The 72,089-nt window shown below is 40.9% G+C and overlaps 1 protein-coding gene across 1 annotated transcript; it reads left to right on the forward strand.

The window, feature by feature from the left end:
• Positions 1–31,374: 31,374 nt before the first annotated feature.
• On the forward strand, positions 31,375–53,766 carry LOC143718635 (uncharacterized). Its single transcript, XM_077209663.1, has 3 exons — positions 31,375–31,651; positions 31,755–32,067; positions 51,821–53,766. The coding sequence occupies exons 2-3, from the start codon at positions 31,842–31,844 to the stop codon at positions 52,405–52,407; spliced, it is 813 nt and encodes a 270-aa protein (XP_077065778.1). The 5' UTR covers positions 31,375–31,651; positions 31,755–31,841; the 3' UTR covers positions 52,408–53,766.
• Positions 53,767–72,089: the final 18,323 nt, after the last annotated feature.

Raw genomic sequence — 72,089 nt, forward strand, 5'->3', positions numbered from 1 at the left:
GTGTCCGTTAAATCCATGAAGCCGTAAGGTGTCTCATTTTTCATTTTAGGTTTCGGAAGGTTTCTCACGCATACTTTGTTGTTGATATGTGCCCTCGATGCGCACTTTTGCAGAGCCCACACTGATGCAAGCTCTACAGCACACTTCTTTTCGACAGTCAAAGCAGGGTTATGTTTTTGCACATTGTGCACAATAACCCTAAAAGCACCAGGGTGGCGGTGCCACCGGCTTCTTTTATATATATATATATATATATATATATATATATATTTATTATTATTTTACTATATAAATATAGCTGTGAGCAGCGATGAAGGGCCAAAGCCGGCGGCACCGCCACCCCGGTGCCGCGGTGCCACCGGCTTGGGCCCGTAATCGCTTCTCGCAGCTATATTTCTTCTTTTTATTATTATTATTTTACTACCTTTTGGGCACTTTTGGGGCCCTTAACGTGCTCGAAAACTCTTGAAACTTTGCACACGGGTCAGAACCCGGGCTGAAGCTGGTACCCGGGCGTGGCGGGGGGCTCGACAGCGCCCCCTGGAATGGGGTTTGAAGACTTGGCCATATATCAAACACGCTTGCATGTAATAATCTGAAACTCGGTACACTTATAGATCTCATCGGGCCAAACAACTTTGGTGCTCTAAGTTTTACGCCAGCCCAACAGGAAGTCGGCTATTTAGGGTTGTTTAGAAACGCATGCTCAGGAATTTAAAACACTTCTCCTAGGGAATTCACCCGATCGTCACCAAACTCGGTGTGCATGAAGTCAAGACATTGAGGATGAAAAATTGCCAGGGGATTTTTGATATCTCGAACAGTTTGGCTGTGGCGAGGAAACGAATTTATGGCGAATAATGGAAACAGAAAGTGTGTTATAACTTCTTTATACATTAATAGATCTTGATGAATCTTTAGCAGTGTGTTCGTTGTCAGAGGCCGATCACATGAATGTGACTATTGTGAGTCAAAGTTATAGCGCCACCAACTGGCAGCAGGAAGTGTGTCACTCTCTAAATGCTTTTGACAAAAGTGGGGGGGTTAGTTTTATCTACAGTAACAAAACTCGGTATGTATATTGTACTCTTCGAGCCGGACAACTTTCTAATTTACAGTCATTAGCTACGACCAACAGGAAGTCAGATATTTTGGTTTGAATGTGGATTTCAGATTCTGAGTTTTTAGCTTTTAGTTTATTTTGTTCACGCCAAACTTTTTCAACATGATGATTTCCATTACACGAGAGTAGATGTTAAAACTTCATGCTGATTTGTACTCGGCTTTCGCCAAGATAAGCACCAATTAAGACGTAGCTTTACAGTAACCTATGCTTCTCCATCCATTCACGCTTCTTTCCAAATGGTGATGTGAATCTCCTTCTGTCTGGTGTTATTACGCGTTAGCACACACAACGGCTGCAACCACAGTGCGGTCCCCCTATGACAACCGTCTGGATTGAGCAGAGTAGGGGACATCTCTAGGGTCTTCAAGTGGGCACCTTCCGTCCTCAGTGTTTCGTCGACTAACCCACGACACCTCAAGAGGGCTCGACAGTGACTCTGGCGTCCCAGAGTCACCCCCCTCCGTCCCCCACTAAACTCAGCCCAGCTTACTGACCTTTACATCCCTCCTGCTGCTGAGGTTGCTCCTTCCTCGTAGTTCACATGTGACCTAACAACAATCTCTCACAACCTCTCCACAACCCGACCATACGCGCCAACCCGTTTGACTAAGGCTGTCGAGCCCCACTGCCGACGTTAAAGCAGGTCAGTGGCAACGGTTCCATATGACGTACTACCGCAGAACACAATATCTGTCGAAACACCAATCCTCATTCACGCAAAATACACAGGAACGTAATAACTGTAATTACTATGCAAACTATACAAATAAACCAACAGACTCTTCAAGTTTTTCAAGATTTTTTTTTCAAGCCAGCCAGAATCTTACCGTCTCAACCACAGCCAGTTGCTGCTCCTCTCTGCTGCTTCAGATAAGTTCTTTACTGTGCGACGCAACTCTTGGCCACTGAATCCGACGTCTCTGAGGAACCGGGTTGTAGAGTGTGCCACAAATCCTCGACAACCCACTTCCACTGGATAAACCCGGACTCTCCATCCTCCCTGTTCTGCTTCAGTGGCCAGCTGAGCATACCGCAGTTTCTTCCTCTCATATGCCTCATCTACAGCATCCTCCCATGGTACTGTTAACCCTCTGGGGTCTAAGGTGTTTTTGGGGTCCTTGAGATGTTTTGACATGCCCTGACATTTGTGCTTTTTTCAGTTGCTTATAAACATATTAATTGCAAAGGTGTAATTACACTCTATTTAGCACAAACAGGGCTACCATAATATGTGAGCAAGATGTATGTACATGTTTGTATTTTTGAGAGAATATTGTTTATGCATGGTTATTGAAAAAAATAAAAAAGTGTCTGAAATAAGGCCACAAAACACATAATAAATATGTGTCCAAAAGACTTTTGACTAATGGACGTTGTTGCCTAGAGTTTTTGCTTCAAAATGATCTGAAAATCATCCTGCCTAATCATTTACACAAAACAATACATTGATTTAAATTTTATAAGACACCTTTTGTTTGGAAAGGCAATATGCGTGGAGGCGTGTTCACACCTGAGAAGACAAAGGCCGGATAATGTGCCACATACATAATGAGCTGCATATTAATTAGCCTTTCACACAGGTGTGTCACAGGGTCCCAAAGAATGCAAGGACAAAATAAATTATCTATATATACATATTTTACAATTAGAAATTGTAACCAATTACAAATAGGTTACAATTACAACAACAATTACAATTTTAACAATATTTCAAGTGTATTCTTTCTTTGTAAAAAGTATACATTTTATCATACGTATTAAAAAAGGTAAGGATTCATTAGTTTGAATATTGGAACAAACACTATAATAACATCTTAGTTGATAATTCAATATACCTACTTTATTTTTGACAAAACATCATACTATAGTATATTTAACATATGAGCAGAAATTGGTGAACAAAAGCTTAACTATTTAATGTGACAGTAGTCTTTTTTTTTACAGTCAAAACTTTATAATCTATCCAAAACTAATCACAAAATCTTGTCTAAGCATTCATATTTAGTCTATAACATATTGTGTATGATATATTAGCATATACATGTTAATTTGCAGTTTGTTGCTTATACAGACATTTTATTTCAACATATTTCAGTCTATATTTACTCATCTTAGTAGGCTATAGCAATATAGTTTGGATGTGTTCATGTAAAAATAACGTTTACTAATGTCATGGTAGACGTTTCTCTGTTTCCTTCTAGTCTCGTGTTTATGTTGTTGTATGAATGCACGTGTGTGAGGGGTGTGTCTGTATGACATCACTTGATCCGCTCCAGCTGCTCATCATCACATCACCAGCTGCAGTTGATCATCACCACACTAATTATACTCACCGTTGTTCTCTCATCCTTGTCAGATCGTTGTTTCATGTGGTTCGTGTTGGTGTTCCGGTGTCCAGTTCCTGCCTTGTGTTCCTGTTTCTTCGTCTGGATTCGAGTTTCTACGTTTGTCTCACCATCGTCTCTTCATCGCACCACTTCACGGATCCTGACCATCTTGTCCCTGCGTCACCGTTACCATCTGTTTGCACTGCCGATTCTGTGATACTCGAATAAACTGTTAACTTGCAATTGCTTCCTGTCATTCGTCCTTAGTCCGTGACAACTAATGTAGGTGCGAGAGTGAATGAACGGCACAGACACGCGCTGTATAACTGTAGTAAACAAAGCGCGCACATGTGTTTTATAAACCAGCTGGTGGATGTAGATTTTATTATTTAGAAAACAAGTAATTTAGCTATATATTTGGACACAATTATTTCTTCTGTCAGTGACTTTGGATTTCCTCTGTGTATGTGAAAGACCTTGAATGGAATGTTGTTTGCTGCAGAAAATTCTATTCTGAGAAGTCACATGGTAAAAGACCTTTACCCAAAACTATCTATAGGGTGTGTTACCTTCTTTGGAAGAAGATGTATGTATATAACTCTGAACCAAAATATACTCGGGAGCGCGCTGGAAGGCTGGAGGGCCAGTGGGCCGGAGGGCCAGAGCGTTAGAGCGCCGTTCTATGGAACGGAACGGCGTTGGAAAATAAAGTCTAATTATTTCTGGCATCAAAGATCTCTGCAAAGTTATTTTCAGAACAATTAAAACCACTTCATGGGCGTTGGCATGTTTGCATGGCTTGCCTTAGATCATTTGCGTTTGAATACCGCGCACTCTCCGTGGGCGTGTCACATTAGCAGAATAATGAGCTGAGAGAACGATAATGAGATCGGCTGACACCTCTCTCTTTTTTTATAGATCACATAAACAGAGAATATTTATTTTAGTTTTGAATTAGATATTTTAAAAGTACAAACTTAAATGATTATAAAGATATATTGCTCATGCTTGGGTGAATAGTATTTGCTGAGTTTTGTTTAAGTTTAGAGACGTGCTCCAGAAAAAAGGTTAACGGAGATGGAGAGACAGAAAGCACACCCTGTTTATTTTCTTTATTTTACAAAAGCACAATGTTTTATTTCGATTGTAAGTGGACCCATAAAAAAATAGACATTCAACAGTTTATTTTTTTATATTTCTTAAGTCTGTATGACTAAAAATGACAAAGTATTTTAAGTCTATTTTCCTGCTATGTGAAAAAATCGAGCAAAACGCGCCGGCGCGTTTGTCGACCCCAGAGGGTTAACTCTATCAGTTGAACAATGCGTGCTGATCCAGACCACAAAACAATATCTGGTCGGAGGTTAGTGGTGTCAATCTCAGGTGGAAAAATAAGCTGTTGATCAAGATCAGCCAGCATTTTCCAGTCCCTAGCAGCTTCCAGTTGTCCTGGGCGAGAATTGGTTTTAACACCTTTTCTTGGTGGTTGCTCGCCTGGGCGGAGGAATATTGTCTTCTGTGTGTAATGTTTTGCTAGAACAGGTGGCAACTTATTGGTCATGTTACGCTTGTCTTCCAATGCTAAAGCCAAACATCGGAGTACTTGGTCATGGCACCAAGTAAACCGACCTTGGCTAAGAGCCACGTTACATCCTGTCAAAATGTGCCTTTATGTGGCAGGTGATGAACACAAAGGACAAGAGGGATCCTCTCCTACCCAGAGGTTTAGGTTCTGTGGTGATGGGAGAACATCATATGTTGACCTGATAAGGAAACTGATCCTACTCTCTTCCATTGACCAAAGGTCTTGCCAGCCCATCTTGCGTTGTTCCACACTCTCCCATCTCATCCACTCTCCCTGCTTGGCCTGGGAAATGGCCTTTATACACCTCATCCTCTCCTCCTGCTTTCGCATCTCGTTGACTACGAGCTTCCTCCTTTGAGCTGGGGCTGCCTTGTGTCATTTAGGAGGAGCTAAACTGAGCCCAAAACCCCCTCTTCCATGCTGTACCTGCCCCATGATATCACCAATTTGAAGAGCAGCCTTTGCCTCTTCCACAGATTTCTTTGCTGACCACTTTCTACCAGTTTTTAACACAGGTGCTGCCTCCCTTACACATTTGTCGCGTGACTCTACTAAGGTCATTTCCAGTCTGACCTTGGTGCACTTAAACTCCTCGGTTAAAGCAGAGACTGGCAGCTGCAATATTCCTTTACTATTAAGTCCCACTCTGCTGAGGCAGCGTGGAACTCCCAACCATTTCCTGATATATGAACTTTTTAACGCCTCCAGCTTATCCACTGTTGTCAAAGAAACCTCGTACACAGTCAGTGGCCACAGCAACCTTGGCAGTAGACCAAACTGAAAGCACCAGAGTTTTAGTTTGCCTGGTAGAGCACAGCTGTTTATGCTCTTCAACCCTTCCACTGCTTGTCGTCTAACTTCTCCCACTCGAACTGTGTCCTTTAGATCCCAATCGTACCATCTCCCAAGACTCTTCACTGGCTTCTCAGGAACTGTTGGTATTGCCTCATGAAAATACATTAAAGATGCTAAATTGTGAACGGATATTGAATATCTCAAACGGTTTTGCTATGGTGAGGGATTAAAGTAATGTCAAAAAAGAATCAGGAAATGTCTCATATCTTTCTAAAATGTAATTATACACCATTTATTTTTATATAAAATTATACAAATATTAGAACCAAACACATTTTATTCTTTTTTTCAATTCAAGAAGTATGAAAAAGTTTAAAACAGGCTATTTAGTGCTATTTGGTTAAACAGAAAAATCATACATAGTGCTACACTGCCCTCTTGTGTTCAAAATCAGGTAGGCCTATTGGATCTATATTTAAAAATATTAGGGATGTGACTATGGGAATATTTTCCCACCCGTAAATCAACGTGTGACACCTCTGGGGGCTTTTAAATCGCTAAATTGAAAGCGAAAGTAAAATACGGACGTCCGCACAAGACATTAATTATGGTGCGGAGTAGAGCGAGAGTTTTCAATTAATTCCTGTGGAAGTAAGAATGAACTAAAAAAGGTCCCCTTTGTTCTGCTCGTCCCTCACCGTGGGCGCGCACAGTTATGAATGCCTGTGCAGTAGTGATGCACGGGTCGTCTCATAACCCGCGGACCCCGCGGGTAACCCGCGGGTCGGGTTGGGGCGGGTAAGAAATTGTCACTTTATTTGCGGGGCGGGTTGGAGCGGGTTATTAAAAGCAAAATTAAAAAAAAATTCATGTATGTTGCGTGCAATTTCCAGCCTATATTAAATATTTGGGAATATATATTTTCATATTTTATTAAGTTCTTTGATAAGGTTACAATACGAATGCCGTAGCAACGTAACTTGTGTGATTTCCCCAAGCCTTTGGCGTCACGTGACACGTCACGAAAGCGGCGCGCCAAGCAGCTCCCGCCGCCAGCCACGTCAACAAGAGCGGAGAAATAAAAGTGAAGATGGAAGACGAGTCGCGGGAGAAATTGAGGTCGGGAATTTACATAATTAAAAGAAAAAAAAGGTCAGGCTGCTAAATCTAATGTTTGGAACCGGTTCTCAAAAATAGTTGCAGCAGGAGACAGTATCAGCTACGTGAAGTGCAACTCGTGTGAAAAATATACAAACAGGAGAGCCACAAAACGGGCATTTCCACTTTTCCAGCATGTCAAGACATATTTGTGGGGGGTCTAAGAAATAAAAAATTGTTTAGCCTATTAGATGAATACAAACGCTGCTTTGTAAATGTTGAATATGTTTATCATTATCTTATTAATATGACCAGATTTATGGATCATATTCATAATCGTCGGTTGTTGCAAGGACGATGTTTAAAGGACGAGTTTACAGGACAATGTTTCCAAGCACTTTCAGGCTGAAATAAAGGCTGTTTTCATTTACATTACAATACCTAGTATGTCTATTTAAAGGTCGCGGGTGCGGGGCGGGGCGGGTTGTAAAAATAGATACAGTGGTGCAGGGCCAAATAATTTCATAAAAGCGGGACCAGCTGGTTGGAAAAAAAGCCGACCCGCGCATCACTACTGTGCAGCCGTGAGGATTTTAGTTTAATTTTAAAATTAGCGCCATTTCGGGGGACGTATTGATTAATTTATTTTACAAAAACACAATGTTGTGTTTTATTGCGAGTGTACACAAATATAAGTAAACACTTTGCAGTTTGAATGATGTCCTGTATGAACAAAATGACGGAGTATGTTTTTATGTGCAACACTGTACAATCGCGCCTGAGCCACCCACCCACACCCACCCACACTCCAGCATTGCAATCTTGACATCGCAAGCCTGTTCATTATAGCCTTATATATATGTGCTATATATATTAGATCAATAGATATGTTTTCCTTAAAATTTTAATCAACACTAACTTTATTCTCATCAGAATTATAATTTTTTGTACAAAATACTACCATTAAAAAAACACATTTATTTTCTATTTTAATCAATGTAGAATGTGTAACTTAAAAATAAACAAATCAGTGCTCTGTTTGAGGACAAGAAATGAAAACCTATGCAATATGATGAATGTCCAAAAGATGGCACTCACAGACTGTTTTTAAATGGGGTTGGATAAATATTTTTTTGCTTTTAATCTGTGTGTGTGTGTGTGTGTGTGTGTGTCTGTGTGTGATTGTGCCTTGGTGTCTGTTAGTAACAAGAGTTTAACCCTTGCTCAAGTTTAAGTTTAAGGCCTTGTCTTTTTGGATATATATATATATATATATATATATATATATTATTATTATTATTATTATTATTATTATTAGTTCTCCAAAATATTCATATAACCCATATCTTTTAAATGTATTGTTTGCTTTAAATTAAATTAAGATTGTATGTTTGGTAATTGAACCTAAATTAATTTAAAATTAATGTGCTATATTTCAGATCAATACAATCAATGTTTTCCTTCATTTTAATCAACACTAACTTTATTCTCATCTTAATTATAAATAACTTATTTCTGTATAAAATAAAAAATCCTGAATAATCCAGACAAACCAGAGCGCACTATTCCTACTACATCATCAGTGCTGAAGCAGAACTACCAGAGCCGTTCAGCAGATAGCGAGCAGATGCAGCATATGTGTTGTATCGAGGCAGGGTCAGGCCAGGGGGATCCATTTGCAGCTTTTTATTAAGAATGGTCAAGACAGGCAGGGTGAGCAATGGCAAACAGGGCAGAACAGAAAAGGCAGAAGCAAACCAGGTTGACAGGCAAAGGGCAGAGGCAGGCAGCAAGAATCAGAGTCCAATAAACAATCCAGATCGGGGCAGGCAGAAAGTAGTTAGCAACGGTAAACAATCGGTCAAATACAGAAATCAAACATGGGAAATGATGGATGGGCAAAATCCATATAAGTGGCTATTGTGGTTCACGATCATAGGCCCTGTCCCAAATGGCACACTTCATATGAATTTTCAGTTTTGTGCACTTATTTCATGTGTCCGTTAAATCCATGAGACCGTCTGTAGGGTGTCTCATTTTTCATTTTAGGTTTCAGAAGGTTGCTCACGCACACTTTGTGGTTGATATGTGCCCTCGATGTGCACTTTTGCAGAGCCCACACTGATGCAAGCTCTACAGCACACTTCTTTTCGACAGTAAAAGCAGGGTTACGTTTTTGCACGTCGTGCACAGTAACCCTAAAGGCACCAGGGTGGCGGTGCCACCGGCTTCTTTTATTTTTATATATATATATGTATATATATATAAATATAGCTGCGAGCAGCGATGAAGGGCCAAAGCCGGCGGCACCGCCACCCCGGTGCCTTTAGGTAACTAAAGGTACCGGGGTTGCGGTGCCACCGGCTTGGGCCCGTAATCGCTGCTCGCAGCTATATTTTTATAATTAAAATCTTTGAATGTCTGCCGGTTCCCGCCTCCTTCTTCCCTGAATCTTATACCTCGTTACAACTGCATTCTGGGATAAGTTCCTTGAACAGTGTGAAGGGGAAGATGAGTGTGTTCCTAGACTTAGACCAGACTTCTCTGAAGCTGAATGGGAGGCAGTTGGAAGGATCTGGGTAAAAGGATTACTTGACCTTGGTGTACTGCCAGTGAGGCTTTCCAGTGCTTTCCTTTTAGCTTACATGGAATTGACTCAGTCAGTGATGATGTCCTGATGTCATCTTTTCCCAACTACCTCTCTCCGACTGAACGATCTGCTGTTGCAAAGGCTCGTCAAGGCACACTGGAGGAATGTGAAGAAGAGGATTTGCTTGACCTTTTCACAAGAATGGGCTCTCATTACATCCCTCCAACAAACACCATGGAAGTTGCCATACAAACAAAGGCTCATAAAGCAATTCTTCAAGAGCCCAAATATATAATAGATTGCTTCTCCAAAGCCATGCCATTTGCACTGCTGAATGTACCAGACCAGGAAAGTCTCCTGTCTCTCTATGACACAAAGAAGGCCACTGGCAAAAAAGTGGCACAGCTATTTCAAACAACACAGGTGATTCGCTCTCAGAAAGAACAGATGGTATTCAATCATCTGCAACGTTACGTCAGAAATGCTGACCAAAGCAAAGCAGAAAAATTTCTACGCTTCTGTTCTGGTTCTTCTGTCATATGTGTTGATCAAATCAAGGTAAGCTTCAATGCAGAATCTGGCCTCAGCAGAAGACCAGTTGCTCATACTTGTGGAGCTACTCTTGATTTACCATATACTTACAGTTCTTACCCAGACCTCCGCACAGAGTTTGATAATATTCTGTCCAGTGAATACTTTGAAATGGACATCCTGTGAATTTAATTGTTATTTTTTTGTGATTGACCCAGGCAATCACACTGCAAAGTATACAGTGACTGAATTAATGCATGTTTTTGTTTAAATAAAGTGTGTCAGCCAGAGAGACTGGTTGTTGTGAAACAGTATTGCGTGTGTTGTCTGAGTACTCTGCTAACAGGTTATGGGCCCAAATAACGTATAGTTTAGGTATTAAGGCGCCGGGTGAAAGTCGCAACGAAAACTGCGTGTACCCGAGTTTGAGTGAGAAGAGACCTACTGACATGAGTAGTCAGAAAAGTCTGTCGCTGCTCATGAGAGAAGCAGCAGACGATGGACATGCGGCGCTGGTGATTTTGCGTGGATATTATGCTGGCAAGGGGAAGCCGCGGGTAATAAGCTTGTACACAGAGCTAACTTCACTGCAAAAGTCGCCCAGTGCAGTTGAGAATTTGAGTGACGGACTTTTAACAGCAATGGTTTTGAAAGGACTTCCAGAAACATTTAATCCATTTTCTATCCATGTTACTCAAAGAGAGATGATAAAATGACTTTTGCCGAATTTAAAACAAGGCTTTGAAGTTATGAGGACTGCATCCGGGGACAATGTAATGAAAGCAAGAGCACAGCTTGGAACGAAATCAACTTTATATTCTAGGGAAAGTAGCGTTTTACGACAGGCTAATTGTAAAATAATTTTTTCCAGCTTAGATCATTTCTATGAGGTTTCCAGAACAACATACTAAAAGTCCTAAGAAATCCTAGTTGAGGAAATATGTTAAATTCTCATCAATCCGAGATGTGTGCCAATAAGGCCAGGTAACAATTTCTTGTAATACAATTTTCTTTGAAAATGAATTTTAATATGCAAATGAGCTATACACTAATCGAATATGCCCAAAATACAGCCAAATAGGCTTCATTTTTTCCTTAGGCAACCGAACATTTCTAGGATGCAGTAGTTCGGAATAGCAGTTTACGCTTACCAACATGACAAAGGAAAGCTGGACTCGAGGTATGAGAAAGGCATTTTTGTAGGATATGACAAGAATAGTCCAGCATACATGATCTACTATCCTGATAGCAAGAAAATACAGAAACGCAGACTAGTTGAGTTTGTACCCAAAATGAGGCAGACATGATACAGATTGATGACGATTATGATGATTTTGGGGTCATGAATAATCCTAGAGAATCGGGAAAGTCCCTCACGGTCGACTGCTGCCACACATAATAAAACAAAATATCAAATAAAATCCAGGCCTGGCCTTTCTAGATCTCCACTGTCGTCGCTCCTCCTTTTATGCTACCACTGCTCCGTGAGCGATACGAGACGGTGCGCCGCACAGGTGGCGCTCATCAGTAATCATGGCACTGGCCTCGCGCCGTTCTCCCACGGCCCTCGACCTCGTCCTGCTCGCCACACTGATGCCAGAGAGGAAAAGGCCAGGTTATTTAAGTGATTATGTTTGTGGTTTTGAAGGTGATGTAGCTGACATTGATTATTGTTACAGACTTGTATGCAATATACCCCAAACATACAAAGAAGCTGTAACATCAGTGAATGCAGATGAGTGGGTTAAGGCTATGGATGAAGAGATGAAATCATTAAAGGAAAGTGTAACTTTTACCCTGACCAATCTACCTGAAGGTAAAGAATTAGTGGGGGGTAAATGGGTTTATGCCATCAAGAAGAATAATGATAGAACTATGGGGTAAATAGATTGAGATTCACAAACAAAAGAGATTCACAAAAATGTATCAAATTCACAAATAAATGTAAAGAGTTTCACAAAAAATTATAAAACTCACAAATAACAAATAATGCGTTGCTCCCATAACGTAAGCATCTCTGGCATTTTTAAAGGCTCATAAAAATGTGGCTTGGCTTGATACACAGTCTAATGGTCTAACTCTAACGAAATCCAAATTTTAAACATATTTTACTGAAGCAATATTATGGGCCTTAGCCTTACACTTCCTATTTGAGCCAATGCAGATGAATGAGAAAAGTTGGGTGCTTCTCAATATCCCTCTTCGTCTCCTCACTCCTCTGTCCTCCATCCTATGACCCGGAAACCAATCAAGCACAGCCATCTTGAAGGACATCTCAATTATCTAATTGCACTTCGAGGAGTTGAGGATCGAGGAGTGAGGAGGCTTCATGAGGAGTTATGAGCGAGGATACACAGGTGTATCCTATGCGGAAGTGTTTTATTGACTGAACATGACGCTCGTATAAATTCTCCTCCCCCTTCACATTGATCACAATCATTTTAATTTATACTTTACCTTTGCAGTTTATATAAACCACACATCTCACATATTTCAACAGGGTATCTTGCTTTGTTATTATTTATTATGAATTTCTTAAATAAACAAACTTCAACAACATAAGGGCAGATCCTTAGAGCGCTGCTGATGACGCTGTGGAGTGACGCTCGAGTGATCAAGTATTCCTGTTACAGTGGGACAGATACAAGAGGCGTGCGGATCCATGTGCAGAGCTTTTAATCAGCGAGATGCGTTCAAAACAGGCAGATCCTTAATCATGAACAAACAGGCAAAGGTCGGAACCAGCAAATACTCATAGTCGGAAGGCCAAGCAGAGGTATCAGAGGCAGGCAGCCGACAGGGAGATATCCAAAACAGAAAAGTCACAAGACGAGCAGGCAGACACAGAAATGAACACTCAGTAAGGTTTCACAATAGATAAACAATACTCCGCAACCAGAGAGCTCATGAATCAGTGATTTATAGTCCCTGATATTGACTACAGGTGTGGAAATAATCAAAGCAATGGAGTATGGGAAATGTAGTCCAAAGTAACCTGTAACTGTGTGCGCAGTGAAAAAGTCTTAATTGTGAACAGGTAACCTCTAGTGGTGATAGGATGGAAACAGCAGGCGTAGAATGTGTCACAGAGCCCCCCTCCTAGGAGCGGCTTGCAGACGCTCCTAAAACAATATAATCCAGGTGGGAGGTGGAGCGGAGGCGGATCCGGGGGTGGAATGGAGGGCCAGGGCGGAGCAGGCTGCGGAGGCGTCCAGGGCGGAGCAGGCTGCGGAGGCGTCCAGGGCGGAGCAGGCTGCGGAGGCGTCCAGGGCGGAGCAGGCTGCGGAGGCGTCCCCTCGGGTAGATCAGGCGGCTTTGGTTCGACAGACGCAGTGCGAACAGCCTCTGCAGACATGAGGTGAAGCTCAAGCTGTACTTTGGTCCACCAGAGCTCGTCAGCAGACCACAACGGAGGCCCAGCTGGATCATGGACCCCTGGCAAAGACTGAAACCTAAGGAAAACTGGGAGATAAAACATAAACAGTGTATTCACAGCCCGTCGGGTCGAGGCCGGCAAAGCAACGGGTTCAATCAGAATCTCCGTGGAAGTGTCTGAATCAGCATACAATTCAAAATCAGGTTCATGAATGGAAACTAAGCAAATAGGCAGTTCAGAAAACTCAGGGATAGAAATGGAATAATCAGTTAATTCATTTGTGGCCACTTTAGTCACGACCAGGCTACTAGAGCCGTCAGGAAATTCTTCCATAGTGTCTTGGGTCATGACGGGGTTAACAGGGCAAAGACTAAGTTCCTTCATGATCTCTGTGGTCGGATCAAGACTGAGCGAGAGTTCACTAATAGTCTCCTCGGTCGGTTTAGAACAGGACGAGAGTTCATTGACAGGAAGATGATCACCTGAGTATTCAGGACTGGCTTCTACAATTGGGTCAGAACAGGGCCAAAGTCCATAATTGTCCTCCCTGGCTAGTTCAGGACGGTACCATAATTCATTGTTAGTCTGCTTGGCTGGTGCTGAACAAGATGGTAGTTGAAAGATTGCCTCCGTATCCAGGTCAACGCAGGAGGAAAGTTCATTACCAGCCTCTAAGGCTGTTTCAGGGCAGGAAAACAAGGGTTCAGAAATGATCTTCATGGCTAGTTTAGGACAAGGCAAAAGTTCATAATCGGCCTCCCTGACCAATTCAAAACTGGACCAAAGTTTATCCCTAAAAGTCATCACCGCGCCAGGAGCTGAAACGAGTGCCACCACCTCTGGATATTCAGCGGTGGTGTACGTGGCCCAGACACACCATAAAGCGAGCCCCATTACAGGGAGAGCGGCCGACAGGATAACCTCAGGAGTAGAAGGGCCAGAATGAGTTGGTTTGGGAATCTCAGCTGTGCGTACTGACACCAGTGGAGGATCCTCCACGCTGGATGCCAACCTCTGGCGCTTGATGACGGTCTCCCCTGACAGATCAGAGGAGGGTTGCGGTACGACAACCACAACAAGACGTGGCTCTGAAGTGGCAGACCTGACGTGGTGAGGCTCTGGAAGGTCTGCTGAGACGACACGAGGCTCTGGAAGGTCTGCTGAGACGATACGAGGCTCTGGAAGGTCTGCTGAGACGACACGAGGCTCTGGAAGGTCTGCTGAGACGACACGAGGCTCTGGAAGGTCTGCTGAGACGACACGAGGCTCTGGAAGGTCTGCTGAGACGACACGAGGCTCTGGAAGGTCTGCTGAGACGACACGAGGCTCTGGAAGGTCTGCTGAGACGACACGAGGCTCTGGAAGGTCTGCTGAGACGACACGAGGCTCTGGAAGGTCTGCTGAGACGACACGAGGCTCTGGAAGGTCTGCTGAGACGACGCGAGGCTCTGGAAGGTCTGCTGAGACGACGCGAGGCTCTGGAAGGTCTGCCATTATAGGCACGGAAGTACCGGTGCATTCCTCTGCAACCCCCACAGTGAGAGATGAACCAGTTAACAGTAGAGCATAATCTAAAAAATGACAGAGCGATGTTCGAGGACCCTCATGGATTAATCGAGATCTTAGGGGTTGATTTATGCCGTCACAAAAAAAGTAAATGAGAACACAATCAGGCAGATCAGAAAAATATGCTAAATCCAAAAACTCCTGAATATATTCCTCTAACAGTCTCATACCCTGTTTTAGGGCTAGTAATTGTTTTGCAAGGTTCAAACCTGACCAGTGTTCTTGTTCTTCAGAAAAGCCGCTGGATCCTTGTGTGGCGGAGTATTCTGTTACAGTGGGACAGATACAAGAGGCGTGCGGATCCATGTGCAGAGCTTTTAATCAGCGAGATGCGTTCAAAACAGGCAGATCCTTAATCATGAACAAACAGGCAAAGGTCGGAACCAGCAAATACTCATAGTCGGAAGGCCAAGCAGAGGTATCAGAGGCAGGCAGCCGACAGGGAGATATCCAAAACAGAAAAGTCACAAGACGAGCAGGCAGACACAGAAATGAACACTCAGTAAGGTTTCACAATAGATAAACAATACTCCGCAACCAGAGAGCTCATGAATCAGTGATTTATAGTCCCTGATATTGACTACAGGTGTGGAAATAATCAAAGCAATGGAGTATGGGAAATGTAGTCCAAAGTAACCTGTAACTGTGTGCGCAGTGAAAAAGTCTTAATTGTGAACAGGTAACCTCTAGTGGTGATAGGATGGAAACAGCAGGCGTAGAATGTGTCACAATTCCAATGTATAAAAAAACCTTTCATTAGATTCATCCGTCCTCATTTTCTTTCCTTGCGTCCTTCCCTCGCATCCTACAGGGGGTGGAGCTGAGACGGAAAGGAAGGAAGGAAAGGAAGCGAGGATGCACAAATAAGAATTGAGAAGCACCCCTAGTTTCAGGATTAGACCACTCTAATTGTAAAGCCTAACGTGATTGGTTGTAGCGAGAACGTGCTACGATTGGTCAGCTCAATGTGGCTGTTATCTGATTGGCTTGAGGAAACGGTGGGTGGAGTCCACTTATTTGTGGATTTGTCTGCAGCACGTCAACGCTAAAAGTGTTTCAAAACCCACAGTTGCGTGAGGGGATTTACAAATGCACAAGAAGCCATTCACAAATGTGTGCAGCGATTTACAAATGCACAGAAAGCGGTTCACAAATAAATGCCAGGCAGATCTGTGTTTATGTGATATAAAACACATTTGTAAATATTTTTATTTTATTTACAAATCTCATTTTATTTATTTGTGAGTTTTATACATTTTTGTTAAACTCTTTACATATATTTGTGGATCTTAATCTATTTATTTGAGAATTTGATACATTTTTGTGAATCTCTCTACATTTGTTTGTGAATCTCAGTCTATTTATTTGGAATAATGCAACAATCCTAACCCCATATAGAACAGACAAATACAAAGCACGATATGTTGCCAAAGGTTATAGTCAACAGAGAGAGTGAACTATGATGAGACTTTTTCTCCAACTGTCAGTATGATAAGTATCAGAGTGTTAATACAAAAAGCAGTACAGGAAAATTTTATTATTCATCAGGTGGATGTGAAGATACAGGGCTCTCAAGTGTCACGCATTGAGCGGGACAGTCACTCAGTTCGGTCTTTTGTCACGCACTCTCTCCACACATTGTATTTCTCACACGGAAAAACTATTTATAATATATTTAATATGCCGCAGCGCCCAAAATTTCTCTGGCCGCACCGCTCTCACTATGGAACCGGCAGGAATCCAGTGCAAGTATTTTCAAAGAAAAGTAGCTAACGCCTTTCCTAAAAGTCGCTAGGTGACGTCATACGCCAATTAGCATATCCATGACGTCATCGCGTCGTACTTGCTTTCTGCCTGCCTAATGTGTTTTCTCTCTAAATTCATGCTCACATTCTGAATTTTAATATAATATAGCCAAATGTCCAATAAAGCTGTTCTCATTACCTGTATTATTTTTGTCAGACAGTAGAACAAGTAGCTATGATATAGTGAATGACTACATTTTTTTATATGTGTAAAATTATCTGAATTGAGAGAGTTCGGGAACTGGGTGAACGCTCTGTGATAGTGAGTATTACAAGTAATAAGCACAAGAAAAGAAAGGAAATTAAAATGGTCAAACAAAACTCTTTAAATATAAAACAAAAGAGAAGCAGATAAGATGTGCTGCTGCTCGTCTCAGTCATTCACTGAACAAGGTAGACGCAGTTAGAGAGAGTGACGGCAGGGAGAAAGCAAGAGCTCGCGCTCACAGAACAGTACTGGCAACATCTGGAGGTTACGGTTTGTCTAAACAGTCTCTAGATTTGTAAGTGGGAATGACTATAGTCTGAATGACTATAGGCGTAGGGCTCCACTAAGCACAAGGGCATGAGTGAAGTAGAGCGTTATACTGATTGGTTTGTACATGTCTTAAGAGATATGGTGGACATTCATATTAAATTAGCATTATTTCCCTAAGTTTTTACATCTTGAAAATCTATAAGGCTTTAGTTGTATGTAGGACATATATAATTGAAAATACAATTTGTGTATGTGGTTTTTGCAGCATATACTTTGTCACTTACAATATTCCTTTGGGATAGATAGGAATCACATGTTTTTAACAAAACTTTTACAAGGCTCCCAACATTGACTGGGCCAGACCATCTCAAGATAAACTACAGGGTACTGTAACTCGACGGGACAGTAAGCTGTACGATGTTCTCATTATGTCATCATGTAATAATAGACGAGAAGCAAATGCAAGTAAACAGTAGATTTAATAAGGATGATGATGATGATGATGCAGTACAGGCAGATGTAGAACGGGTGACACAGGGACTTCGGTGGTCAGGATCCGGTGGTGAAGGGACGATGGTGCGGTGACGGTGAAACAGCAGACGAAATCCAAAGACGAAGACGGAGAACAGGAACTGGAACACAAGGCAGGAACTGGACACTGGAACACCAACACGAACGACATCAAACAACGATCTGACAAGGATGATAGAACAGCGGTAAGTATAAATAGAGTGGTGAGATTGACTGCAGCTGGTGAAGTGAATGAGGATCAGCTGAAGTGGATCAGGTGATGTCATACATTCACGCCCACTACCCACGTGCATTCAAACCACAACATAAACACGAGACGAGAAGGAACAGAGAATGTGTCTACCGTGACAGTACCCCTCCTCCTAAGAACGCCTCCTGGCGTTCCCAGACTCCTTACCCTGTCGATTGTAATCATCGATGAGGGAGTGATCCAGTATGTCTCTAGCAGGCACCCAACTTCTCTCCTCCGGACCGTAACCCTCCCAGTCCACCAAGTACTGGAATCCGCGTCCTCTCCGCCTGGAGTTCAGTATACGATTAACCGAATACGTGGTCTCCCCATCTACGAGTCGCGGTGGGGGAGGAACCGGGACAGGCGGATTAATATGAGAATGAAACACGGGTTTAATTTTAGATACATGGAAGGCGGGATGGATCCTCCTGTACGCGGGAGGCAATTTGAGGCGGACTGCCACCGGGCTAATGATCTTGGTGACAGCAAACGGGCCAATAAATTTGGGAGCAAGTTTGTTAGATACGGAGCGAAGAGGAATGTTCTTGGTTGAAAGCCACACCTTTTGACCAACGACGTATACGGGAGGCTTCGACCTGTGGCGATCGGCCTTAGCCTTAGTGCGCGCCCCCACCTGGAGTAGAGTCTCACGGGCTCTAGTCCAGGTACGGTGACACCTCTGAACAAAGGCGTGAGCGGAGGGGACCGCGACCTCGGATTCCAGACTGGGAAAAATTGGTGGCTGGTAACCTACACTACACTCAAACGGAGATAGGCCCGTAGCCGACACTGGCAACGTGTTGTGGGCGTACTCCACCATGGAGAGTTGTTGACTCCAAGAGGAAGGATTCTTGGAAACCAAACATCGCAACACTCTCTCCAAATCCTGGTTGGCTCTCTCGGTTTGACCATTGCTCTGGGGATGAAACCCTGAGGACAAACTAACCGTCGCCCCCAGTAATCTGCAAAACTCTCGCCAAAATTTGGACACGAACTGGGGTCCCCTGTCGGACACCACGTCAATCGGAAGGCCATGTAAACGAAAAACGTGATCTACGACTGTAACCGCTGTCTCCTTAGCTGAGGGTAATTTGGGTAAGGGGACAAAATGGGCTGCCTTCGAGAATCGGTCCACTACAGTCAAAACGACTGTGTTCCCCTGAGAGGGCGGGAGGGCGGTAATAAAATCTAGTGCGATGTGGGACCAGGGTCTCGAAGGAACCGACAGCGGTTGGAGTAACCCATCTGGAGGTCGATTGGAAGTCTTACCAGTGGCACAAACCGAGCAAGCCAAAACAAAATCGTGAATATCGCGAGCCATAAGTGGCCACCAGAACCGTTGCTTGACCAAAAAGCTAGTACGATTAACTCCTGGATGGCAAGCCACGTTGGAGTTATGACCCCACTGAATAACGTCGGACCGTAATCCCTCCGGCACAAACAATCGGTTCGGTGGGCAACCGGGCGGAGGCGTTACCCCTTCTAAGGCCTTCTTGACCTTCGATTCGACCTCCCATGTGAGTGTGGAAACGAATAGAGTTTCGGGCAAAATACACTCGGGAGTAGACGGGCGTTCGGAAAAATCAAATATGCGGGATAGTGAATCGGGTTTGACGTTCTTGGAACCCGGGCGGTATGAAAGAGTAAAATCGAAGCGACCGAAAAATAATGCCCATCGAGCCTGCCTGGAGTTCAATCTTTTGGCGGTTCTGATGTACTCTAGGTTCTTGTGATCAGTCCAGACAATAAAAGGTACCCCCGACCCTTCTAACCAGTGGCGCCATTCCTCCAACGCTAACTTAACTGCCAACAACTCTCTGTTACCAATGTCGTAATTGCGTTCGGCTGGAGATAAACGATGAGACAAAAACGCGCAGGGATGCATCCTGTCGTCTGTGGAAGAGCGTTGGGACAACACTGCGCCTACTCCCACCTCTGATGCGTCGACCTCCACCACGAACTGACGTGAAGAATCAGGGGCGACAAGGATGGGGGCTGAAACAAAGCGGCCCTTTAGTTTGGAGAACACAGCTTCGGCTGTGTCTGACCACCTGAACGTAGTTCTGGGGGAGGTCAAGGCAGTCAGAGGTGCGACTAGTTGGCTAAAATTGCGAATAAAACGCCGGTAGAAATTGGCGAATCCCAGAAACCTCTGCAGGGCCTTGCGGGAATCTGGGCTTGGCCAATCTACCACAGCCTTGATCTTCTCAGGGTCCATCCGCACTCCCTCAGACGAGACGATGTACCCTAAAAACGGGACCGACTGTGCATGGAAATCGCATTTCTCCGCCTTGACAAAAAGCCCATTCTCTAGCAACCTCTGAAGCACTCGTCTGACGTGTTGCACGTGTTCCTGGAGAGAAGAAGAAAAAATCAATATGTCATCCAGGTAGACATATATGAACTGATCGATCATATCTCGCAACACGTCGTTGACCAGTGCCTGGAAAACTGCTGGGGAGTTGGACAGCCCGAAAGGCATGACCAAATATTCAAAGTGCCCCCTGGGGGTGTTAAACGCAGTTTTCCATTCATCCCCCTCCCTGATGCGAACCAAATGATAAGCGTTACGTAAATCCAGTTTTGTGAAGATGGACGCTCCCTGCAACCTCTCGAAGGCTGAAGACATCAACGGCAAAGGATAAGTATTCTTTACCGTGATGTTATTCAGCCCTCGGTAATCAATACAAGGTCGCAGAGAACCGTCCTTCTTCCCCACAAAAAAGAACCCCGCCCCCGCTGGAGAAGAGGAAGGGCGAATGAACTTGGTTGCTAGAGAATCAGAAATATATTTCTCCATAGCCTCCCTTTCTGGAATAGAAAGTGAATATAACTTGCCTTTAGGCGGAGACTTACCTGGCAGTAAATCTATAGCACAGTCATAGGGACGATGCGGAGGGAGGGAAGCAGCACGAGACTTACTGAACACCTCCTTCAGGTCCAGGTACTCCGCGGGCACGTTAGACAGATCCCCTGCTTCCTCCTGAAACACAGAAACAGGCACAGACGAACAGGCAGACACGAGACAAGACTTATGACATTCCTTGCTCCACTCCAGTACTGATCTATGGTGCCAGTCCACTCGGGGGTTGTGACGGATGAGCCAGGGGTGTCCGAGGACGACGGGTGCAAGGGGTGAGTCCATGATGAAGAATGAAATAGTCTCAGAATGGTTGCCGGAAGTGGTGAGGGTGATGTCTTCAGTGCAAAGGGAAATGGTGGGGAGTTCTTGTCCATTGAGTGCGTGAACGGCAATTCTGTGAGTGAGGGGTCTGAGGGGAATCTGAATCTTCTGTGCAAAAGTGTGGTCCATAAAATTACCTTCAGCCCCAGAGTCCAGAAGTGCATGGCAGTCGTGCTGTTGGACTGACCACCTTAGTCTTACCGGAAGGAGTGTGGAGGTAGATGTAATCGATGATGAGGTCTTCCTAGCGGAGATCCCACCCGATAGTAGCCTCAGTTTTACTATCGGGCTTGGCCTTTTACCGGACAGTTGTATGCGTAATGTCCCGCTCCTCCACAATACAGGCAAAGGCCCTGGGATCTCCGCCTCTCCCTCTCCTCCCGGGAAAGCCGAGCTCGACCCACCTGCATGGGCTCGGGATCGTAGACGGGACTGACCACGTCCCTGCCGCTGGATCGTGGAGGGTCGGTCCCTGCGAAGGTACGGGTGGACGGGGCTCGGCGCTCGACCCTAGACAGCCGAGCGTCCACCCGCAGAGCCAAGTCGACCAACCCGTTGAGAGTGGTGGGTAGATCCAGGGCGTAGATCTCCCTCTGGACGTGGTCAGCCAACCCATGCAGGAACATATCCCACTGCGCCTCCTCGTTCCAGCCGCACTCCGCCGCCAGGGTCCGAAATTCAATAGAGTAGTCCGAAACCGACCTTTCTCCCTGCTGTAGTTCCGCCAGTCTTCGGGCTGCCTCTCTCCCAGAGACAGCCCTGTCGAAAACTTTCCTCATTTCGGCGGCGAGGGTCTGGAACGAGGCGCAGCATGGGTGTTGGTTCTCCCACACCGCCGTTCCCCAAAGCGCAGCCTTCCCCGTCAGCAGAGTGAGAACGAACGCCACCTTCGCTTGTTCCGTGTTGAACGTGCGGGGCTGTAAAGCGAAATGCATCGTACAGCGGGTCAAAAATGCTCTGCAAAAGGTAGTCTCACCGGCATAATGCTCTGGCACTGGAAGACGGGGCTCTGGCTGGGAGGGTCCTTCTGGTGTTATGGGAGGAACGGTCGGTGTGGGCGGCGCAGTGGGACCCTGTAGGCGTTGGATCTGCTGGGTGAGCTCGGACACCTGTGTCACCAAGGCCTGTACTGCGCGTCCCGTGTCGCCGATCTCTCGCTGCTGCGAATCCATCCTCCTGATGCTATGGTGAATGAATTCCTCCATCGATCTCTGTGATGCACTCGCTGCTTCTCTTTCCTGGTCAGATCGTTCTGTCATCATGTAATAATAGACGAGAAGCAAATGCAAGTAAACAGTAGATTTAATAAGGATGATGATGATGATGATGCAGTACAGGCAGATGTAGAACGGGTGACACAGGGACTTCGGTGGTCAGGATCCGGTGGTGAAGGGACGATGGTGCGGTGACGGTGAAACAGCAGACGAAATCCAAAGACGAAGACGGAGAACAGGAACTGGAACACAAGGCAGGAACTGGACACTGGAACACCAACACGAACGACATCAAACAACGATCTGACAAGGATGATAGAACAGCGGTAAGTATAAATAGAGTGGTGAGATTGACTGCAGCTGGTGAAGTGAATGAGGATCAGCTGAAGTGGATCAGGTGATGTCATACATTCACGCCCACTACCCACGTGCATTCAAACCACAACATAAACACGAGACGAGAAGGAACAGAGAATGTGTCTACCGTGACACATTATTGTTCATATTACATTTTTTAATTACAAGTAAAAGAACATTGACTGTCTACTCACTGATTTCTTGATTTTTCCCCTTTTTTAAGATCATTAAAAAAAACATCTAAAATGTAGGTAGCAGAATTTTCGAAATTTCGGGCAGAAATCATGTTCATGGATAAGCTAATGTATTAAAGTTTTATTAACGTTATATAAAATATATACAAATAATAATAGAGATGGCAGTTGCATGTATTGGTGAAATACATATTTAAATACATGCTGTCCAATGATGTGCTGAAAATATTAGGAAACTACTAAAGACTATGAGACTTTGTGGTAAAAGTTAAAACTGTTTGGGTGAAGAAACCTTTTATACCAGATATAAATTCATTTGAAATGCAAAAAGTGACCAGTGTGATGAAACAAAAACAAAATAAGACTTTCTATGTCTGTCAGTATTGAAATGCATATAAATGTCAATTTTTTCCCCTCATATTTAAAATGTAGACATGTCAAATTCATTTGAGTCTCAAAATACCTGACATAGATATAAATTGTCTAAAAATGATGATTGTCCTAGATTCAGTAGATTTATTTTCATGAAATCTTCATAATCTTTCTACAGTGATTGACATAGTTTGTGTCACTTTTCCCATTTTAAAGCCATAAACTAATAGAGGAAGATAAAGTAAACATAAGCCATAAGAAAAAATAGGGTTAAGGCCCGTTCACATCAAGCACGATAACTATAAAGATAACGATGAAGATATAATTCTAAAAATCGTTCTCCATATTAAAGAATAACAGAGTTCACACCACAACTATAAGGATAAAGATATGAGGAACGATAAAACACTGACAGCCAATCAGAATCCATTCTAATTTAAAGGTCTCTTGCATTTAAAATGGCAGATGACATTGCAGAGAAGTTAATCGTCGAGGTTAGCCTGGCTAACGCCAGACCCAATTCTCGTTGAGACTTGGGTCTGGGAACAACATGTACATTTTCTCGAATTTGAGGTGTGGTTTACGAATGCCTGGCGCCATTTATTGGGTGTTAAGATTGTCTATTAAATGCGCCTGTACGTAGCTCATAGCCAATCGTATTCAATTATACCAGATGCCGTATGTAGAGCGACAGAAATTATCGGAAGAAGACGATGGGTAAGATATTTTTGTGTAAACAATGACGTTCAGCGACTCTTGCCGTTTGTGCAAGATAAACATGAGGGTCGAAGGTATATATGGTATAAATGTCACGGAACACACACTGGAGGCAGAAAATCCAAAAGCAGTAGTTTAATAAAAGGGCAATCCAAACTCTTAGTCATCCAGGCAGGGGTCAAAAGTCCAATAAGGCAATCCAAAACATAAAATACAAACGAGAACCAGTACGATACAAATAACGGAAGTGTGGGGACATAATACAAGGACTCCGTGACACATACTGAAACAGACAGGGTTATATACACAGGGAATCGACAATGATAATGGGGAATTGGCTGAGTGCAATGATCAGTGATAAGAAACAGCTGAGTGCAATGATGAGACAAAGGATCGTGGGAAATGTAGTTCATAAGTGAAGGACACCGTGGGAAAGGAGGACATCTAGTGGACATCAGGGGAACACAAACCCAACACTGTGACATAACCCCCCCTCTACGGAGCGGCTACCAGACGCTCCATGACAACAACAAGAAACACAGAAAACACAACACAATATAATACAAGAGGTTCAGGAGGGAGGTGGAACGGTGGAGGATCAGGGGGAGGGAAGGTGGGCCAGGTCCATGAAGGGAGACAGGAACAAGGAGTGAGGGTTTAACCGGGGACCGGGGCAAAACAAAAAATCTATCGGGCATCCAGGGGTAAACACAAAGTCTATCGGGATGCCAGGGCGAAACGCACAGTTCATCGGGAGGCCAGGGCGAGACGCAAAGTCCATCGGGCGGCCAGGGCGAGACGTAAAGTCCATCGGGCGGCCAGGGCGAAGAAGATCTCTCGGGCGGCCAGGGCGGCGAAGACCCCTCGGGCGGCCAGGGCGGCGAAGACCCCTCGGGCGGCCAGGGCGGCCCCTCGGGCGGCCAGGGCGGCGAAGACCCCTCGGGCGGCCAGGGCGGCGAAGACCCCTCGGGCGGCCAGGGCGGCGAAGACCCCTCGGGCGGCCAGGGCGGCGAAGACCCCTCGGGCGGCCAGGGCGGCGAAGACCCCTCGGGCGGCCAGGGCGGCCCCTCGGGCGGCCAGGGCGGCGAAGACCCCTCGGGCGGCCAGGGCGGCGAAGACCCCTCGGGCGGCCAGGGCGGCGAAGACCCCTCGGGCGGCCAGGGCGGCGAAGACCCCTCGGGCGGCCAGGGCGGCGAAGACCCCTCGGGCGGCCAGGGCGGCGAAGACCCCTCGGGCGGCCAGGGCGGCGAAGACCCCTCGGGCGGCCAGGGCGGCGAAGACCCCTCGGGCGGCCAGGGCGGAGCAGACACCGGCTCAGGAACAGCAGACACCGGCTCAGGAACAGCAGACACCGGCTCAGGAACAGCAGACACCGGCTCAGGAACAGCAGACACCGGCTCAGGAACAGCAGACACCGGCTCAGGAACAGCAGACACCGGCTCAGGAACAGCAGACACCGGCTCAGGAACAGCAGACACCGGCTCAGGAACAGCAGACACCGGCTCAGGAACAGCAGACACCGGCTCAGGAACAGCAGACACCGGCTCAGGAACAGCAGACACCGGCTCAGGAACAGCAGACACCGGCTCAGGAACAGCAGACACCGGCTCAGGAACAGCCACAAGAACTGTAATAGTCACAAAAACAGACACAAACACAGAAACAAACACTGGCTCTGGAACAGACACTGGCTCTGGAACAGACACTGGCTCTGGAACAGACACTGGCTCTGGAACAGACACTGGCTCTGGAACAGACACTGGCTCTGGAACAGACACTGGCTCTGGAACAGACACTGGCTCTGGAACAGACACTGGCTCTGGAACAGACACTGGCTCTGGAACAGACACTGGCTCTGGAACAGACACTGGCTCTGGAACAGACACTGGCTCTGGAACAGACACTGGCTCTGGAACAGACACTGGCTCTGGAACAGACACTGGCTCTGGAACAGACACTGGCTCTGGAACAGGCATTGGCTCAGCCTCCGGCTCTGGAACAGGCATTGGCTCAGCCTCCGGCTCTGGAACAGGCATTGGCTCAGCCTCCGGCTCTGGAACAGGCATTGGTTCAGCCTTCGGCTCTGGAACAGGCATTGGCTCAGTCTCCGGCTCTGGAACAGGCATAGGCTCTGGAACAGGCATTGGCTCTGCCTCCGGCTCTGGAACAGGCATAGGCTCTGGAACAAGCATTGGCTCTGCCTCCGGATCTGGAACGGGCAATGGCTCTGCCTCCAGCTCTGGAACAGCAGACACTAGCTCCGGCTCTGGAACAGCAGACATGGGCATGTCCAGGATCCGAACCAGACGCTCCAGATAGTCCAGATCCAAGAAGGCAGACGGCACTGGCTCTGCCTCCGGCGCTGGAACGGATACTGGCTCTGCCTCCGGCTCTGGAACAGGCATTGGCTCTGCCTCCGGCTCTGGAACCGGCAATGGCTCTGCCTCCGGCTCTGGAACCGGCAATGGCTCTGCCTCCGGCTCTGGAATGGGCACTGGCTCTGCCTCCGGCTCTGGAACGGCCATTGGCTCTGCCTCCGGCTCCGGCTCTGGAACAGCAGACACTGGTTCCGGCTCTGGAACAGCAGACACGGGCATGTCCAGGATCCGAGCCAGACGCTCCAGATAGTCCCGGCCCAGGAAGGCGGACGGAACGTGAACAGTCTCTCGCTGGGCAGACGTGACGTGAACAGTCTCTCGCTGGGCAGACGTGACGTGAACAGTCTCTCGCTGGGCAGACGTGACGTGAACAGTCTCTCGCTGGGCAGACGTGACGTGAACAGTCTCTCGCTGGGCAGACGTGACGTGAACAGTCTCTCGCTGGGCAGACGTGACGTGAACAGTCTCTCGCTGGGCAGACGTGACGTGAACAGTCTCTCGCTGGGCAGACGTGACGTGAACAGTCTCTCGCTGGGCAGACGTGACGTGAACAGTCTCTCGCTGGGCAGACGTGACGTGAACAGTCTCTCGCTGGGCAGACGGAACGTGAAGATTCTCTGACTGGGCAGACGGGACGTGAACAGGCTCTCGACCACCTCCTCCACTGCGACCTCCACGGGTTCCACGAAACTTAACTAATCGGGTCCCCTTAAAAAACTCCCTTCTCTCCCGCTCGGTGGCTGGGGAAGAGATATTGAGAAACATACCGCTGGATCTTGTGTGACGGAGTCCTTCTGTCACGGAACACACACTGGAGGCAGAAAATCCAAAAGCAGTAGTTTAATAAAAGGGCAATCCAAACTCTTAGTCATCCAGGCAGGGGTCAAAAGTCCAATAAGGCAATCCAAAACATAAAATACAAACGAGAACCAGTACGATACAAATAACGGAAGTGTGGGGACATAATACAAGGACTCCGTGACACATACTGAAACAGACAGGGTTATATACACAGGGAATCGACAATGATAATGGGGAATTGGCTGAGTGCAATGATCAGTGATAAGAAACAGCTGAGTGCAATGATGAGACAAAGGATCGTGGGAAATGTAGTTCATAAGTGAAGGACACCGTGGGAAAGGAGGACATCTAGTGGACATCAGGGGAACACAAACCCAACACTGTGACAATAAATCCATAGAAATAAACAAACTGCTTCGGTGTGTCGCATAGATGTCGTCATCGTCTTGTTGCTCCCTCCCCGTTCTGTGATTGGTTCCCTAGATGAGGCGAAAATCTGGACCATGGTATCCATACTGCCTTTCAGCGTGAATAAAATCGCGCTGCGGGAAGGCAGCATGGGGAAACCCAGACTACGTCGAGGTAAAAAAAAATCCTCCACTGTTTGACAAGTCAAACCCCCTTTTCAAGGATACGTTAAAAAAGATGGATATATGGAAAGCAATCTGTCGTATTCTGGAAATAAATGGTGAGAAGTATTAACGATGAGATATTATGCAGTTTAGCATAGTGTAACAAAATTACCTCAGGTAGGCTATACATCCAGCGCTAGTTTTGACAACATTGCTGAAGTTGCAGTGAAAAAGGCGTTGTATACATAAAGGTGTTGACTAGGCGATGTTTTTATCCCATCATTGACTTATCCCATCAGCTAAATTCACTGTTAGATTAGATCGATTACACTAGACTTGCTAGATTCACTGTTTAGATGCGCTCGGAACATAGCGTGCTGGCTGAGGACATCTGCTGGCAAAGACGTGTAAAGGCGATAAGAACAGCAAAAACATATTTAAAGGAGTCATAACCTATAATTTTCACTTTTCCACGAGAATCAATGTATGTTATGATTGCCTAACGATTATAAATTGGCCGGGAAGCCGATATTCAAAAGTGAAGCGTTTGTTTACCCCAGGGTTCGTAAACCAGCCCACGTGCACGCGCACTCAAATACGAGATTTTAATTTCTCCCCCGACTTGACGTCAAGACGGGGCAGGATATACCATATGTGGACACCGCAGACATATGCTGCAGGAAGCCCGCCCTGCCCCTCTTCCCCTCATATTCAGTCAAGAAAAATGCAGAAATGTAGTGCACACGTGAGTTGCTCTGTGGTTGACTGCCAGAATCAACATTTAAATGTGTTTTCTCTACCAAAAACGGACCAAACTACCAGGGACCAGTGGATGAAATTCATTTTTAATGACGCTGTTCCAACAACCCTATCAACTGGCTCAACGTTAGGTGTCTGCGCTAAACATTTTACACAGGAATCCTTTACAAATTTGAGGCAATATGTAACGTTAGCTTTGAGGTAAACACGGGGAATGGACTCTACGAATGCTAGCCACATCTTTCCACTTTGTTTTACACTACAGTAGTGACGGTACAGGAGTCCATGCTCAGTGCCTAAAACTGTTTGCTAAATGTAATTATGTCTGTAGATGAAAAATATTGAATGTCTAAAAAACTAACACCGTGAAACAAGGCAAAAACAACACATGATAGCAAACGTTGATCTCTATAACCACTGTAAGCTGATAAAAAAGTAGACTACATCTCCGTTAATGTAATCTACATTAAATACAAGGTAAACTTATGTGGGAGAAAATAGCAACAAACGTTTTAGCTCGTTACTGATGTTAATGTATGTCTCAGTCAAAATGATTGTCTTTACCATTCAGAGACATGTTGATGTAGACGTCCTTCCATTGACTCTATATCTTCCGTTTCCAGCTCTGGTTCAGAGTCTGGCTCAAACATATATGGTTGAATTCCGTAGGTCGCGGCCAGGTCGGGTTCATTCACAACTTGCGCCATGATGTCATTTTGGAATGATATGCTGAAGTTACCTGCGGTGTCAAGCCCCCTCCTTCCTGCCACCAATCAACGCGCCCCTCATTTGCATTATTAAAATGATCGTCCACGACAGCCAAAATATCGCATCAGATCTCGCGAGACAATAATGCATTCAGAAATAAGGGTCAGAGGAGCTCTGTGTTTATGTTTTTTCCACTATTCTTTTTTAGAAGGGCCTGAAAGACTATAATAGAGCGTGGGTATCCAAGGTAATACTAGGTTATGACTCCTTTAATGACATGTTGTAAACAACAATTATAATAAAATGTAATCTATAACATAAGTCAATATCATTAAAGCTATTGTAGTACGTTTTATATATTGTTTATAAAAATGCATTTTATGTCACCATGTCTGATTAAATCACCAGTCTGATTAAACTGTTTTATATATAGCTATATAAACATCTGTTATGTAAAACAGTTTAATCAGACTGGTGCTAAAAGCTTTATATTTTAATATTTCTTATTATTTTGCTAAAATTACTAACATTTTGCACATTCTGAAAGGTGTATGTAAACTATATGAACTTCATAGCCTACTACTGCTTTTAATATAAGGCTGCTATTATCATTATTAATACTATTATTATCATCCTTTAAACTACTATGTGCAAATAGCATTACTGTAATAGCCAATTGCTCCTTTGTCTCATCTTTCTTTCTTTTTTTTGTAGCCTACCATTTAAAATTTATCCAAAAGTTTGTTGGATAGCATTTCCTAATTAGTCAGTGGCTATATACTACAGGGCAGGCTATATACCTAAGACATACTGCCAAACGGTCTCTGGCGCTGATCGGATTTCTTGCTGATGTCCTCTTTCACGATGTCCAGGATGTCTTGAAACTGTTGTTGATTCATTCGAAAATATGAATAAAATTTGTCTTCAAAAGACGACAACTCTCTAATCAGAGTGACGGATTCTCCCAACTCCTCTCGTCTTTTAAGGATATCGTGTACCCAAAAGCTCCTTTTGATATTTTTTTGTAACGTAAAGCAGCAGCAGGTTATCCATTTTCGCTACTTTGAAAACGCAGCGCGGGCGCGCGCGTGCTTAGAATAAAAAGATTGTTATCGGTCGTTGGTGTGGACGCATATAGTTATCTTTATCGTTATCTTTATAGTTATCTGCTTGGTGTGAACGGGCCTTTAGGGTCTCAAACTGTATTTGCATATATATGTAGACCGTAGCGTCTCTATTTTTACGTCCCCAAATTCAAGGCCTATTAAAATGATAGTTTAAGTTTATTATACTATTTAAGACTTTTTATGGTCATAAATTTGATCAAACCAAATGTTCAAGGACCCACAGAAACCCTGTTATTTGCTTGTGAAGTTATAGTATTTCCTCATTAATTTTATATTTTCCTCATACATATACATATATATAGTGCTTTTGGACAGGTTTTTTTTTTATTGTAATTTTACACATTCTTTAGCAGTGCTGGTGGCATAAGGGTGAGTAAATGATGAGAGGATTTTCATCTGTTGGTGAACTATCCATTTAATGCTGATCTATGGCAGATTGAAGAACCAGCAGAATTGATGACAACGGGACAGTGGATGAACCCGAGAGACGTAAATCTCAGGTATAGGCTCCGATTTATGTTTCTGCCAGAGTACCCACGGGATCGTGCCTATGATCTCAGGGAAATAGTGTCTGAACTATCTAGAGGGACAATGAACTCAGCTGTGCCTGTACATGTGAGTCTAAATGGAAACAAGTACTTCATTAAGACACACAACATAAATTAAGTGACTTCATTGTGTTATAGCTTTAATTTTAATTTTTTAACTCTCAATATTAACTGTATTATTAACCTTACCATTGTGTTATTAAATGTATTTCACGATACATTAAGCTCTGAATTGTCATATTTTCTATATATATGTGTGTGTGTGTGTGTGTGTGTGTGTGTGTGTGTGTGTGTGTGTGTGTGTGTGTGTGTGTGTGTGTGTGTGTGTATATTTTTTTTTCTAAGTAATTTTTTTTACACTTTTATGATTTCAGACGCAGCAGCGTACGTGAACAGGACTTTTATTTTGGTCTTGATGTATGACGTCATAAGGCTGCGTCGCGCTCCTGTATAGATATGCTGTGAAAGGTTTGTGTTTTAAGCGTTTAAGCGATAGAAACTGTTTAAAGCGACGCAGCTAGGATGGATTATGTTTTATTAAATGTAACATTGCATTGCTTTAACATTTATTAAAGTCGTGTGTGCAAAGTAATGAATAAGAACACACGAGTAACAAAAGTTGCGTCTCATTTTGCACCCTTTATCGTGAATCAGTGTCATAAACACGAATTCAGACACGGGTAAGTAGTGATGAGAGAAACGGAGCTTTTCAAAACTCCGAGTCAATTGAATCAAACACTTTGCTAAATGATTATTTATGTTAATTATTCTCATCTTAAACAGGACAAACATACAGAAAACCCCCTGGTGAAGAGACTGAGATCCGTGACTATTATAAAGAAGGCATTTATTAAAGAGGAGAGTGAAGACATGAAGGTTGAAGAAACATTCAGAGTAAAACAAGAAGAAACCGACGAACAAACAAAGATGCCGTTTATTAAAGAGGAGAGTGAAGACATGAAGATTGAAGAAACATTCAGAGTAAAACAAGAAACCGAGGAACAAACAAATATGGTGTTTATTAAAGAGGAGAGTGAAACTGTGGAGATTGAAGAAACATTCAGAGTGAAACATGAAGAAACTGAGGAACAAACAGGTTAGTTTCATTCTCAAAGCTGAACTCACTCATTTGATCCTTATTAAAATGTCCAGCTCTACAGAAATTAATGATAGTTTTAAAGAATGTCACTAATATTTCCTTTAATATTTTGTAGCTATTTTATGGGGATTTTAGTAAATATCCCCTAAATATATACAAATATTTTACTTATAAATTCAGCACCGTTTATCATCTGCAATACCGAGACGTAACCGCTAGATGGCTGTATAGCCGGGCTATTCAATTGGTGGCCCGCGGGCCAGGTCCGGCCCGCCAATCATCTCCATCCGGCCCGAGGGCACCTCAACCTCCCTCCTCCTCTTTTCCTGGTGGTGTGGCTAAATTTGGTTAGATATGCGCGTGGCCGCAGTACCGCCTGCAGCTGTATGGCTATACGCACTGTGTGTGTACCATGAGCGCTCCGACTGACCTGAGAGGCGTTTTCAGTCCGAATATTTCAGCAGTTATTATGCGTGTCCTGTATTTCTGTCGACTGAACCAGCGATATCATTCATTCGTGAATTAATCATTCTTTGGCTCGATTATTTCCTTTCCATGAATTGGCCAAACGCGCTTGCATAACGGGCTGAAACGATTCGGATTCGTTCGGACCGTTCTGTCACTGAATCATCTGAAGCGGTTTCTTGGTCAGTAACAACAAATAGAGAACAAACAGCGCTGTTTTCAGTTGTTTCACGAGTTTACTTTGAACTACGCAGCGCGGCCCAGTGGATAACGGAACGCAAGCTTAAAGGAGTTGTGTTTACTCCCGGTCCCGGACACTATTATTAAACTGCGTTGCGAAATCCAGTGAGAAGCGTTTCAACCTGACACATCTCTCTGTTACAAACCATAAATCACTCAATGATTTTAACTAGTTTTTAATCGGATGAAACAGCCTCAACATTCCCAACAAGATTGATGAAGTAAACAGCAGAAACATTGTGCCATGAACGAAGTTAGAAGACTTTAAATCCCCTAATCACCACCCTTAGAAACAATTACCGTGAATGTTTATATTGAATACTATGTTATAGTCATTTATATTGCATTAGATTTATTAGGGGGGGTAGAGGAATAGGTAAATAATTAATTGTGTGTATAGTTTTTACCTGTTTAGGCATTTTTTATACAGTGGGAGTGAGTGAGTAGCCATGCATGGTTTTACCTATGGTTACAAAGTCTCACTGTCAGAATATTTTAATTTAAGCCTATAATAATTATTAATAAAATAATTCTTACCAGCTATGATCCTGTATAATTAATATATTTGTACATAGCTGTAAATAAGTTGTTTATTATGGTCTTATAAATCTGCATACTGTTGGGTACCACATTTCCAAGTAAATACAATACTTTTATGTTTACTTTAGCTTACTTATTGATATGTTTCAATAATTAAGCTAAACCCACCGGCCCACCTCAACTTTTCAATTTAATAATCCGGCCCTCGAATTAAGCTAATTGAATAGCCCTGCTGTATAGCCTTGCGTATAAATATAAACAGTTGCTGCTGAATGACATCATAAGACAAAGTACATTTACCTGTATAATGTTATTCATAAGAATACATGCAACCTGTTTATGAACAAGATTTAAACTGATGTGGTGAAGTGCTGATATAAAGCTGTTCTCACGATTCTTAATGTAATTGATCAAACTTTAATTCATGTTATCTTTTATTTTTATCCTGATTATTTATATAGTTAAAGTAAAAGAAATAACATTTTTAAGGTATATTTTGCGACATTGTTAATTGTTATTAAGCAATAAGGCATAACATACTTTTTTTAAATTACAAGCATGTCAGGTCAAAATTAATTCTTAAACCGAATTATGCTTGTATACTGTAAGGGGTGTACAGTTAAAGACCCAGAACCAGATATGAAGAATGAAGACCCAGAGTCAGAATTATAAAAAATTAAAGAAAATATTTACTGAAGATAGTTTGCAGTTTCATCAGCAGAAGTCAGCTTCAATACTCGCACAGGAGTTCGTAGGCCGCCCCGCTTACAGTTACAAAGATCACAGCAGTTATACGATTTCCAAGGTCTAAGCTACGTCATTGCTTACAGGATGAATGATTCTCATTGGCTATGAAATAGATAAACACAGTAATTTTCCACACATATACAGATAGACTGAAGCATATCTCCATCGATTATGCAGCTGAAGTTAGGCACGTCATGACCTTCCAGGTCGCAGATTTGGGTTGCTGGGCGCCAGCATGTCCAGAACAACAACTCAGTCAATCTCCAATAATGCCAGTGGTTCCTTAACCTGTAACCAAGAAGACTAACACACACACCGACACACAGCTTTTCCAAGGTTGGATTTGGCCAGGCTCTCACTATAAACAGGAGAGTCCTCTCAAAACATCAAGATAATGCGTTCTTTCTCTCAAAGATAGCTAAATTTTAGTCTAACTGGAAAGAAAGGCTTTAACAAAGAAATGGTCCCTTAAACTATTGGCTTCAATGACCCCTATATGTTTAAACACATTGAAGACCTTTCTCAAACACAAAACAAGTCCCTATTTCATTTCTGGAAGCTGGGTTAAATAAGCAAGCACTGCATTCAGATATCAAATACAGACATTAAAGAATACATGAAAAGAACATTTCAGTAATCACACTGGTAACTTATATAAATAAAGTAAAATCTCCAGAGAAGTCATTCAACTCATTTGATATTTAGAAGGAAAAATATTGATTAATACCTTAATTATAATCAATCATTACATATACATTGAAGCAGCAGTGGATTCCAATCCACCCCCTTCAGTCCCCCGTTTTAGACCAATGTGGCGTCCTAAACACCACATCAGGTCTATCCATAAAGAGGCTGCTTCAAAATGTTAGGTTTCTGACCCATGTTCCTCTGTCAGGTTAATTTTTATAAAACAAACAATATCTTTTTCCTTCAATGACTTAATATCAACAACATATCCCACATACTATAATATTGATCTCCAGAACCTTTGGACATAGCTGTCTTTACATGTCTTACACAGCTATTATTCATCTTGGCTAATTTGGTTTCATCATCAAATTAACTGATACAATACAAGTACATATTTAATCGTAAATACCAGGATATATGCACTAGTTTTTATAATTTCCAATTCCTTTTATTATAAACAAAGTTGGATGGTTAATCCATTATTTTCACTACCCCTTTTTTAGACCCTTTAGGTTCAAAACACAATGGTTGTCTAACTAAAAATAAACAACAAACAAATAAAATATTAATAATTAAGGCCCATAATAATCGATGTAAGCACTTTAAGTCTTTACTGAAATCATCCTTCAGTTTACAGTCACATAGCATGTACCATTTTAATTGTATAACATCTTATACCCTTTTTTGTTTGTTTCAAAAATAGAAATAAAATAAAACAAATTCACATCATCATTTCAGTAATTATTTTACCACTAAAATATAGGATCGTTCCCCATTCTGCTTAATAAAGCTTTTGTTCATTCCTTATCCTTATATCACTTGAATCCCTGTCAATCATACAATGTCTTATTGTTTTTATTTTGAAACTCACTTTTCCATACCATTTAAACTTAATTTGACTTCCATAAATTCTATCAGAAATTGTATTTTCATAACATACTTTTTTTTTCTACTATATTTCTTCCATCTTGCCCTACATGCCAGTTCCTTCTGCATCCGAGTCTCTCACCACTGTCAGCCTAGTGACACTTAAAGTTCCCTTGTTAGGGAAATCATGGTATTTTATTAATTCTTCAATACTCTTGTTTTCTTATCATTAACTTCAACTTTATTTTTCATTATAACTACTTCTCACAGTATTTGTCTCAGTTCCACTTATCTTTACAGTTTTACAGAAACCAAAATATTATGTTACTCAGATCCCAGCCCACAGCCATATAGCTGCTTTCTCTTTTTACCTTTATTAAATTGTAGTTTTCTTAGACATCTAATGTCATACATACTTTTAATGGATTGAGAAATACAACCTTTTCTTTTTAGAAGTTATATTCACTCCTCCTTTGTTCGCCCTCCGGCCTTTCAATAAAAATGAGGGAGCTCACTCTGGATAATTTGGATAGTGACTTAGCCAATGTGTCACTTTGTCTCTCTGCCGTAAAGTCTATATATATATATATATATTTTTTTTTTCCTACGTTTATCCTTATGATCCCACCTAGTTGTCTATTTAAATTTAGACCCTCAGTTGAATTTAGACATGAGTTTTACCCCAGAATGGACGGCAATCTTCTTTACAATTCCAATTTATATAAAATACTAATCCAGAGAGTAATTCAGTTCAATATCATAAATGACAAAAGCATTCATAATTACCAATTGCAGACAGAGCTGGAGAACCACTCCAATTAAAGCTCGTCCCATGTTCTGCATCATCTTTTCATCAGATTGACTCAAATCTATTAGCTTCCTTAAAACTTGTCATTTGCCTTAACCCATCTGTAATGATAAAACCCTCATTCCAGAGGTTAATGACACAATATACACACTATTCAGACGCAGTATTCGTACCCCAAACTAACACATACAAGACATAGAGTGCAGTCACCATCATACACACACATATTAGACACATATTTTAACTGTTCATTTTTAATGTTCGCTTTTCATTATATCATCTCAAAAAAGATTTAAATTTTAAGTAAGATTTTAAACTTCACATTTTACTGTAGCTTTTACCTAATTTTACATGGTTTCTTAACTAGTTTCAAAGCATGCCTGTTCATTATTCATTAGAATTTAACAAGGTCAGCTGGGTTGTTTTGTTTCATTATCATTATTTTGCTTCAGCTTGCTCTAGCAGGCCGATGACAGAAAGACAGACACAGTTACCATCCCTTCCTCCGCTCAAGCAGTCTCTCTCACTATAAATAAATTTCTAAGACTGTAACTATACTCACCCAAAGGATTATTAGGAACACCTGTTCAATTTCTCATTAATGCAATTATCTAATCAACCAATCACATGGCAGTTGCTTCAATGCATTTAGGGGTGTGGTCCTGGTCAAAACAATCTCCTGAACTCCAAACTGAATGTCAGAATGGGAAAGAAAGGTGATTTAAGCAATTTTGAGCGTGCCAGACGGGCCGGTCTGAGTATTTCACAATCTGCTCAATTACTGGGATTTTCACGCACAACCATTTCTAGGGTTTACAAAGAATGGTGTGAAAAGGGAAAAACATCCAGTATGCGGCAGTCCTGTGGGCGAAAATGCCTTGTCAGAGGTCAGAAGAGAATGGGCCGACTGATTCAAGCTGATGGAAGAGCAACTTTGACTGAAATAACCACTCGTTACAACCGAGGTATGCAGCAAAGCATTTGTGAAGCCACAACACGCACAACCTTGAGGCGGATGGGCTACAACAGCAGAAGACCCCACCAGGTACCACTCATCTCCACTACAAATAGGAAAGAGAGGCTACAATTTGCAAGAGCTCACCAAAATTGGACAGTTGAAGACTGGAAAAATGTTGCCTGGTCTGATGAGTCTCGATTTCTGTTGAGACATTCAGATGGTAGAGTCAGAATTTGGCGTAAACAGAATGAGAACATGGATCCATCATGCCTTGTTACCACTGTGCAGGCTGGTGGTGGTGGTGTAATGGTGTGGGGGATGTTTTCTTGGCACACTTTAGGCCCCTTAGTGCCAATTGGGCATCGTTTAAATGCCACGGCCTACCTGAGCATTGTTTCTGACCATGTCCATCCCTTTATGGCCACCATGTACCCTTCCTCTGATGGCTACTTCCAGCAGGAAAATGCACCATGTCACAAAGCTCGAATCATTTCAAATTGGTTTCTTGAACATGACAATAAGTTCACTGTACTAAAATGGCCCCCACAGTCACCAGATCTCAACCCAATAGAGCATCTTTGGGATGTGGTGGAACGGGAGCTTCATGCCCTGGATGTGCATCCCACAAATCTCCATCAACTTCAAGATGCTATCTGTGATGAGGGGGGTGTGGTTTTGCGGAGTTTGCAGCGGGAGAGTGAGGGAGGAGCCGAGCGGTAAGTAAGTGGGTCAAGTGCAAAATGACGAACACCTGTGTCTGATTGCAGTAATTGGCGTGGGGAGATCGCATAAAACCTGGCTGGTGCAGGAGAGCAGGAGAGAGAAGGACTGGGGACTCGTACGAACACTCACGACCTGCTGGCTGACAAATGGAATGAGTTTGCACATCAGAAAGAGTTTTATGAATGGACTGAGTTTACACATCGGGAAGAGTTTGATAAAAGTGGACTGAGAGCTGAGCCCAGCAGGAAAGAGTGTCTTTATATTGTGCTGTAGTTTTACCTACGGTGAACGCGCATGTGGCGCACCTTTTCTTTGTTTTTGTGTTTATTTAATAAATTGTACGAGTCCCTGTTACGCCCACCCTTGTCTTCTTTCATCCCTCACAAAGAACCCTCGTTACACTATCCTATCAATATGGGCCAACATTTCTAAAGAATGCTTTCAACACCTTGTTGAATCAATGCCACATAGAATTAAGGCAGTTCTGAAGGCGAAAGGGGTTCAAACACAGTATTAGTATGGTGTTCCTAATAATCCTTTAGGTGAGTGTTTTTGTTAGCGAAGTTTATTATCGAAAAATATCGTAGATGGTTAAAAAAAACTTTATCTCTAAGCATTTCGGATAGCTGTATGCTATGCTACTATTTTAACCTCTTAACCTTCACCAGTGCGTCGGCGCACTGAAGCGTTTTTTTTTTTTTTTTTTAGTTCAAATTTACTATCAGATTTAATGTTATACCTTGACAAACTATACATCATTAAAAATATATAAGACTCAAGATTCAGTATTTGACCACTATTGTATTCTGAGAAACTTATAGTGACAGTTATGTCTTAATTTGTGTCAGGAGTTATGAAATGAAAAAATGAGTCAATACCTTTAATATGAATTATGAGCATCAGCTGGTCCATTCATAAAAAACACTCCGTGCTGTCGTCATGACAGCGATTCACTAAACAACGTCCCTCAGGGCTTTAGCTCAAAAATGTGCAGACTTGGAGAAATATTGATATATTCTCATAGATTCACATCATATTTCTATAGACAGGAATAATATTTATTGAATTTATACCCAAATGCGTCTATGTAATCTTTATGATCGCTTCTTACTGAGATGTGCTGTGTTTTCAATTCATACCAATAGCCTGAGGGCGCTATATGCACAATAATAGTCCATATATGGATCATGAAGAAGACCCATAGTCATGTGACATTGGGACGTCACTGATACAGAAAGTAGCTGACAGAGATCGCTGTAACATGCAGATAAAGATGTTTTGAAGACAATAAACATGATAGCAATGATATTTGAGTTACCTGTGTTCTTCAAGCCATGCCAGGTATTTCATAATAATAGATTATATTTATAATGTAATGCTAATCGATATAGATTTCATCATCGTGCAGAACACTATAAATAATAAATTTTCTGTCTAATTTTTTTTAATCTGAAGCCAAATTAGATCACAGAAGATTATTTAAAACACTCGATTTGCGTTATAAAGTAAGTTTGGAGCACAAACAAGGTTTTAATCTCATAAATGGTCGTGTATTGATGGTGTGCTAAGCTAACATGCTAGCTAGCCCAGGTGCACCTGCCACCAGCAGTTATTGTTTTATGATTTTTTTCTAAATAGGAATGCTTACTGAAATGTTTCAGTGCATTTGATACCAGTTTCAAATATTTAGTGAGAACTTTGATAAAAGAAATTAGGGTTTGAAACCCTATGAATAGCCTGTGAATAGCCAGTCGTTAGTAGCTATAATGTAGACAAAAGAAATGCATATCTAGAGCCATAACCAGTCTGGAGAGGTGTGAATGTGTGCAGGGGGAGACTCACACTGAATGGGGCTCGTTTGCACCACGAAATAATAGAGACAATAGACTGAATAGATGACTCCGAAGATGACTAAACATCAGTTTGCATTTTAGAGTCTAATCAAAATAAAGTAATTTGACATGATCTTGAAAAACATTTAACTAAATACAGAGTTTTAGACTTATCATTTTCAGATTTTAAATATAAAATGGTCACACATATGGCTTTAGCTGCAGTGCATTTCTAGATTGCTCCAGGGCCAACTTCAATTTTATTTTCATGAAGATGTTTCATAAAAATAAATTTCTAATAACTTTACAAAACTTTGAAGCTATTTAAAAAAAATGTCATTATGACAATAATTAATTCTACATTTACAATAAACTACCAGGTGTCAGCTTTCAAATGAGATCATACTTGTGCTTTTAGTGCAAAGGGTTCATGAACTGTATCTGTTTCAGTTTGGGTATGTCATTTCTGGGGATTTTTCAAAAGTGGCCTTGCAGCTTAACAGGTTAACTAAAAAAAACCCACAAAGAACAAGAAATGTTTAATTTCACAATCTATAGCTTTGGTTATATACTAATATATGAAACGTATAAGTTAAAAGACATGAATGGTTGTTATAACGTAGTTCAAACGACTTGTATAATAAAGTGAAATCTGATTTGTAACCAGGCACTAAAGCAATTACCCATAAAACGTGCTTTGAACCAATTGGATTGCTTGGGTCCTAAGCTGGGACTCATCTCTTCACCACACCGGTTTGGGAGGCGGGCGCGTTAACAAGGATGCTATAGACTTAAGGCGCTAGCGTCAGTCACTAGTTAGGGAAGTCAGGTTTAGATGCACAGCTCTTCCTGGCCCATTAAATAGGCCTATATAATATTGAGACATTCTTAAAGACTACCTTTCGTACTTTGTAATTTTAGCGGCATCTAGTGGTGAGGTTAAGAGTTGCAACCAACAGAAGTTACGGTGGCCGATAGGAAAATATGTCATCGTCTGAGACAGCAGAGAGTAGCCAGTTAAGCAATGAGGTTTCTTTACAAAGATAAATTGATAAATTGTGTTTACTTAATTGAGAATATTATTGCTACTTGTTCATCATTGTGTTTTATTCGCTGAGTTTAGCTAGCTTCTTTGCACCAAGAACAACATAGTGACGAAACACGCAGAGAAGTTTTTCCGTTTAGGGCCACTATTCAATGTAAGGGGACCCGTGGTGTATGTAGATAAAAATAGCTCATTCCAAGGTAATAAAAACATAACGGTTCATTATGTGAGGTCTTTGTACACCATTTAAAACATAGTTGTGTGTATGATATTGCATTTCTGTCAACAGATCCTCCTAAATATTACACAATGCACCTTTAAATGTTGATTTGAAGATTTGTCAGTTGCATTATTATTGCAGTCAAACCTGGCTCAGAAAGCTTTTTGTTACTCAAACCTACTCCATATAATGGCATGATCAGACACACGAAAATAATCAAATATAAAAGCAGCAATTATCGGGGCCAAGCGCAAAAAAAACTTTAAAAAAGCTTTAGTTTTCTCGGACGCCGTCAGCTGTTTTACAGCCGATGTTGCATGTCGAATCGGAGGCGGAGCTCGTTGGAGAGAAAGAGAATGAGCACGCGAGAGAAAAACTGAGCTGACGAAAGCAAACAGAGGACGGAGTAAAGACGGAACTCACTCACTTGTCACTCTTGTCATCTCATTTGACCAGAGGATTATTTTAATAACATGGCTTTGTGGAATCAAGATGTCGAAGACCAGTTAGTCACCATGATCCAGGAAAGGCCGCCTCTGTATGACTTTACAGAGAAACTGTACGCAAACAGAGTGGTGAAATCTGAACTCTGTCGTGAGATCGAAGAAAAACTTGTTATATCAGGTACGGTTTTCTTTTTGGCTATTAAGGTCATTAGCAAAAACTGCTCGTTATTGTTCGCTAGTCATGAACACTTGTATTGTTTTGTGCTAATTTGTTTAATCCGTACTGTAGAAGAGCAAAAATTACCCTTGCTGGCACCAGTGTTGGGTGAATTGCACTACTTAATCCTTCCCTCGCATTTTGTAACAAATCCTTCCCTCGTGGGTCCAAATGACCCGAAGCCCTAAATTATACTTCATTTTTTTTTGTCCCGAAATTTTATTATATTATATCTTATTTTATATTTAGATATTTTTTCATTCTTTTAACTTAAAAGAATAAAGTTAATTTAACTTAATTCGTGAAATTGTGAGTTTTGGAATTGGATTTGTTACTTTTTTAAATTTCAACCACAAGTCCTCGAATCCATTCTTTTTTGTGTGTGTGTATTCGTGGTTCTCTGAGAACACAATACACGCACTACAAGAAGTGTGAAGCCTCAGCGAGTTCAGGTGCACAGAGGACGGGCAGGCAACACTGGATCCTGACCCAGTTTTTGGAACCCCACACCAAAAGAAAGGAAACCACGTCCAAGCTAGCTATCAGGGTAATATATATATTTATTAATTTGAGTTAAAGGGAAATAATAACATCTAGCTTATTTCATTTACTTACTGTAATTAGCTTTTGGATCAAAGCATCAACTAAATGTCCACCATGTAAATACAAATTGGCAAAATATGGCCACTGATTATCCAGGTGATGGTTAATACCACTTTTAGGGCTGCACGATTATGGCCAAAATGATAATCACGATTATTTTTTATCAATATTGAGATCACAATTAATTATCACGATTATTTGTTGATTTTAACCAAAACTAATGTTATTGTCACATAGGCTAATTATAATGGCTTTTTCAAATCCATATTGTACTACATTCCTGCTAATGTACAAATATGTGGATCAAAATAAAACAGGTCCAAACTTATTCACCAAAATTCAGTGCATCTCCTTAAAGAATAAATAAAAATAAATAAAACAAAGAAAATGTAGCAAAACTTCAACAGGGCACTATTTTACATTGTGTAAATATATTTTAGGAAGCAAAATATAAACTTGCATTGTACCTGCATGATGTGAATAAAACTCAAAATATACAATCAATAAAAAAAAAATATTCCATAACAGAATGTAACCAAATGAGAACATTTCAAGGCAGAACTATGCAAGTTCGATTAATGGACAAAATTCAGAGTCATTGTTATTATTTCTATTTATTAAACAATAGTTCAGAACAAGACGTTTGTAGTACTGATTATTGGAGTCCATTAATCGAACTTCCATGCCTCTTATATAGTAATTATATATTACTATGTAGTATGTACCAATTTACCAATGCAATTTACTAATGCTCCCGCTTGGTCTCTCTCGCGCGCAGACACGCTCGGTCTCTCTCGCGCACAGACACGCTCGGTTATGGGAAGCCAAACAAACCAAAAGTGGGACGAGACAGCGGGGGTTTACAGAGCTCGCGCCGCGCTGACATGTCATCTGCGCGGTTCAATGGTCCGAGCCGCGCGGCCGATTCGTCAGCGGAGTGCGGACGTGTTTCTAGCGACACCCAGTGGGCAGCGCGGCGCAATCAATCCTCACCAGCGCTGCGCTGACCAATTTAAACAGTGCAGTGCAAACATACATGCAAATAAATGTACAATAAAGAAACCCCTCCTTCCTTACAAAAAATTGGTTCTCTGTCTTCTGTAGGGAAAAACTCCTAAACTTCAGCAAAGAAGAAGAAAGACAAGATGAAATGCATACATTTCTTATGTGTATTATCTTTAATAGTGTTAGTAAAGAGTAGTGTTGTGCGTCGATACTTTGAAGAACTGCACATATGTATAGAGGCTACGGAAAGAGCTGTACAAAGCAGAAACTTCAATGACTCTTGAGGAGCACGCCAACCTTCTGGTAATTATATCGGACAGTTTACATGTTCAGGTAATGTATTTTATTATTGTAGTAAGTTTTGCATTCAGCCATCATTTGTAGACTTTAAGCTTTTTATGTCTGAATTCCATAATTAATACAATCATTTGTTAATTTACACACACACACACACACTATATATATATATATATATATATATATATATATATATATATCTGTATAATGTTTTAGAATGACCTTGACCTCATCACCACAATCAATGAACTTCAAGAGGCTGTACAAGACTTATGTCTTCTGGTGGACCATATTTTCAACCCTCCTGTGAACGCCCCATTTTCACCACCAATTTTACATACCAGGGGACGGCCAAGGTAATGTTAATTTTAAGTTTGACACAGCAGTTTTGCAATTATTAATACAGTTCCCCTTGAGGCCTCACCACTGAAGTTACGTGCGAACTGGAATGCTGGAGTGGGTCTGGTTTGTGGCAAACGTTAAAAAGTCTTCGTCTCCCATTTTCTGAATGAATGTCTGTGTCCCCTAGAGCTTCCTCAATTCTATTCAAAATGTCAGGAGTAGTTAAAATTGTTTCTACAATGCGCCTAGCCATTTTACCTCACTCATTTACATTAATAATAGCAGAGGTTTATGGGTAAAATGTAATTGAGTGGCGCCAAATGAACTTGTATCTGTTTAAATTGGTCAGCGCAGCGCTGGTGAGGATTGTTTGCACCGCGCTGCCCACTTGGTGTTGCTAGGAAACACGTCCGCGCAACGCGCTGACGAATCGGCCATTGAACTCGGACCATTGAACCGCGCAGATGACATGTCAGCGCGGCGCGAGCTCTGTAAACCCCCGCTGTCTCGTCCCACTTTTGGTTTGTTTGGCTTCCAATACTCAGTCTCGCACGCAGACACACTCGTGCGCGCTCTTGGACACTCTGTCTCTCTCGCACACTGTCGCTCGCGTGCAGACACTCGGTCTCTCTCGTGCACTGTCGCTCACGGAGGCACGTGATCAGGCAGTGATTTACGGAGCGCTAGATTGGCTTTGCAAAAAAAAAAAAACTTTGATACGGAGCATTCTGTGAACAGAATGACGCATTTTAAATATCGCTCGATCACGCGAATTTGATCGTGGGAAGCCAAAATCGTGATCGTGATTAAAGGAGAACTCCGGGCAATTTTTAAGTTAATCTTGATCGTTATACCTTTGTGAGTACTGTCTATAGAAAACAAACGAACCGGATTGGTGATTGCAACACGGAGCTGTTCCCGCAAATGCCCAGAGCTCCAACTCAGCTAAAACGGCAGTTATGGAGGCATACACATAAAGAGTGTCTTTGTGCCTCTTAACAGACACAAAATGCAATTAAAATGTCTTTCCAACATGAACAGGGCCCTTACATGTGAACAAGATGCTTTTAGCAACTTAGCCATTGTTTAAATTCACCTAAATAGTGTTTTAGACTGCAAGCTGTAGTCTCGCTCTGAAGTCCCGTGGGAACTCAATTGTAGCGGGTAAAAAGTAAACAGTGTGCCCGTGGGAGGAGCGTAGTGTGTGAAGAGTGATGATCGGAGTTGCTCAAAAGTGAAGAAATGGTTCGCGTTTGTGCCGTTCCGAATTGTGGCAACAGAATGCGAAAATACAAGAATTTAAAATTTTCATCGTCTTCCTTTCCATGACCTCGAGATTCTGCAGTTGTGGCTAGTTGTACTTCAGCTTGATGTGCAAACTCGCATACAAGTACTACGCGCTAAAGATTACCGCATTTGCAGTGAACACTTTGACAAGGATGACTACACAGACACAACACAGCAGGGCTGGATGAAGAAAAAAGCCATTCCGTGGACGAAGACGTGTGCAACCACTGTGGAGGCAATGTCAACTTTATTTATCCTTCCATTTGAGGAGAGATGTGCAGTAATACATGTTTTTTTTTTTTTGCAAGTATTAATTGCAAAACTTTAATTGTTTCACTAGCCTCTATGTCTTAAATTATATTTGTATATATAATATACTCCCACCTGCACACTGCTATTTACCTTTTTCCGGCTACAACTGAGTTCCCACGGGACTTCAGCGCAAGACTACAGTTAGCCGTCTAAAACACTATTTAGGTGAATTTAAACAATGGCTAAGTTGCTAAACGCATCTTGTTCACATGTAAGGGCCCTGTTCATGTTGGAAAGACATTTTAATTGCATTTTCTGTCTGTTAAGAGGGACAAAGACACTCTTTATGTATATCCCCTATAACTGCCGTTTTAGCTAAGTGGGAGCTCTTTTTTCACTACTTATGGGCCATGATACACATACCGCGCGGCTACATTTGAAATAACGAACTTGAGCGCGCAAAAGACGCGATATGAGAACAGGCCCTAATCTGACTTGAATAAAACACCGGTCCTCTTCAACCTACCACCTTGATTCAAGAGTCAGCGCGCACAGCTGTCACAACCAATGGGAGCATGATATTAGGTTGTCTTAGCCAATTGCTAGAGAGGAGGGCGGGTCTTGTGCAGGAAGGGAACCAGTTCGCAGTTAGCTTGTACACACGCTATGGAGAATGGCGTTTATCAAACCAGGAGAAAATACATCTGCGTTGGAGAAGAAAGTAAAAAACAAGTGGCGCTGGGCATGGCTTGAAGAAAGAGGAAAAAACGGGAAGGCTTTAGGCACTTGATGCAGTAAACTTGCAGAGCCTGGAGCTTGTTTTTGCATAGTTTGCCACAAAAAGCTTCACTATGCCACTAGCGGTAAAAAAACAAAAACACTTGTCCATAGACCAACGCTACTTTTGCGTCATCGAAGGGTAACGCCCCTTTTTGGGGGAAAACAAACGGATTCCTCTGAGAACAGAACTCGCTCTAGATCTGCAAAGTTTCTTGATAGCAAAAATGGCACAAACATACACACTCTCTTTGCCGGCCGAGGACCGTGAGCGGTATTTAAAGAAGCTACTGGATACGGGGTTACAGAGGTGTCCCTTTGAAATGGTCGAAAACGGGATTAATGACCCCACGCAGTGGCCAAATATGGACGATTTAGACATCTACACACTCATATTCAGTCATTAACACACTCACAGTATGACAAACTAGACGATGAGGCCATGTCACTTGGATCATATTTAACTTGATTTAAGCTATTGACATAGTTTTGTTGTCGACTAGCTATACTAGTTAGCTGCTAGCAGCTACGTGATTAGCTCTCACTAGGCACGCTATCTTGGTTGTTAACTGATTTTACTGTTGAAATAGTGGCAGGCTAGGACTAAAGTGGACTTGGCTGGTTTCTGCTTGTGTCTAGAAAGTGCTAGGACTTTGAAAGTTGTAAAAAGGTTTACAGTGTACGGCAAAATATGTAGCGTTGGTCTATATGATCCTAACAAATTAACGTTATATCTCTATTCTGCGTTCACTTGCAAAACTTTTGAATTGCCCGAGAAAGTTTTATTTGTTTTATTCGGAAAAATTTCCCCAGAGAAACTTTGGAGAATGAAATAAAGAGCTTAGAGGAAATATATAGCCTATATCAACACAAAAACTATTATAGCCTAATCTTTCCTGGCATCTCATCTTTTCCCATCACTTTAGGTTTGGTTAACATCTTTAATATATCATTTCACAAGCTATCTTGAACGAACAGAGGCATGGTCTGAGATAATAATGTATTTACCGGTGTTGAATTCTCGGAAGATGAAGAAAATCATTTCTTCACCAAAATACAAACCGCCACAATGGAGCATCCCTCACGGCCTCATCGTCTAGTTTGTCATACTGTGAGTGTGTTAATGACAAAAAAAAATAGGCTACATTTTGGTGATTTCACGAGATAGTGGTAGATGTCTGAATAGTCCATATTTGGCCACTGCGTGGGGTCATTAATCCAGTTTTCGACCATTTCAAATGGACACCTCTGTAACCCCGTATCCGTTCGTTTTCCCCCAAAAAGGGGCGTTACCCTTCGATGACGCAAAAGTAGCGTTGGTCTATCATGATGGAGAATGGAATTAAAGAGTAGTGAGAGAATGAGATGCGTGAGATCCTTTCAGCAGCGGCAGATCTTAAAGTGACAGCAGCCACTAATTCTCTTTTTTACTTTGTCAGTAAAGTTAACCTAAGAACAAAAGGAACAGAGAAAACTACTCTTTGACTAAAGAACACTTGTAGCTTTAATAAGGATTAATCTATCTAATTTAATTTATAATTTATGCAGTGTGGACTGTTTTATAACATTATTCAATTTCTGTATATTTGATACATGTTAGACAGGAAAGGTACAGATAAATATGACATTTATTATGGGTTTAAGTGAGGATTGTTTTAAGTTCACTTTAATTAATTAAAAGTTATTTTTTTGAAGCCTAACAAATGTTTAAAATTTGGGGGGAAATAATTTTCATCAAGACATCAGTAGCTATATTAATATCAGTGATACTGGCCCAGTAATAAAAAGATGCCATTAAGATACAGCCGTAATACTTGAGAATAAATGGTTCCATTTGAAAATAAGTCCGTTTGTGGACTTTTTTATTTTTATTACTGATCTGCATGATTCACGTGGGTCATGATTTTAGGCTGAAAATCCGCAAGAATCACATCCCTGAAGTTTGCCTGCCTTTTGAATTGGAATTAAACCTTTTGAGTTGTTGGAACCTGGTTCTTCTGTCTTCTTCAGATTAACTGCATCATTACAGCAAGTTGGTGTGACAACAATAGATGATGAGCTCAGATGGGAAAGAGTGTACCTCTCGGTGGTTTCAAAAATTACAGTCTGTAATTTAAAATAATTTGTTTTTTGATTTGACTTGCATCTTTCAAAATTAGACACCAAGCTTTCTAAAGACATATATCTCATGTCTGTATGGCAAGTATAAACTGAGTTTCGGTTCATTTTTTTGAGGTGTTCCAGAAGGAAGTTCATGGAAACTGAGACGACACAAGCACACCCTGTTTGCTTGCTTTATTTTATAAAAGCATTATATTTTGTTGTTGTGAAAGCAAAGAAAAGTAGACCCCTTACAGTATCGAATGATGCATTACTCTTATGTGTTCGTCGAAAAAATATTTTAAGTTAAAAGTATTATCTTAAAAATATTTTAAGTTCTTTCTGCTCTTAAAAAATGCAAGTGATCCCCCTGGCTCCTCCGCTTACCCCAGAGGGTTAATAACTGCCAGCTTGAAAGTTTTTGAGATGTGTCCTAAAGAAAGAGAAGATCTTTGAACAATATTGAGAAGTTCTGAGATTATGCAACACCCCTTTAAGTAGCTTAGTAAGTACAGCAGGGCTGAAAAACTCAGTTCCTGGAGGGCCACAGTCCTGCAAAGTTTAGTTCCAACCCTGCTCTGACAAAATAAATAAGGGTCTTTCACACCGGAGGAACATTTTCATAGTTCCTGTAACTATTGGTGGAACTACCTGTTTTATGGTGTGTTGTCACTGCAGAAACTGGGAACAATTGCAGCTATAGGAACGTCTTTTGGGGGGACTAAATTAGCTCATATTTCAGAGTAGAGTATAACCCAACACAATAGGAACTACCAATGATGCAAATGTACGCTGATTGGCTGAACGTATGCAAAACACTGGCACTCGCCATTTTTAAAAAGCCATGTAAACAGTTGATTGCATATAGGATCTAGCATACATGTTATACATTTTAATGTCGGATGCTTTGTGGCATTAAACTGGGATTAATTTTTGTCTTTTTTGCCATTGAAAGAGAAGAATCAAGATCCGAATGAAATGGGAGAGAAAGATCAGTACAAGACACATCATGATTTCATAACTGAAGAAAAATCTTTTCTAAGGCTAAAAGAACATCCTCACGAAAAAGGGCTCAAAAAACAGGTACTGAAGGTAATTTCACCTGCAGACAGTGTGGAATGAGTTTCAATCAACAAGGAAGCCTTAGTCCACATGAGAATTCGCACTGGAGAAAAGCGTTTCACATGCCAACAATGTGGCACAAGTTTCACTCAAAAAGAAAGCCTTAATAACCACATGAGAATTCACACGGGAGAGAAGCCTTTTACCTGCCAACTGTGTGGAAATAATTGCAGCCGAAAAGGAATTCTTGACAGGCACTTGAAAATTCACACAGGAGAGGAGCCATAAGGCCCCATTATACGTTTTTTCCGTTCTTCGTTTGGGGGAAAAATTAAGTTCGTAATACTTGAGCAGTGATATACTGTTAGAGAACATCGACGCCCACACTGCTAAGAGTGGCGTTTAGAGGAATATATAAATAGGTGTGCTTTCCTCTCTAAATAACTAAAACACACAACAAAATTGCGAAAACAACAAGCATTTTTTTATAAAGCATAAGAAAAGCATCCGATCATAGCAATGTGGATATGTTTGCACTGAAATTAGCCACTCTAGGAAAATTCATGTAACGTTTATTTACATCACTTTATACAATAGATTGCTTGAAATCAAGCAGCTTTACTGTATTAAATATGAAAAACGGTGTCAGTGTCTCATTTAATCATAAGTACAACATTTTCTACTATAAAGCAGCTCTTGAAGTGTGTTCATGTTTTCACTCGTAGACGTCTGACCTCCTAGGGCTGAACAGGACAAATAAACCAGAAAAGATTTCCACGCGAAAGAAGGCAGAGCCTCCGCACACACCTACCATTTACGTTATCGGCACGGACCAATGGTAGTACAAAAGTGTTTACCAGCCGGAGCGAACTTTACAGAAAAAATTTGCGAACGAACTTCGTTTTGGCCTGATTTTGTTTGAAATGACTTCACATCAGTTCGTTCTTCGATTTAGCTTGAAGTATAATAGGACCTTTACACATGCCAAAAGTATGGATAAAGTTTCGAAAAACTCTGAAACAAATCTGGTATGTGGCCATTGTTATGAATCTGTAAAACCAAAAACAACATGGTTATCTGTGTCTATAATGGCCCGTTTCCACTGCATGGTACAGTTCGGGTCGGCTCACTTTGTGGTGCTTTTCCATTGCATTGGTATGGCTCGTTTTAAATGGTACCACCTCTGTTTAGGTTCCAAGCGTACAGTACCGATATTAAAATGTGACGTGAAAACACAGATCACTGATTGGTCAGAGAGAATCGTCACTACAAGCGACATTTGATTTGCAACACGAAACACCAAACCCGCTAGATTTAAATGGTCAGCAAAAGCCACCTCAGTTTTATTTGTTTGCACAATTTTTATTAAACGACTTGCTTGAAATTAATAAAAATATAAACTTGAAAAAAGAAATGTCTGGTCAGTACATGAGGTGCAGCAGACGTTCCTCGCGTTGGTAGCTGAGGAGCGGATGTGTCGAGGAATGAAAAAGTTTTTCAGCAATTTTAACAATCAGTCTATAATCCCACCCACTTTGAAGCGGTACTAAACTGCAGTAGAAAAGCAAATGGAGCCGAATCGTACCATGCAGTGGAAAAGTGTCATAAGTTGCATGAGTGTTAATGTCAAGAACAAATAACAAGAACTTTACCTGTTTGTGAAGTGTTCCAGAAAAAAGTTCACGGAAACGGACGGCAGAAACCGCACCCTGTTTGTTGTGCACTTGTAGGTTGCGGGAGAGTAAAACGATTCTTGGGACTCCCACAAAATAGAAATATCTAAAAAATAAAACCTATAAAAACACATCAAATGATATTTATCTATTGCACAAAAGAAAAAAGAACAACTGAAACAAAATAAAAACGATTTACAGGCACCAAGCATAGGCAGTTTCTATTTATAACATGTTTTTTCAGCGTTGTGCAATGTAGCCAATCACAGACATTTGTGTTGATATATTGAATCCAGTCCAATCAGATGCATTTAAGATAGATTTTAAAGTTTTTGTTCAGTGCTGAATTCTTTATGTTGGCAAATCCTCTTATTATAATAAACAAAGTGTAGACATTATGAAAAGATTAATTGTTCAGTCAGCTTCATTGAAAATAATAGCTTTGTAAGATCACAATGTCAGCTTTTTAGGAATTGTTAAAGGAGCGCACTTTTAATGTTTTTCGTTTGCTTTGTGGCATTCAACCAGGATTAACTTGTCCTTTTTCACCTCAGATCTGATGCCGTTGAAAGAGGAGAGTCAAGATCTGAATGAAATGGAAGAGAAAGATCAGAACAAGACACATCATGATTTCATAACTGAAGAAAAGTCTTTTAGTTGCTCACAGACTGAAAATCCTACCTCACGAAAAAGGGCTCAAAAGACAGGGACTATAGGTAATATCACATGCCACCTGTGTGGACTGAGTTTCAGAAAGCATGGAAACCTTGAAGTCCACATGAGAGTTCACAATAGAAGGAAGCTTTACCCCTGCCAACAGTGTGGAGTAATTTTCAATCAACAAGGAAACCTTAAACTTCATTCGAGAATTCACACTGGAGAGAAGCCTTACACCTGCTCTCATTGTGGAAAGAGTTTCAGGCAAAAAGAAACCCTTAAAAGACACATGAGAATTCACACTGGAGAGAGACCTTACAGCTGCCAACAGTGTGGGATGAGTTTCAATCAACAAGGAAGCCTTAAAGTCCACATGAGAATTCACACCGGAGAAAAGCCTTTCACATGCCAACAGTGTGGAAAGAGCTTCAATCAATACGGAAACCTTAAAACCCACATGAGAGTTCATTCTGGGGAGAAGTAGAATAAAGAAAAGTAAAGTAAACATTATTACATTTTTAAAAATGTATCATGTGTAAAACTGATTTAGAAGCTGTACATATGCCCTTGATGTGCGTTAGTGTTCATTGAAATGTAAGTATGCAAGACCAACACTTACGTACTGATACGCTCATGAGATCGCGTTACACACATTGTAACAGCATTAGATAGATAGATAAATAGATATAAATAGATTTATAAATGATATGAAACGTGTTTATGCATGATGAATAGTTTAGACTTTAGATTAAGGGATGCAAAAAGCTTTGTATAATGATTTATTCATGTGTTTACACATCATGTATAACAGGTGTTAAACTATGGAAGCTTATGGATAGCATTCAATTGAAATATAATATGCAAAATAGCAATGCATTTCTGTATTTAAATTGACATTTTCCAAATCATAGTGCAACATTTGGAGCATAATGATAATTGAAATTCAATAATATAATTTACATTTGCTATTTCCTACACTAGTTTTAACATATTATTTAAACATAATTTAAAGTTTTATAAGTTGCAAAATTAAAATGAATATGTATTACAGAGATTATTAGATATGTTTAACATGTTCAAGCAAAAATTGTAGCAAAATGAAATGTCTTTTTTTTTTATTGCATATACAGTACAGTCACAGTTAGGACTTGAGATTGCATTTAAATTCCTGCAATGAACGTAGCAAAATTCATTGTGGAATTGAAAATACAATCGAGCCGATCACGTCCCCGCCCCGCCCAGTCAATCTGTTAGGCATTTATATATGTTTATTCAGTTGAAAATGAATAAATTACTCTTCTTAACACTGCCTTAAAGGATTAGTTCACCTCAAAATGAAAATTTCCTAATAATTTACTCTCCCCAATGCCATCCAACATATCCATGTCTTTCTTTCCTCAGTGGAAGAGAACATAAGTTTTTTGAGGAAAACATTTCTGGATTTTTCTTTGAATAATGGACTTCAATGGCAACCAGCGTTTTGAAGTCATAAATCAATGCAGTTTCAAAGGTCTTTGAAGTGCTTAAACACAGGCTGCGCACGATCGCAGCTGAGGAATAGGGTTTTATCTAGCGAAACGATAGGTCATTTAAACACCGTTTAAATTCAGGTAAATATTCCCTAGAGTAAATACTCTTTTCTGTACTTCTGTCTAAACAGTTTTGATTGAGACATGTTGAAATATGTAGTTAAGTCTCTAATCGAACATTCATGAACAGCTACATTCACCGGGATTTTAACTGTGGTTGTTGAACTATTTAATAACAAAATAAAACAAATACAAAAACAAAAGTATAAGCCAGCAGCCCCTCACGGACGACTGCTGGCCACACAAAACAGAAACAAAACACAGGTTCAGGCCTGGTCCTCTCTTGATCTTCACAGTCATCGCTCCTCCTTTAAGCTTCCGCTCTTCCGTGAGAGATACGAGACCGGTGCGTCTCACAGGTGTCGTTCATCATTAATCAAGTCACCGGCCTCGCGCCGTTCTCTCACGTCCCTCTGCCTCGTCCTGCTCGCCACAATTAGTTACATATTTAATTTAAATAATTATTATTATTATAATTCGATATCTTTGCAGCAAACACAGAAGAGATGAGCATTATTTCTGGTTTTTCATATGTAGCCCATAAATCATTGCATGCCCTTTGCTTTCTTTAATAATAGCCTAAAGTATACAGCTACATTTGGACTGTAAATTGTTTTGTGTTTTATCTGCATGTAAGGTGTCCTTGAGTGCCACGTTAGGCGGCCATAAATAATATGTATTATTATAGTTATTATTATTATTTATCTATATTTAATTTATAATTTATGCAGTGAAGACTGTTTAGTGTTTTATAACTTTTTTTTTTTACATTTTTTTTTATACATGTATATCCTACCTGTCAGACCTACCTAAAAATTACTGGTTACATGGGTCAAAAAACAATGAAAACAATAACGTTTTTGGGCATTTTGACAGGGCAATTAAAAATCTGAACCGGTCTGACTGGGCCAGTATAGAAAAAATTTAGCCCTGATATATTAAGGGGAAGGGAAATGGGACATTATTATAATGTGAAGATTCTTTTAAGTTCATGTAAATTAAAAGTTTAACGCCTAATAAAAGATTACAAAAATGATAACTTTCAATTATACTGTAAGGCTGAATGCCTATAATTGGTGTTTAAAATTGAGTAAAAAAAAGAAAAAATTAATAGAGACATCTGTAGCAGTATTGGTATTGTTGGTGATACTGGCTTTCTTTAATAAAAAGTGATTAATCGTGATTAATTACAGAATTTGAATCGATTGACAGCACTATTATATATAAATATATCCACTATATTGCCAGACGTATTGGGACACCCCTCCATATCATTGAATTCAGGTGTTCCAATCTCTTCCATGGCCATAGTTGTATAAAATCAAGAACCTAGGCATTCAGAATGCTTCTATAAACATTTGTGAAGGAATGGGTCACTCTCAGGAACTCAGTGAATTCAAGTGTGGTACCGTGATAGGTTGCCACCTGTGCAAGTCCATTCGTTAAAATTTCCTCCCTACTAAATATTCCACGGTCAACTGTTAGTGGTATTATAACAAAGTAGAAAAGCCGCAACTCAGCCACGAAGTGGTAAGCCACATAAAATTACAGTGCGGGGTCAGTGCATGCTGAGGTGCACAGTGCGCAGAAGTCACCAGAGTCACCACTCTGCATCTTTCTGCAGAGTCAATAGCTACAGACCTCCAAACTTTGTGTGGTTCAGATTAGCTCAAAAACAGGGCATAGAAAGCTTCTATGGGTTTCCATGGCCGAGCAGCTGCATCCAAGCCTTACATCACCAAGTGTGATGCAAAGCACTGGATGCAGTGGTGTAAAGCACGCCGTCACTGGACTCTAGAGCAGTGGAGACGTGTTCTCTTGGTTTGCGGTTGCCAGTTTGGTGGAGGGGGGATTATGGTGTGGGGTTGTTTTTCAAGGGTTGGGCTTAGTTCCAGTGAAAGGAACTCTTAATGCTTCAGCACATCAAGACATTTTGGACAATTTCATACTCCCAAGTTTGTGGGAACAGTTTGGGGATGGCCCCTTCCTGTTCCAACATGATTGTGCACTAGTGCACAAAGCAAGGTCCATAAAGACATGGATGCGCAGTTTGGTGTGGAGGAACTTGACTGGCCTGCACAGTCCTGAACCTAACCCGATAGAACACCTTTGGGATGAATTAGAGCAGAGATTCCTTCTCGTCCAACATCAGTGCCTGACCTCACAAATGCGCTTATAGATGAATAGTCAAAAATTTCCATAAACACACTCCTAAACCTTGGCTAACTCCATATTTAACCTGACGGATTAAGAATGGGATGTCATGAAAGTTCATGTTTATGTAAAAGCAGACGCTTTTAAAAGCAGATATAATGTACAACAGTTCGACAGCACATGTGAGTAAATAAATAAGAAACAACAACTGAGTGTCAATTAAAAACACTCTTTTGTGCTGAACTACTTCCCTCATGGATTCAAATCTCAAATTGACAGTTTAACAGTTAAGCCCAAGCCACCGTTACTTATTCCAAAACTAGAAACGAAGGAACGTTGAGTTGTTAAATTGAAGCTTGTTATATTATTAAGAGTACAGTATTATGTTATTATGAGAGAGAGATCGGCTAAACGATCGTATTACCTGCATCTGCTATAGCATTCATTCTTTAATTTGATGTCCATAATATTATATCCAAAAAATCAGTTCGCTGAGTAAAGCGATTTGTCCTTCCCATGACAGCGCTAAAAATAACTTCCTTGTTTGACTCACTAATAATTTTATTGTCTTTACGATCTTTGCCGCCATCTAATGGCGTAATAATGTAACTTTCACTCATGTTCATATCACTATCCTTTCTCAATACCAAATACGACAGATATTGGAATAAAATAATATTTATTGAACAACAACATTTAAATTAACAACAATAGCCATTATTCTAGACAAAAGGAAATAAACACAAGCAAATTAATTTAAACGTACAAGGATTTAAGTGAAATATAGCCTAAAAATAGAATTATGAAACTTAATTTTCCCCCTAAACAAAATCGATTTGCTCTGGAACAAGTAATAGATTAATAAGACCAAAGATTAACCGTTTGATATAAATTCCTGAATACAACCCCCAATTCCTGAAGGATTGGCTGAGATGAAGCTGATGGCCACTGATGGCCCTTTCACATCTGCAAAAACGTCTCAGAAGATTGTAAAATAGGCACTATGATTATATATTAGTCACATATTTAAGGTCTAAATAACTACATTCTCACCTTAAAAAATCTTAAAACTACACTTTGTGAAACAACAACAGTAGTATTTTAAACGATATGGCGCATTTGCTCGACGCAAGCGGAGTGATTCAAATGGTGAAATGGTCAGAATGCTGTTACTGTGTGAATATCGCACAGCTGGAAAAGGTTCTCAGCCAATCAGATTCGAGAACCAGAAAGAACTGGGGTGCGTTCAGCCCCGACAAAACGTTGCACAACGTTTTTTAAACAGAAACGGTGATGCGTTGAACACACTGTTCTGTTGACGCAAGAGTTGCAACTATGGCAGCTGAGGAGGCCATTCTTTGTGTTCTTTGTGAAGAATTTTCGGAGCCTGATGAAGTCGGTATAAATATGTGTTTAATACTACAAAATATGCCAGATGTTACAGTTACTGCACTTGCCGCCCAGAACACACGAGAACATCCCAATCGAGAGAAGGGATTTGTGGAAACTGTGGTTCCTAATTATTGTGATACAACATTTGCCTCGCATTTAAGGATGAAAAGACAAACATTTCAGGTGAATGATAATCCACTTCTTACCTCCGAGACGGTGTTATGATCTGTATGACCTTATTTTGTTATTGCTTATTATTATTGCTGATCACTGTTGTTTTGCTATATTATTGTAATATTTACCATTATATAATCAGAGGAGTATAGAAAAGTTTATGAAACTGTCACTTCCCAATTCAATAGCAAAATATATAGAGATGTGTTGCGTTTAATCAGTGTTTAGCAAACCTTCCTAAGGAAAGGACCAAAAGACATTGCAATTACTAAATAATATTTTGACAGACTCAAAGTTCCAGATCTATACCTGTGATTTTATTATTTCAGTTATTTTGCCTGTAATGTAAGTAAACATGTGCAAACAATATACTTGCTCTTAGTGAATTTATTTTGATGTTAATTACATTGACTCACAAATTCCACTGTATAAAGCAATATGTGCATCCGTGTGTATACAACAGCCATAGCAAGGTTTGTCTCCGCTTATTTACAGCTTCATAGGGATATAGAAACTTCTAATATAAATGCTGCATATACTTTTCTACAGGCTCTCTGTGTTATATTTGTACACTGAGTAACCAATACATTCAATGGCCCAAAGAAGATGAGTTTGCAAACCTGGCAAATGGCTTTCAGGACAAAACTGGCTTTCCTGGAGTCATTGGAGCAATCGATGGCACACACATTCCATAGAAACAGTTACATAAACAGGAAAGGACATGCAAGTATTCAACTCCAAGCAGTGTGTACATCACAGATGAGGTTCCTGGATGTGTACACTGATTGGCCAGGGTCTGTGCACGATGCTAGAGTGTTTCGAAACTGCCCATTAAATAGCCATCTCCAGGATGTGATGAGAAGTGACTACCACCTGCTTGGAGACTCTGCATACCCACTCAGCACATCTCTCATTACACGATACAGAGATAATGGGCACTTGTCCCAAAGACAGAAAAAAAAGAACAGTCCAAAGCTCCACCAGAGTTGTGATAGAAAGGGCATTTGGCCTTCTAAAGGGGAAATGGAGACGACTAAAATACTTGCCCATGGGAGACCTTAAAAAAGTCCCAGTGGTTATCACAGCTGCGTGTGTTTTACACAATTTCCCCTTGAGGGAGGAAGGCCACCAAATGGAGGATTGTGAAGAAGTGGATGGCAACAGTGGCAATGATTGTGAAGCAGGATACCCTGAAAATGCTTCAGGTCAAAGAAAAAGGGATGAACTTGCTTTATTTTTGGTGGAGGATGATTAAAGTTTCTATTTAACTAACTTTTATTGTGTACACCTAAGTTATCAGAAGTTTTTGTTTCATAACAGAATGGAAGTAAAATAATGAATAAAAAGCCACAAAGGTGAGGTTATCAATATTGCATTTATATCTCTCAGCATATATACTGTACATCATGTAATTAAACAAACAAAATACAACTTAACCATCAGCAGAATGTAGCAAAAGGAGAAAACACAAATAGCTATTTCTTCGTCAAAGCAGAAATAAAATCTTTTGAGATTTTGTTACGTTCAATTGCCACTTCCACTGCTTGTTTTTGCAGGCTCATGACTTCTGACATCTTGCCTCCTTTGCTCACTGACATTCTGTTCAAACCACTCAGGTGCTTCAGACTTGCGCCTTCTCCTTTTGCTACATTCTGCTGATGCCTTAGGTTGTGAATTTGATGATTGCGAAGTGATGATCCTGAAGAAGCCTCTATGTGAAAAAAAGTGTAAACTTGGTGGCCTTAAAATGGTAATGATGAAGGCAGCAATCATCACTTAACTCTAACAAAAAAAATTTTTGGTTCTCACATGGACCCATCTCCTCTAAATTAAAGTCATGTACCAACAAAGCTTCTTTAAACATCCAGTTAACCCAGCTTCTAATTACCTGAGCCACACAATAGACATCCTTTAAATAAAGCTGTTAGCAACCCTACCAAGTTTTGGAGTAAAAGTAGATGACAAATTGGAGCTACTTTATATCCAACATTGATGCTAAAGTGAGACAATCACAGAGTGATTTAATTAAAACCTACAATTAACTTCCAATAATGTTTACACAATAATATTTTTTAGTAAATCATGAATAACATTTTCTTTGAATCTGGTGTGCTAATTCAGGTTGATGTGGCACAAAAAATTAACATAGAAAAGATAATCACCAGCAAAAGATGACATGACCAGGACCGGCTCCACACTGGGATCATCAGCCAGGAGGTCCTCCATTCATGAGAAAAAGACACAGCTGCAGGCACCACTCCCAGTCTTCTTCTTACTGTCCACTATTGTTTTGTATCTATAAAGAGAAACCCAGACATAGCAAATGTCTTCAAGTGGCCATACTCCCAAAATAATGCAAATGCCAGTATCAAAACAAACCTGTGTTTTAACTGCCTGAACTTATTGTCACATGCCACTGCTCCAAAGTCATATCCTTTTGCCTGCATTTGTGCAGCTACCTTTTTCCACACTTCTACTTTCTTTAATACAGGAGATTGAAAATCTTCAGCCATTTGCTTTGCCAGAGAAATTAAAAGCAATGTTGCATTGTGTGTCCATGGCTTTGAATCTAAAGCACACATTTAAATAGATAAGTCACAGACAATATATATTTGAAAAAGTTGTGCAAGGAATGAACTTAATGTACCTTTTGGCACATGTTGGGGGTCTGAGACTGATGCCCGACACTGATGCCCACTCTCGAGCACAGGCAGGTGAAGGTTCAGCAACAGACAAATTAAGTGGTGTAGGATCTGGAGGCAAATGCAGTGGTGCAGGAGACAACTTCTGTGGTGCAGGAGCCAACTTCTGTGGTGCAGGAGCCAACTTCTGTGGTGCAGGAGCCAACTTCTGTGGTGCAGGAGCCAACTTCTGTGGTGCAGGAGCTAACTTCTGTGGTGCAGGAGCCAACTGGTGTGGTGCAGGATTCAACTTCTGTGGTGCAGGAGCCAACTTCTGTGGTGCAGGAGCTAACTTCTGTGGTGCAGAAGGCAACTTCTGTGGTGCAGGAGCCAACTTCTGTGGTGCAGGAGCCAACTTCTGTGGTGCAGGAGCCAACTTCTGTGGTGCAGGAGCCAACTTCTGTGATGCAGGAGCCAACTTCTGTGGTGCAGGAGCTAACTTCTGTGGTGCAGGAGCCAACTTCTGTGGTGCAGGAGCCAACCTCTGTGGTGCAGGAGCTAACTTCTGTGGTGCAGGAGCCAACCTCCGTGGTGCAGGAGCTAACTTCTGTGATGCAGGAGCCAACTTCTGTGGTGCAGGAGACAACTTCTGTGATGCAGGAGCCAACCTCTGTGGTGCAGGAGCTAACTTCTGTGGTGCAGGAGCCAACGTCTGTGGTGCAGGAGCCAACCTCTGTTGTGCAGGAGACGACTTCTGTGATGCAGGAGCCAACTTCTGTGATGCAGGAGCTAACTTCTGTGGTGCAGGAGCCAACTTCTGTGGTGCAGGAGCCAACCTCTGTGGTGCAGGAGCTAACTTCTGTGATGCAGGAGCCAAGTTCTGTGGTGCAGGAGCTAACTTCTGTGGTGCAGGAGCCAACTTCTGTGGTGCAGGAGCCAACTTCTGTGGTGCAGGAGCCAACTTCTGTGATGCAGGAGCCAACTTCTGTGGTGCAGGAGCCAACTTCTGTGGTGCAGGAGCCAACTTCTGTGGTGCAGGAGCCAACCTCTGTGGTGCAGGAGCTAACTTCTGTGGTGCAGGAGCCAACCTCTGTGGTGCAGGAGACAACTTCTGTGATGCAGGAGCCAACGTCTGTGATGCAGGAGCTAACTTCTGTGGTGCAGGAGCCAACTTCTGTGGTGCAGGAGCCAACCACTGTGGTGCAGGAGCTAACTTCTGTGATGCAGGAGCCAACTTCTGTGGTGCAGGAGCTAACTTCTGTGGTGCAGGAGCCAACTTCTGTGGTGCAGGAGCCAACTTCTGTGGTGCAGGAGCCAACTTCTGTGATGCAGGAGCCAACTTCTGTGGTGCAGGAGCCAACTTCTGTGGTGCAGGAGCCAACCTCTGTGGTGCAGGAGCTAACTTCTGTGGTGCAGGAGCCAACCTCTGTGGTGCAGGAGCTAACTTCTGTGATGCAGGAGCCAACTTCTGTGGTGCAGGAGACAACTTCTGTAATGCAGGAGCCAACCTCTGTGGTGCAGGAGCTAACTTCTGTGGTGCAGGAGCCAACTTCTGTGGTGCAGGAGCCAACCTCTGTTGTGCAGGAGACAACTTCTGTGATGCAGGAGCCAACTTCTGTGATGCGGGAGCTAACTTCTGTGGTGCAGGAGCCAACTTCTGTGGTGCAGGAGCCAACCTCTGTGGTGCAGGAGCTAACTTCTGTGATGCAGGAGCCAACTTCTGTGGTGCAGGAGCCAACTTCTGTGGTGCAGGAGCCAACCTCTGTGGTGCAGGAGCTAACTTCTGTGGTGCAGGAGACAACTTCTGTGGTGCAGGAGCCAAGTTCTGTGGTGCAGGAGCCAACTTCTGTGGTGCAGGAGCCAACTTCTGTGGTGCAGGGGGAATGTGTAGGCCCAGTGGAAGATGACTAGACCCATTTGATGCACTAGCCTGTCCCAAAGGGATTACTGAAATGGAAGCACACATCTTACCTAATTCAGACTAAAACATCTATTTAGCCTCACATACTGACTTTATTTGTAGTTCATACTGTTCTAATACACTGTATTTTCTTTCAAATTTTTAGGAAAAGCACTTAATTACCATTGTTTATTTCTATACCAAATGTCATACACTTGCAATGAAGCTAAAAATATAAACAACTACATCATTATGTTGATATCCTATATTTTTACAATAAAACTTACGACAAACATGTCTTCTAATATCCTCAGTTGTTGCGTATACCGAGCTGCATCGAAGGCATTTGTAAAATACCTTCTTTGAAGCCATTGTGCGAGTTCACTTTAATACCGCATGCTTTATATACATGTTGCTGCTGATTGGACTGCAATTCTGACACACCCACCAAACAAGAGAAAACGTATCTCAAACCCCGGTGCACGCCGTTTCCAGGAAACATGACGTTCAACACGGAAACCGTAGCAAAACGTTGCGCACCGTTTTGAACTTGAACGTGCCCCTGTTGTATAAGGTCATTCAACTAGCCTGACGTCGTCATACTCAGAATGTGAGTCAGAACTGCTCCATTGGGCTGTGATTATGGGGCGTGTGTCAACCGAACCAGGAAATAAAAGGCCTCTGCACTCAATTGGATAAACCTAGAACCAATCAGAGCAACGGAGTAAGTGACGTATGTTGAGAGATAGATTAAAGTTGATAGATTAAACTTTTTCCAAATCCCGTAGAACGGAGGGCAAAAACATCTTTCCAATCGACAAATGCCTTGATCGCGGTTCTTTGTTCCTCTTCTAAAATTAGTGCTGTCTATATCTTCTATAACACATGCGATAGCGGAATATACACAACTCAATTCTCCAGCGGCAGACATGAATTCAACCCAAGCACTCTGATGACGTGGATGGTTACGTTACCGTTGCTCACATAGATATCCATATGCTCACATATCTGTCCATCATCGTATAAAGCCCGCCCTGACAATTTGATTGGTCCGAAGAATTTTCTGTTCGGGCATAATAGCTTCTCAACGGATCGAGTCCAGACCGAACTTCCCGACCTAAACATTTTGTGGGTGGGGTTCGGCCTGGCATCCAGGCTATCATTCAACCACCTGTGAAATACCATCGGGGTCAAGGTTATGGAATTGAACTGAAGGTGTCTGAACTGTAATATTTCTTTAACTGTATTCTAACTTTAAATTCCCAAGAGTTGGATCTATAGTTAATGTTGATATGTCTGAAAATTTCAATACGTTTACAGTCTTTTGCAGTTGTAATTAGTATATAAAGTGTATCATTTTTAAAGGGCAATTTCGAAAATAAAAGTGAATAGATGTGGTTCAGATAATACAATAAAAAAAAAATATTACACTACTTGGATTTAAATATGAAAAGATCTTAAATATTTGTATAGATTTCACCACTAGGAATATTTTTAATTGTTAATACTGTATGTAACTTATAATAAGGCTCTTATACAAACAAACTTTTACTTGTGATACTTGACTGTTGTGCTTTTATTTTTAACCCCTTAACCATCCCCCCTCCCCCCTTTTAAGAAAAAACGTGAAATCAACTTAAAACTTAAATGATTGTAATTCAAGTATGGAAGTAAAATAATGCCAAATGTTTTTGAAACAAAAAGCCTGTTGAATTGTACTACTTGAAAAAATATGCATTGCATTAACCCTGCTTGTATTCATATTCAAGAATGTTTTGGAATATAGATCTAAATTTGGTCTTGTTTTAATGAAAACACTCAGCAGTTTATTGCTAAAGTGAAAGCACTTCAAAAAATGAAAAGTATGAAAAAGTTATGGTAGTTTTAATTTACTGGAAATCAAATGTACTGTACTAAATATTTATTTTATATCAAATATATTTTACCAAATTATTTTTACCCTAAAATTAATATAAAATCAAAGACAAAAGAATAAAGTGACTTAATTGTGTTAATGATTTAAACTTAATTTTTTGTAACTCTCAATGTGAACTGCATTAATAATCTTACCATTGTGATATTAAAAGGTAACTAAACCCCTGGTCAGAGCCTGACTCCACCCACTAGCAATTAGGGGTGGTTAATCTGTCTGATTTCCCGATTCGATTCGATTACGATTATTGAAGTCCCGATTCGATTACAGTCAATTTTCGATTATTAACGATTCTCGATTAGGGATTATTGATTTTCCATTTCACAACAGTAAACGAAAATACACTAGAAAGTGATTGCAGTATTAAAAAAAGTCAGCTGCTGAATTACTTAACTCTTTTATTGAGTAACAACAACTCAAAGCACTTTCTGTGTCGGGTAGTTATAACTTCAGAATTATTTGTATGTAGCTTATGTTCTGTAGAACACAGAAATTAATACATCACATTGTGTTGTGACTCATCAAGTTGAACTAAACAATAACAAATAAATGAAAGGCTTATTTCCTTTAGGAAGTAGATCAGAACCAACATACTGTAGAAATTGGACAATTTTCTTCTAGAAAGACAAGGTATTGTTCAGGTGGAGGAAGACTGCAGGTTGCAGTCGAAACATATCAAGGTAAAGAAAAGGTTTTTTCTCCACCTGAACACCTTTCTAGAAGAAAATTGTCCAATTTAATCATTAAGAAGACAAAATGAACATTTTTGAACAACTTACTGTAACTTCAGTAACACACCCTGCCTCCTCTGGATGAAAGCGGGAAATGTGGGCCCTCAAGTTGTTCGTATTGCCGCAGTACTTCAGTTTAGTGTGGCAATGTCGACAGACGGCATGCGTCATATCAACATGTTTAGAGCTCCTGGCATGAAAACCAAAATGAATCCACACGCTTGCTTTGAGCTCAGATGGAGCTCGTTCCTGGTTCTTCCATTTTACACACCTGCTCTAACTCGATCTGCCTCTGGCTGGTTACACCATAGACATCATATAGGTAGACGCCCTATCGACCGCTACTGCCTATTGGCACGGACGAGAATTGGAGCCGCCATCTTAAACCGGTCACCCGCTCCGCTCAGTGTAATCTGAATGGCAGGTGAAATGAGCTGTCAGCGCATTAAATTAATCATATCTCACTGAATACTGAACTGATTTTCACACGTTTTTCTTTTTTTTGCTGCAAAGGTCATTCATGTAGCTATGATACAGGACACATGGTTCGGCGTATTTTAATATCCATAGTAGGCTTAACAGTAATATAATATTCTGATATAAGATATAAAGTGACCAGACACATTATGTGTGATGAAGGATATAATGTATTTTATAAATCACACACTATAAATATAATAAAGAAGCAGAAACAGATAGTTGCAGTAAAGTAAGATATTTTAATAAGTTGAAGAAACAATTTGTGATTTGTGACACGCACATAGCCTACACACGAACAGACACACAAACAAACAAACACGAACAGTCTCTCTCTCTCTCTCTCTCACACACACACACACACACTTTCACACACAGAAGAACGCATCCACCGAACGCAGCCACCTGTAATAAAAATTGAGAAGAAGCTATTCAACGTGTTTGCATCAGTAATTTCTAAAAATTAAATTCGGACAACATTAAGCCTATACCTTTTTTATTGTATGTGGATGTGGGAGGGGAAAATGTCGAGACAAGCCCTATTCGGATTAACTTTACAAGGGTAGATGGAGTAGGTTAATAATGTAATTTTACCACAGGACTTCTGTAATATCAATAGCCAAATCGCATGTGATAAGATATAGGTTATCAATAACACTAGAAGTTGGAGGGGTAACTCAATTTGCGCATCGCTGTCATGCGTGTAGCCTATTACATTGCTTCCTGATATCATGTGCGCAAACACAAATAACCTATACAACAGGGCAGTTGAATGCTTATCTGATAACCTAGAAGCTGTTGTAATTATTACTTTAACAGTTACCCCAGGGGGGTACTTTAACAGGGGGGGGGGGGGGGGGGCGTGCACCTGAGACCCGCGTCTCTCTGTAGGCAAGGGCGTGGTTATCTGGTACCCTCTGAAGTCAGAGGGTACCACAACTTCCAATAGGAAAATTCAACTGCAGTAGCCACCGATCAACCTGAAGAGGGCAGCACTCAGACGTTTTTACACCATATATTGTAGAATTAAAACACTTTAAACCCAAATGTCAAAAAATGTACTCGAATCAATGAACAACATTTAAGCTCCATTCTTACGGATCATTAACTAAAAAAAGTTGTTTTAGTGTTTAGTTGCCCTTTAAATGTATTTCATCAATATTCAACCCTGAATTTTGTTATCTTTTCTTGTTTATATATATATAAAAATTATATGCGTGTGTATGTGTGTAAATTTCAAGGTTTTCACATTTAAAGGACTTTTATTTTGGTCTTCATGTATGACGTCATAAGACTGCGTCGCGGATCTGCATTCTGTTGTGATTTGTTTGCATGAAACGGTCACATGATTCGAAGCGCAATGTTTAAATTTCTATCTCTATCTCTACAAATCATTAAATACCTTAAATGGTGTAATATATTAATTGTCTCTATTATTTGCATTCTTTAATTGTAGTGCTAATTTCCAGTGTTTTTTGTCTAATCAGGTTATTTAAGTCCATTAACTCGCACTCTGACTGACTCCAGTGCACTGAACTAGAACTGATTGAGACACACACAGAGATTTAGTTTTGAGTGTTTTTAGTCTAATCAGGTGATTTAAAGGGTTAGTTCAACCAAAAATGAAAATTCTGTCAGTAATTACTCACCCTCATGTTGTTCAAACCCTGTAAGACTTTCGTTCAATGAAGATATTTTTGATTAAATCTGAGAGATTGAAGCTGTTACACTACGTGACCTCACTCAGAGGCCCACAGAGAAGAAAATGAATAGTTAAATAAAGTCGTTATTATTATTTATTTTTTGCGCACAAAAAGTATTCTCGTCGCTTGATAAACTTAAGGTTGAGCCACTGTAGTCACTTGGACTATTTTGTCCATTTAATGCTTGTGCATTTAAAATGTTAATCGCTGAGGTCCAGAAAAATCCACCACTGTTTGACAAGTCAAACCCCTTTTCAAGGAAATGGATATGGAAAACAATCTTTCACTGTAGATTATTAGATCAGTTACACAAGCTTTACACAAAACATAGCATGTTGAGGAAATCTGCTGATTAAAGCCATGTAAATGCAACTAGAACAGCAAAAACATGTTCAATGACGTTGTACACATTTTGAAACCGCAGCACGTGAGCTTAATATTAACAGACCGTTATCGTTTGTTGGTGTAGATGCAAAAAGAGTTATCTTTATATAGTTATAGTTCTTGGTGTGAACAGCCCTTTAGTGTGGATTTATATTTCTTTCTTTTATTCTCATCTTATACAGGACAAACGCAAAGAAAAACTGCTGGTGAAGCAACTGAGATCCATGTGACACACTATTATAAAGACAGTGTTTATTAAAGAGGGGAGAGAAGACATGAAGATTGAAGAAACATTTAGAGTCAAACATGAAGATACTGAGGAACAAACAAAGATGGTGTTTTTTAAAGAGGAGAGTGAAGACTTGAAGATTGAAGAAACATTCAAAGTGAAAGAAGAACAAACAGGTTGGTTTCCTTCTCAAAGCTGGACTCAGTCATTGATCCCTATTAAAATGTCCAGCTCTACAGAAATTAATAATAGTTTACGAAGAATGTCAATAATATTTCCTTTAATATTTTGTATTTTAAGGGGGGTTTGACTAAATATCACCTATACCAAACATTTACCTCTAAATTTTGCAACGTTTATCATCTGCAATACCAAGGTATAACCACTAGATGGCTTTATAGCCTTACATATAAATATAGACTAAACAGTTGCTGCTGAATAGTCTTAAAGCTATGAATATAATGAAAGTATTGGAAAAAACAAAATGGGGAGCAGATCACATTGTTCTTTTGAGACTCTACAGAACACTAATCCGTTCCCATCTGGAATATGAAAGCATAATATATGACTCTGCCAGAAAATCTTATTAGCAGTTTCTTTACTCAGTGCATCATCAGGGCTTACGACTTGACCTTGGGAGCATTTAGAACTTCACCAGTGCAAAGTTTGTATATTGAAGCCAACGAACCTTCCCTTCAAAATAGACAATTGAAGCTCTCACTCCAATATGCTGTTAAGATAAATGCAAATAAAACCAATCCAGCATATTCTACAGTAGGGGTGTGCCAAAAAATCGATTCACAGAAGAATCTAGATTCTCATTTGCAACGATTCAGAATCGATCTGAAATGTCCAAGAATCGATTTAATAAATAAATAAAATCAGCTGGCTGTTCGCCTTCATTTTTGTAACTAGCATATACGGACATCACCACGCAGCCGGTTTTTGAACGTGAGCGGCAAATCACTAAAACAAAGAGGAAGCAAATATGGATGAGAGGGCGATCCAACCGGGACATTCTAAAACGTTTAATGTGAAAAACGCTTAACGTGGCTACTGCACTAAGAAAGTGATATTGAAAGACCAAACTCGGTACACATCATATTAATAAACCATACTATGTATTAAAAAAATCAGATGAGCCCAGAATATGAACGCAACGCGTTTAATTACACATTAAGCGTTTTCTTATAACGGTTTATGGGAAGAAACTGCTTAACGTGTAATTAAACACGTTGCGTTCATATTCTGGGCTCATCTTATTTTTTTATACATAGTATGGTTTATTAATATTATGTTTACTGAGTTTGGTCTTTCAATATCACTGTCTTAGTGCTGTAAGCCACGGTAAGCGTTTTTCACGTTAAGCTTTTTAGAATCTCCCGATCCAGGGAGCCCCGTCTTCACTTAAAGCTAAAGTTTAGCGTCATTTCGGTTTTTACCGAATGCCTGGAAGCACTGCGCTGGACACACAGTGTGCAAGCTTTGCAAAACGAAAGTACTTCGGCAGCACAACAAATGCGCGTGCTCATATTACTAGGCATCACCCGGAGCTCAGCGACACGGAGCAGAGTCAGCCGCCAACTGCAGACCAACGCACACTGCAGTGCTTCACGAAACTCCATGCCAACTCCAAGAGGGCAAAAAAAATAACTCGGTTTGTTGAAAATCATATAATCAGTTGCACAGTTTACAGTTCTATTGTTGCAAGAGATGCTGTCATGACTATTTCAGAGACAGGTAGCTTAGGGATACTATTTTTCATTTTGAAAGAAGCACTTTATTTTCATAACTTGTTTTTCTTTAAGTTACTGAGTCTGACTGAGAAATATAGATGTTTTTTTGTCTTCACCTGTTGTGTTCTACATGATATTTGTGTTAAACTGCAACCTTTCTGGGAAATGCATCTATTTTCAACCATTTTGTATTATGAAGAAGCACTTTATTTTTGTTCCAACTTATTTTATAGCTAGCTACTAATGAGTAGCAATTGAGAACCAGACAATGTTTTTGATAAAAGGCACTTCCCTGAGAATTGAACTTAATAAATGTGAAAATGACTTTAATGTCTCCGTTTGTCATTCTGTATAGGAAAGCAGATGAGAGTAGATCATGATCAGAAACCCGATTAGGAATCATTATGGATCAAATCGAATCGTTTTGAATCGAAAATCTTTTTGAATCGAAAATCGATTTTGAATCGAATCGTGGCCTCAAGAATCGGAATCGAATTGAATCGTGAGATGGTAAAAGATTCCCACCCCTATTCTACAGTCTTCAACCCACAATTTACTTGTATGAGATCAAACCTAAAAGCATCAGATCCTTCGGTATTCGTATCAAACCACATTTGGAGAACTTAAATATAAATGTGGACATTTTAAACCAAATACAATTTAATTTGATATCTCCCTGGAAATTAAAGAAGCTTTATATCAATTTGGATTTGGCTCATCAGAGGAAAGGAGTGACTCATCCAAATGTATATCGACACCAATATTTGGACATAAGAAACCAATTCTCTTTTCACGTACCGATATTCACAGATGGTTCGAAGGTAGGAAATGGTGTAACAGCAGCAACGGTGACTGGACATCAATGCTATGGAATCCGTATTCCCAAACAGTGCTCGATTTTCTCTGCTGAAGCACGTGCTTTACTTTTAGCTTTGGAACATATTGAAAATACACAAAGGATAAACAAAAGGATTCTATAATTTTTACAGACTCTAAATCTTGCCTTCATGCAATGGACACTTTAAAAATTGATCATCCTTTGGTGGACTGTATCTTAACCAAAGTGGATTATCTACTAAATCAGTTGTTCAGTATTATCTTTTGCTGGGTTCCAGGCCATGTTGGACTTTCAGGAAATGAACAAGCTGATGCAGCTGCTAAGGAAAGCTCTTAATCAGGAAGTTAATGAATGTCAAATTACTCCTTCAGATATTAGAATGGATTTTGTATTTTTTATCATAAGTTAATTTTAAACATCTTGTATAATATGACTTGCTGTTTTTGTTTTTTATTGTATTTATATGATCTTTTTTTATTTTTGTAGTTTTTTTTTAAAATTTGTAGTAATTTTTGCCATGAAAATAGCCTTGGATGCTGACATGGCACTAAATAAATCTGAATCTTCTGCTGAATGAAAACATAAGACAAAGTAGATTACATCTGGATAGATAGAACTTGGGGCCGGTTTCACAAAGATAGACTTAGACTATGGCTTAGATATAGTAGATAGTCAGACTTCAGATAGACATCTAAATCAGACCGTTGCACAAAGCACTTAAGACTCTGACTATCTTAAGTAGGACTACACTGCAATGCATTCTGGGTAAAATAAGACACTTTTCAAAACAAAAGTTAAAAGTTAGCATGGGGGTCTCAACCCCAGCCTGGGTGTCTAATTTTTTTGGTCTAAATTGAGTCTGTCTTTATATTTGTGAAAAAGTCTAACTTGCACCAGACTAGTCTATGAGCAAATTTTTAGACTTTTCTAACACTATAGAAAGGTCTAAAATAGCTTTGTGAAACCGGCCCCTGTCCTACTTGACCAGCTCCGAACTTACTGTCCATTTATGTATAATATTCATGCTAAAGACCGCAGACTTAATCCATCTTTAGTCATTGATTCAATTGTTTTGTTTATAAAGCTGATTAATTCAGTGAGGAAACATGGCCGTGTGTTGCTCAGTGACGCAATTACTGTGCTGTCGCTTTGTTTTGAACTATTTTAGTTTGGCGAAATAGAACAAAAACAAGCAATATGGTGTCTAAAATGCAGGTCACTTAATATTAACTTCTTGTTTATTAAACTTGTATAAAATCAATATCACAATTGTTATGCTGATATCTGGACAAAAACGGCACTCTTCATGTGATATTTATTAACTATATTAAATTATATGAGTTAGACTAAATCATGTAGTTATCCCCATGTTTTCGGTGCCGATGGGGTTCATAACCAGAGGATGAGGCATCGCTGGCATGCCAAAAAGCTGTCACAAAGAACTGGCAAAAGTAATGATTATGAATGTGTAAAATGTAGTAAGGAGACATTTTAATTGATTATTGATAAACTAGTGTTTTCTGTGTCAGTGTCGGCTGCAAAGATGAAGTTGACGATGCTGACTCGCTATCTTCGCACTAGTGAACGTGCCTATAGAGAGAAATGGACATTTAGTCTGTTTATTTTTGTTATGAATTGTTCTGTTTAAAAGTAGACATTTCAGGCTTTCTCTCTCTATACATATACATATATCATGTCTGTGAGGCAAGTAGCCTATACACTGAGTTTCGGTTCATTTATGAGAAGAGCTCAGGTCACGTGCAATGCAAGTGATCGTGCCGGCGCCTCCATGTCCTGATTATATTGTCTGCTATATTTGCTTCTTATTTATTAAATCCAGGCAATTTGTTTATGAAACATTGACTAAAATTAAGGTACAATTTATACAAAACGAAATTCACTTTAAAGAAAGGCTTTCTACAAAACAAAACTTAATGAAGTGTTCAAAATCATGTCTGACCCACTCCAAATGTCTCCCGATATATTGCGCATCTTATGATCCTATCTTACTCATGCTGTTCACTTTTCATATAATCAGCATAGATGAAATGAAAAAATAACATTATTTTAAATACAAATATGAAAATAAATGCGTTTTCTGACTACAACACGTAGCTTGTAGTAAAGTACAGAGAAATTTTATGTCAAAGCAATATTTGAGCATAAAGTAATATGGGAGGCATGTAGCAGCTTTGAACTTTAGTCGTTGGAAATAGAAATGTGTCCTCTGGCGATTGCAGTGATATACAGGCCACTAGAAGACCACTAAAAACGTATAACTAAATTCGTTTTAGGGGGGTTGATG

Source organism: Siphateles boraxobius, unplaced genomic scaffold (assembly GCF_051911475.1).
Source record: "Siphateles boraxobius isolate OS27281-9 unplaced genomic scaffold, OSU_SipBor_1 61, whole genome shotgun sequence".
Classification (NCBI taxonomy): domain Eukaryota; kingdom Metazoa; phylum Chordata; class Actinopteri; order Cypriniformes; family Leuciscidae; genus Siphateles; species Siphateles boraxobius.

Excerpts from the sequence above, each read along its gene's own strand:
- LOC143718635 (XM_077209663.1), top strand. The coding sequence starts at position 31,842 with ATGAAGGTTGAAGAAACATTCAGAGTAAAACAAGAAGAAACCGACGAA. Across the intron at positions 32,068-51,820 it reads AGAAACTGAGGAACAAACAG|ATCTGATGCCGTTGAAAGAG; the intron begins GTTAGTTTCATT and ends TTTTCACCTCAG.